Genomic DNA, 72,089 nt, shown 5'->3' on the forward strand with positions numbered 1-72,089 from the left:
TTTGTATTGTGTCCTGGTGGGTTGACCTTGACTCTTTTTGTTGAATCCTTTCAATATTTTCTTAAAATTCTTTGTTAGAAGTGCCAAGGTTTCATCATCTATGTCGTCTGTGTCAGATTCTCGATCAGCTTCAGCCACAAAAGCAACTGACTTTCCTTTTCTGTTGCCAGCAAGATCATCATCCGCAAGCACTTCAAGTTCATATGTGTGTAAACTTCCCATAAGTTCTCCGACAGTCTTCTTTTTCCAGCCTGTGTGTTCCTGAATAGCAGTTACTTTCATCCGGAAGCGTTTAGGCAAAGATCGAAGGATCTTTTTGACTACTCTCTCATCAGTGAAAGGTTCACCAAGAATTGAGGCTCTGTTCATCAGATTCTGAACCCGACTGTGAATGGTCGAAATGGTTTCCTCTTCATTCATTCTAAGGGCTTCAAATTTTGACAGCACCATTTGTAGCTTTGACTGCTTGACATCACTAGTTCCCTCAAATCTGATTTCAAGAATTCCCTATACACATTTAGCTTCTTTTACCCCTGTGACAAGGGTAAAGACAGATTCATGCAGAGATCCTACAATAGAGTTCAACGCTTTGTTGTTCAGATCAGAGGCATTCATTTCATCGTCTGTCCAAGTCTCCATGGGCTTATCCCTAGTGGTTCCATTAGAATTCTGAACAGTTGGACGGCTCCACCCAGTTAGGACAGTACGATAAACCCTGGTACCTTGTGCTTGGAGATATATCTCCATGCGAGCCTTCCAGAAAGAGTAGTTGTGACCATCAACTTCTGGTGGTTTGATACTTACATCCATCCTGAACAAAAACAACCAGCCAACGAGCACACACAGAGGTACTTCCAAAAGACAGAGAACAATGCAAAACTAAAAAACCCATACGGATCAAGTCACTATGTAGACTTAAAAGCTCTGATACCACATGTAATTTTGCATTTCCTCATTTTTTAATTGGATTAACTGAATTAACCAACTGATGAAAAGGACTGACTGATTCACTGATGAAGTCAGTCAGTAATAACAGATCATAGAGATGTTTAAAGAAAGAGATAACAGTCCAAAGCAAAACGCACGATGTTTACCCAGTTCGATACAGTGTGTATCTACGTCTAGGGGACGATCACATAAGCGTCCAATCCACTATACAAAGGTAGAGAAACAATAATCTCACCCAAGTGCCCCACACAAGGTACGTACCGAGTCTACACAGGTTTAGTGGATTGTTGAAGGTGGAGAGCCACATGCATACAGAAGTCCAATGAAATCCATTCACTTGGAGAGCCAGCTCTGATGCAGTCCACTTCAATGACGCTTTTTACAGTTGTTCCCACAACAGTGTGATCACAGTGTCCTTTCGTTTAAGCAGCAGTGGTTCTTCTCAAGTTCTTCATCTTAATCACCATGAACATGTTGTTTTGAGAAGAGGCATAGGAATCAAAGATTGATCTCACAAAACTGATAAGGAGTGTTTCTTCTCTCTTGAAAGCGTAACCCTAATTTTCTTCGAATGAGGATACTTATAGTTCCGTCGATAGAACACTCCTTCCATAGATGTCTTTGATTGTAGATGGTAGGACAATATTTGAAGAATGTAATCTTAAAGTTTCGGTCCATACCTTTCCAAAGAAGATACGCTGATCTTCTTTCCAAATCTGTCTTCTGTAAAATCGCGTACATCTTTTAAGTAAACAACTTCTTAAAGCAGATCTTCAGTGTCAATCCTTCTGTTGTTGCTTCTGATTGATCAGTCTTCTGTAGAGCTGAACTAACACTAAGCTAATCCTATCTTAGTATGCCATAATAATATTGCCAATTATAAGTTGGGATTTTTGAACAATTAAAACACTAACAAAAACATTATCTAATCACATAGCCATATATTTCTCATACACATGGAACTAAGCAGATATATACTCTGTGTAGCAATTCTTCACAAATTCCATCATAACATACTCGTTTTTAATCCAAATTCAACGAAATCAAAGCCAAAACGTGCGTTGAGACGGTCCCGAAGAGCCGAGCCACAAGGGCCCTTAACCCTCGGTCCGAAACGACATGTAGTTGAGCCACAAGGGCCCGGCCACTACACAAAATCTCAGCAGAACAATACTCAGGGACCTGGGGCGGGACTCCTCATGGTCCGCCCCATGAGCCCCGTTACATCAACAGGACTAGGCAGAGGCCCTCCTCTAGGGCCGTGCCCTAGTCCTGTGTAGCTACGGTCCTAGCCGGCGGCCTTCCTGATGGGCAGCGGCTAGGGCCGCTGGTCTGAATCTAGTGCTCACTATGTTGTGCAACAGATGGTGTTTAACCTGCAAAAACTAATCCAAACAAGTCCAAAACAATCTCAACAACTCACAAACACATGTTAAAACACTTCCAAGCATAAACACATCAAAAACTCATAGTTTCTACTAATTTCTACTCAAAACTAGGTTTCACAGAGCCAAATTTAAAGAGGAATCCATGGGGTTATACCTCTTGTAGTCTAATCTTCTTCTAGCTTGGTTTCCACCTTCTTCCTTAGCTAGCTACAACCTCCTTCACCTCCTAAACACCTCAAACAAACCATACAACACCTTACTACTAAGTTCTCAGAGTTAGAAAAGAAGGAAGACTTGAAGCATGAATGGCTAGGATTGAAAGAAGAAAATGATGAACTCACTGTGTTGTTTTCTCCCTTCTACTTGGCAGACAATTGTTTGGAGAGGCAAGGAAATGGATCAGGTGAAGGCAAGGTGAAATGGTTCTATTTATATGGGTGCAAAACCCTAGGTAGATCACCAATGATTGGTGGAGGGCAAAATGGTCTTTTGGCTTACATCTTTAAAATATCAGACATGGCCTTGTGGTTCACCTTGTATCATAGACCGAGGGCTAGAAATGCCAACTTTAAATACTTTGGGGTTGAAAGTGAATTTCCCCAAAAGTTATATGGATGAACACTTGTTCAAAATTCCCCTTTGAATTCTCCCGGTCTCACTCAGATAAAATTCTCGATTTAAATCTTGGTACGCAAAGAACCCGAAAACTTAGGGATTTTCGAATAGACTTTATTTCTTCGGTGTCGAATTAAATTCAAAATGCTACAAAATTATTTTATTCAACCACCGATTAATCGCAAAAAATTTTAATGGAGTGAAAATGGCTATTTTGGAATTTCTTAATACTGGATTTATAAAATAAAATTTTGGGTTGTTACAGAGTGTAAGCCTGGGATTGAATCCTTTGGCCAACATTTTCTTATTAAAGTATAATTGAAGTATTAGGCTTTGGAAAATTATTTAAAGTGGGATTTAAACCCTTAACCTCTTGATTAATTAATAATCAAAGTCTCTTCCACTTGAGCAACTTCAATCTTTTAAAAACTATCTTTGTTTATATAATATATTACTTAGGCTTGAAAGATTATTTATATTTAAAGGCACTTTTATAGAAAATCATAAATATGTTGAGAATGGTTTAAACTACCAAAAGCTATGATTTGCCAAGAAAGCTCTATTCTAGAATTATATACGAGCATATATATTTTGGGAAATGTTATACTTGATTTTGGGAATATGTACATATGTACACTATGTATGAAGTATATATTTGATCATAAAGATATTTGAAGCTTATTCTATCATTTCTCTAAAACTACTTAGTTAGTGCAATCTTATATTTTGGGAAATACTATGTATCCCTAGAAAGGTTTAACCCAATAACTTTTGATCTATAAAGTGTATAACCCATGGACTCCCAGAGCTATTTTCAAAACTCTGTGAAGTCTTTTGTTGATGTTGAAATGAGTAGAAATGCTAGATATTTGAAGTGTTTGAGCTATTAAGTGATTTATTGTTGGTTTATGATGTGTTGTTGATGGTTTGGATGAGTTAGAATTTGCCTGAGATGTTGTGCAGATGAGAAGAAGACCTCTAGTGCACAGATAGTGTGCACCAGTAAGTCTAACGGCCCCAGCCAATGGCTCACCAAGGAGACCGTTGGCTAGCACCGTGGCAAACCGGCCCTAGGGGACGACCCTAGGAGAGGGCCGTTGCCTAGAGCCGTGTTTTAGGCGGTTTGATGCGGCGGGCCTAGTTGAGCCCCGCTCTAGCCCCTTTGAGTTTTATCTGTGCAGTGGCCGGGCCCTTGTAGCTCAGCTACATGTCGTTTCGGATGAGGTATCGCTGGCCCTTGTGGCTCGGTACCTCGGGGCCGTCTTGACGCACGTTTTGGCTTTGATTTCGTCAACTTTGGTTGAGTTTTGAGTAAATTGTGCTAGTTTTGTGGAAGGAGTTAATGCAGAGGTTGTTTACAGTAAATAGAGAAGTGAAGCATTAGACTTAGACTTTCTACCTGTTGAGCATGCTATTATCCCTTTGTTTAGTAGAAAAGCATGAACACAATGTGTTAAACTTTGATAGAAAATCATGCCTAAAGTGTATACTATGAATTACTAAGTTTATTGCCAAGTTATTATTACCATGAAATGTGCAAGTTTGCCTATCTTGAAAGTTAATTTGCAGTAAATGATTTCCCTTGAGTATTTTTGAGTTCTAATAGCATGTCAACTAATTGCTAAGTATTTATAGAGAAGATTAGTCAAATTGTGAATTTCATGCATGATTTATGAAATTGTTGAGTTTCACAGTGAATGGAAGTTAGAAGCATGTTTTACAGTAAATGACATCTTTGAGCATTCCATGTTTTAAAAGTGCATAAGTGGCCAATGTGAGCCTAAGTATTATTTTCAAAAGTCTCATATCCACTTTGGAGAGTCATTATCTTGCCATTTGAAATTGAGTTGAGAAGTTATGTGCATTTTTGCATAAGAAAAGTGTTGCCTGATTTGAGTTGCATGAGTGATATCTATCTATGGAGCCCCAAGCATTACCAATCTTTTTTTTTTGTCGATGACTACTATATCTTTTGCAAAGCCACATCCACTGAAATTGCCACCCTGAAAAATACCATTGATTCTTTTGCCTCAGCTTCTGGCCAAACAGTGAACTAAACAAAATCCCCCCTTACCTTTAGCCGCAATGTGGATTTGGGAACAAGAATGGATGTCTGTAATATTCTCAACATGAATGAGGGAACTTTGAATAGGAATTATTTAGGACTTCCATCTTTGATGGGTAGGAACAAACGTGAAATTCTGGGTTTCATTAAGGAAAAAGAAGTGAATCGAATCAAAAGTAAGACAAAAAGGTTCCTATCTAGTGCTGGGAGCTGAGGGGAATTCTTTTAAAAAATGTGATCCAAGCTATACCAACCTTTATGATGAGTGTCTTCCTTCTAACTAATGAGCTGTTTAAGGAAATTGAAAGAGTCATGAATGGTTACTGGTGGGGCTGTGAGAGAGGTAAGAGTAAGGGAATACGTTGAAAGAGTTGGGAGGCCTCGTGTGTCCCAAAGATTTGGGGAGGTATGGGTTTTAAAAAGCTTCGGGAATTCAACATTGCCATGTTAGGAAAACAAGCGTGGAGACTTATTCACTACCTTAGTTCCTTGTTATATAGAGTCTACAAAACTAAATATTTCCCAAGAACCACATTTTTTGATGCTCAAATGTGTAGTAATCCTTCTTATATATGGCGTAGCATTCTTGATGAGTCACAAACTACCCTTAAAAGGGGTTGTAAATGGAGAGTTGGTGATTGTGCTTCTATTAATATTTGGACTGATCGTTGGATTCTTAATAATACACCTCCTTTTGTTCATTCTCCCATGGTGGATCACCATCAAAATATCTCTGTGGCTAGCCTCATCAGCACAACTGATTCATCTTGGAATGTCCCTCTAATAGAGGAAATCTTTGGTCAATCTGATATCAACCTCATTAAGAGTATTACTCTTGCTGACAATATGCTCGTTGACAAGATCATCTGGATGGAAGAGGAAAATGGTGCCTATTCAGTATGGAGATGCTAGAGGAGTTTAGTTGAGAATCACAACAACACACAGCCTCCTTTTTGGCCAAGAATCTGGAAGATGATGCTCCCTCCTAAGATAAAGTGTTTCTTTTGACAGCTATGTTCAAATCTCCTGCACTTACAATCTACTAAGAACAAGGCATGTCAATGTCCCAACTACTTGCCAGCTGTACAATGGTGATGATGAGAGCATGCTCCACTTATTTATCAGTTGCCCTTTAGCGAGAAGCTGCTGGAGCTTGGTGGATGACTTGGACAATTTTTCGGGTAACTCCTTTCTTGAATGGTTGGAATTCTATTTTGCTACAAAGAGTGATACAGAGCTATGCACCATTATTGCTACAGGCTGGAAAATTTGGGAGGCCCGTAATGAAAAGATATGGAACCAAACCATTCTCTTAGCTTCTACTATATGCCAAGTGCCTCAATATTTTACAGGAATGGAGAGATGTTGTTTCCACCTCTGCCGGACAGTCTTCAGGTAGAATGGCTTCTAAACCATGGACTAAACCGCCATCATGTCTGCTAAAAGTGAATGTTGATGCAGCTATGGATCAGATTAACAGAAAGATTGGCCTGGGCTTTGTGCTTCGTGACTCCGTGGGTGCTTTTGTTGTAGCCATAATTCTCCCCGTATTCAACCTCTACAAGCCTAATGAAGCCGAAGCTATTGGTGTCCGGGAAGCGCTAAAGTGATTAAAGGCTCTCCAGTATGATAACATCCATGTGGAAATTGATTGCCTACAAGTTGCCAAGAACATTCATCATCAACACTTAATCTCTTCCTTCGATCTCATCCTTGATGATATTAGGGAATTAGCTAAATCTTTTATTAATGTTAGCTTTTTGTTTGCTAAACGGTCCTTGAATAGGGTAGCCCAATTACTTGCTCGGGAAGCCCCTATCCAAGTCTGACTATTCATACAATTTTCATGTCCCTTTTCCCTTTATTTCGGATGTACCGATTTCGGACCTTAATTAATATATTTCTTCGTTTTCTTCTCAATAAATATAAATAAAATCAATAGAAAATATTCATTGTAAGACAAAAAAAATTTAGACCGTGTCACAAACTCTTGTTTAAATATAAAAATGTACTTTTTTTTTATAGTCTACACAACACTGTGTGGCTCATGGTCTACATAATAATTTTCCCTCATAAGTATTATAAGTATTATATTTTGATTTAAAATATTACATTTTTATCATAAGTATTACGCTTTCCTTTATAAGTAACAATCAATTTTTTTTAAACAATATTGACTCTATAGTAACAATCAATTTATAGTGATTAATAATACAATTTTTCTCAAAATATCATATTTTCCCTCAAAAATAAAAACTTATTTTAACAAAAAAGTCTTCTTATAATTTTACTTGAACGACTTTAAAGATCCTTGAATCTCACTCTTCGCTCTCTTTCTCCTTCTATAACTTGGGTTCTCTTGCACGCTCATTTATCATTGTCCCTTCACTCTTCACCAGAGCTAACCATGTACAAATATGTATTCATCTTTTATTTTTTTTTCTTCTCCTTTCATTCTTATTCTCAAATCTAGATTTTTTTAAAACTATGCTTTTATTAGGTTTTCCGTTTTTTTTGTGTTTGTTTTAACTTCAATTTTTGTACGTTTGGAAAAAAAACTTATTTTTTTAATTTTTTTTTTTGGAATAAGGGTCAAATAGGTTATCGAACTACACATTTTCAAAAAAAAAAAAAGGTTATCGAATTACACACGAAAATGTAATTAGACAATTGAACTCAAAAACATGCAATTTGATCTGTGAATAACAGAAAATGATACAATTAAATTCAAAATGACCTGCTTTCAAAAAAAAAATTATTTAAAATGACTTGTTTTACTTGTTAATGTGCTGACGTGGACGTTATAATATTAAAATAATAATAATATTTTATATATTATTATATTGTGATTAGATTGGTAACAAATGGATCTCCCAATCCCTTTAGGATTGTGAAACATCTTTTTAATATAAAATCCCTTTAGGAATTTTTGAACGCATCATATCGCTTCTACGTACATATAAAATCTCCCAATCCCTTTAGGATTGTGAAACATCATTTTTAATATAAAATCATTTCTCAAAGGCATCCCTCCGTCGTCGCGGCTTCTACGTACATATATATATATATTCGCATTAGCCGTTTCGATCTCCAGATCTGAATTCCCTCTGGTTTGCTCTCTCCGCATCTGCGCTCGATTTCGCCTTTTCCGATCGGTTTGGGTAATTCTCCAGCTTCAATGGAGGAGTTGGAATGTTTGGAACTAAGGCAAAAGCTGAAAGAAAGATTTAGAAAGAAGATGAAGAAAGAGTTGGGAAGTGTAAGTGCTTCGAGTTGCCGTTCGGATAATTTTGGTTCCTTCTTTGGACCTTCACAGCCAATTATATCTCAAAGAGTAATTCAAGAAATGAAGTCCTTATTGGAAAACCCCGATTTGGCAGCTAAAATTATGAGGAAAAATAATATTATTGCTAGTTGTAAGGTTCATGTGAGACCAAAGTCCAGTACTAGTAACCATGCACCAAAAGCAAAAGTAGTTTCCAATGGGGGGGTTAAAACGAAACGAAAATCCAGATGCTAAAATACACAAGGGATTATTCGTTTTTGTTATCTGATGATGTTCCTGCTCCTTCAAAACCTTCTTTGCTTCAAAAAGGTAATTCTGATTCACGGTCAGCACCAAAAAACCAGTCTTCAACAGTGCCTAGACAAAACCCTTCAAAACTGCAACCTTCCATTTCAAAACAGAAAAAGATGATTCAGAAACCAGATGCAAATGTTCCAAAAGTTTCTTTGCCTCAAAAAGGTTCTACTCCCAATTCTTTCAAGTCTTTGGATGTAAAGAGACCCATGCCTAACTTGTCTAGACAAAATCCTTCAAAACTGCAACCTTCCATTTCAAAACAGAAAAAGATGATGCCTAGCAAGCCAAAAATGATTCAGAAACCAGCAGCAGCTATGTCATCCTCAAGACCTGCGGTGGCAATGCAGAAACATTCAGTAGTGCCCTCCTCTAAACCTCAGGTTGTAATGCAGAAACAACGAGTGGTTCCATATTCTAGACCCCCCCAACCGCCTGTGAAAAATCCAGCACAACGCCCGGCAAAGAGGAGATTGGATAAAGAAGAAGAAGAAGAAGAAGATGGAGCAGCAGCAGCTATTAGTATGATTAGACAGATGTTTGGGTATAATCCCAATAGGTACCGCGATGATGATGATGATAGTGCTATGGAGGCTGGTTTTGATGACATACTGAAGGAGGAAAGACGGAGTGCCAAGATTGCGAGGAAGGAGGATGAAGAAGAGCTACGTAAGATACAAGAAGAGGAACAAATGAGAAGACAGGCAAAGAAGCGCAAGATGACCTGAATATAGCAAAAGATGAAATTAAAGAAGATATGTGTTCTATCTAGTATCTTGAGGGTAATGGCCTGGGTTACGTTGTTGGTTGATGTGGGTGGGTTGTAGGGGGGCCTCCGCATACCTTATTTTTTTTAGTCAGTAGGGGAAATTAAAATTTAATTTTATTTGATGATCACAATTGAATTGGAATAATAGCAGCGTCCCTAACTTGCTACTTAGAAAATAAAATTCCCTTAGAAATGTGAAATGTCATTTTAGAATCCATAATTTTGTCTAACATACATTTTTAATCCATATAAATTTAAATTTTAACAGAATTGAGAGGGAGAAATTTCACCCAATAATTCCGACTTTACACATCACCAATATGTGTTCTTGAGGGTAACAATCGTTATATCGTGGACTAGGGTTTGTAGACCACAGTGCACTGTGAACCCTGGTCCAATACGACATCGTTTCGGTTAAGTTGGTGGAGAGTTGACTAGACGGACACCGTTCAGTCCGTCCAATCCCGTTACAATGTTTCAGTTTAACACTTGTGTTTATGTGTATTACATTAAGAGTTTATGTGTACTATGCTAAAAGTTATGTGTATTAAGTACTATGTTAGATTAGGTGTACTACGTTAGGAGTTTATGTGTATTATACTATACAATTTTGTAGGAAAAATTAAAAATTAATCTAATTTTATTTGATGATGACAATTGAATTGGAATAATAGCAGCGTCCCTAACTTGCTACTAGAAAAAAAAATCCTTTAGAAATGTGAAATCTCATTTTAGAATCCGTAACTCTGTCTAACATACATTTTTAACCCATATAAATTTAAATTTTAACAAAATGAGAGGTGAGAATTTCATCTAATAATTCCAATTTTACACATTACCAGTTATTACGGTGAGTACCTTATAGAATTATAACTTTTATTATATGAATTAACGTTACGAATAAATTATTTTTAACAGTAGCACAACTACTCCACTGCACCAGAAGAGATGACGGATGGAGCAAGGTAGGAGATTTAGAAGCTATGCATTAATGTAGAAGACTATAGGTAGATTAGGGAGGTGAATTTTTTCTTTCGGCCTCTCAAATCTATAATTCTTCTAGGTACGTTAAATCGTAAACAACAATAGAGGAAAGATGTGAAGAGGAATTCTCTATCAATAATGGTGTGATGAGTTTTGATATGAGCTATAATAATATATGAGAGGATAGATTATTTGTGGATTTGGGTGGTTGGTGTTGGAATTCGAGCTCACAAATCTATGATTCATTTATAAAACATTATTGATGGACATTATTATAGGGCTTAATGGCCTAATTTGTAACAGTCAATCTTAATGAATAGATTTGTAGCAGCTACCCATTCTTGTGTATATATATTGTACAATGCTTGAATGAAAGGACACACTGATTTCTTCTAATTCTGGTCATTCTTACTATCACTTCTCTCTACTCTTTTACATTTCCTGTTTTAGTTCATAGATTATATTGCTTACAATACACTCTTTTACATTTCCTGTTTTAGTTCATAGATTATATTGCTTACAATACACCGGTTAGGAGCTAACGGGCCAACGGGCACCACAATTACAACACGTTATCAGCACGCTCAATCCCGGTGATCGGTACTTTTATGATTTTCTAAGCATTATTTCTAGATGTCTCAAATTGCATATTTGTACTATGAGTTTCTGTTTATGTGGAATATGTCTAAGCATTTTTTATATACATGCGAATTCATATGAATGTTCGAATACATATATTTTTTTCATATACAGATAAACATTATTTTTTTTGTATACATATACTTTTGGAAGTTCAAACAAAATGGTTAGCAAAAAAGAAATTGAAGGCAGTGATGATAGGCTGATAGCAGTGGTGCTGTAGCAATGAGATGGTATCTTCTGTTTCAACTCAAGAGGACCGAAGTAGGATTAAGAGGAAGTTTTTGTCTGAATTCCCATTAGACATTCCATATATTCACTTGCTTTTTGACAGAATTTCCAATGTAGTTGTTTGTTTTGCTTCTTTGCATAAAATACATACATATATTGACCAACATGAGGAAGAAGAAAGCAAGATAAGGAAAAGACCATTGTATCCCCTACACTAACGCCTAACTAACTGAAGTTTAACGGAAGGACTAATGCTGGAACAAATCTGATAGTCAAGGGTTTTTTTCGTCCAAATTGAAAGACAAGGACCAATTTTGGAAAATACTCATACAGTGGGAAGAAGAAAGGAATAGATACACCTGAACGTTAAGACTAGGAAAAACAAATAAACATAAACCAGGAAAAAATTAGAGGCCTAGACTAAATCTTAACACGCCCCACAAGATTGAGGCTCCATCAGTGAGCCCAAGCTTGGACCGGAACACCGTGAACAAAGGCAAACTAAGAGGTTTAGTCAGAAGATCATCCACCTGCTCAGTGAAACAGACATAACGAATGCGCAGGGAGCCCGAAGTAACCTATTCAGGCACAAAAAAAAAAAAAAAAAAAGTCAAGTGCCAAGTGTTTCACCCGTGAGTGAAAGACCGGATTTTTGCACACATATGAAGCACTCAGGTTGTCAGTGACTAACAATGGTGTAGATTGTTGGCGAACCCCAAGCTCACGCAACAAACTCTGAACCCGGCCACATAACTTCAGCAGCATCATTGGCAAGTGATCTGTCTTTCTGGCACGAAACTGCTTTGGTTTGGACTAATAAGATCAGGCATGATGTGCTTAAGTCTATTAGTCATCACCTTAGTTACCAACTTATAGGCCACATTGCATAGACTAATGGGTCGAAGTTGCATAATTCTTTCTGGATTCTGCACTTTAGGGATGAGCATGATATTTGTCTCATTAAGGCCCTCTGGAAGGGTGCCCTCTCTGAAGAAGTTATCAACCTGCTTGTACATCCAACTCCCAACCGTATTCCAAGATTTTTTATAGAACATTGCATGGAAGCCATCTAGACCTGGGGCCTTGAGGGGGGCCATATCCATAATAGCGTGTTTAACATCCTCTAAAGTCACCGTTTCATTGAGACGATTCCAGCATCCTCCGGTATACTTGGAAACCGACCGTTTATTGCTTCCCTCGTCACATTTCCAGGTTCATAGGAGTAAAGTCTTTTATAATACTCCTGTACCAGGGTTTCAAATATGTGTTTTGTCATGGATCCACCCATCATTTTTGTTTTTGAGACTGAGAATCCTGTTCCTGGTACGGCGCACCATAGTCATGATAAAATTTCGTGTTCAAGTCACCGGACGCTATCCAATCTTGTTTCGATTTCTGAAACCACTTCATCTCTTCCTGATGAAGTGCATCATCTAGTTCCTCCCTTAACTTCCTTTCTAGATATATAAGACCATTGCTTGGATAAATGACTATGTTGACTCAAAGTGTTTTGTCAAAGTTATGTGCAAAAAGAATTCCAACTCTATAAAGGAATACCAAGCCTAAGAGGAGTAGTTATTGAAGAATACTAGTTCTAAAGGGAATTGTTATTGAAGTTTTTTCTAGTTCTAGTCTGATTAGGAATAGCTTTGTTATTCACGAATCTGTTAGGAGTAGCTACTATAAATAGGGGTTGTCCTTTATTGTAGAACTCAAGCATTCAACATTAATCTTGTGAGGTACGAGAGTCTTTGAGAATAGGATACTAAATTTCCCTAGAAAGTAGTACATGTGTTTAGGTTTCAATAGTTTGGTAGGAAAGATCATTCTATTGTGTAATCTCACGTTCCAAACAGTGTACTTTAAATATTGAACTTTTAGTGGATTTAGGCAAGTTCTCAAATTGAGAAGTGCCTCGCAGATTAGGGTTGTTTGCCCGAACTGCGTTACAGATCGTTTGTGTTACAACTTACATTTCAACATCACTGTGTGTGTCGATCCTTAAAATTCTACAATTGGTATCAGAGCGGGCTGCTGAAATTACTAGCAGGATCCTACATAATCCAAAGGAACGACACAATGGATTTTCCCAGAGAAGGTTTATCGAATAGCAGACCCCCAGCCCTGAATAGTGAAAATTATTCCTATTGGAAGACTAGAATGAGAGTTTACATCATGTCCCAAGGTGAGAGAGTGTGGAGAGCAGTAGAAGAAGGCTGGGAACCACCTACTAATGAAAGAGGAGAAAAGAAACTAAAAAGGGAATGGTCTGAGGCTGAAATCAGAGAAGCTAACTACAATTCAAAAGCCATGAACTCTATATATGGGGCAGTGAGTGAAGAAACTTTTAAATTGATTTCTAACACTGAAATTGCCAAAATAGCCTGGGAAATCTTATGCAATCATCACGAAGGCAACACCATTGTCAAACAATCAAAACTACAGATGATTCAAACACAATTCGAAACTCTAAAGATGGAAGAAGACGAAAACATCACACAATTCAATGCAAAAATCCTAGATATAGTTGGAGCTGCATACAATCTAGGAGAACCTTTTTCCGAACCAAAATTGGTTAAAAAGGTACTCAGATTACTACCTGAAAGATTTCTCATGAAAGTCACAGCCATTCAGGAAAGCACAAATCTGGACACATACAAACTAAGTGACCTAATGGGAAATCTCCAGACGTACGAACTGGAGATGCTACAAAGAAAACCAAATGATTCAAACAAAAGTTTGGCATTTCAATCCAAGCAACGTGCAGATTCAGATGAGGACACACAAAGCATGGAAGAGTCTATTGTCGTGCTCACCAAGAATTTAAATAAAGTGGTCAAGAAGTTCAACAAATTCAAAAATAAAAACAAGAACTTCTCAAATAACAATGGAAACAACACAAAAAAGGAAAAGCCTCAAAATACCGAGGGGATACAGTGCTTCGAATGCAAAGGGTACGGACATATCCAATCAGAATGTCCAACGTACTTGAAAAGGAAGAATAAAACCTATGTCACAACACTTAGTGACGATTCCGATAGTGAAGATGAAAATTCCAACTTTGTTGCTTTCACTACCAGGCACGAAGAAGAAAATACCTCTCAAGAGGACACACAAGAGCTATTCGAAGCATACACACTGCTACAATCAAAATGGCACGAACTCATTAGAGTTAATACAGAACTCATGCAAAAGAATCGTGACTTACAAATTGAAAAAGAGAGAGAATTTCGGGAACATCTGGAAACAAAGGAAGAACTAAAGAAATTCTAGAAAAAGGAAGAGGAATTAACAAGGAAAATACAGTCCCTTGAAGAAAATTTGCAGAAAACAGAAAACACTGACAACAGACATACAGAAAACCCAGAGTTGTTACAACATCACTTTCAACACCGAAGGAGAATCAGATGTTACTACTGCCACAAATTGGGACACATAAAGGCGTACTGCTTCAAAAGGCAAAATGATCTCTATCACAGGCAAAACAACAGAGATTGGGCAGCACAAAGCAAAAATAACAGCAAGAAAATCTGGGTAAGAAAAGATCAGAATGTTGCCTACACCTCAAAAACTAGCAAAGAACAAAACGTATGGTATTTTGACAGCGGGTGTTCAAGGCATATGACTGGAAATCCAGAAAACCTAGAAAACATTCAGTATAAGAATGAAGGACATGTTACCTTTGGAGATGGAGGAAAAGGCCAGATCATTGCAAGCGGCATCTTGAATGTCCATGGGCTACCTAGGTTGCCAAAAGTCCTCCTAGTACAAAGTCTAAAAGCGAATCTAATCAGCATAAGTCAACTTTGTGAAGATAAACTCAAAGTAGAATTCTCTAAAGAAAATTGCATTGTGTTTAATCAGAATCACAAGTGTCTCATGATGGGTAAAAGGTCCGCAAACAAATTCTATACATGGGATGGTGACCTATCTGGTTTACAGACAACTATCAAGCAAAAACAATCACGGCACCAACATATGAAACACACAAATTCTCATGACATCAAAGAGGACCAAGGAATATTCCTAGGTTATTCAGGTTATTCATCAAACATTAGGGCTTTCAGTGTAGACAGTACAATGGAATCCATGAATGTGGTTATTGATGACACAATTCCAATAATAACCACTAATGATGACGAAAATCGCAGAGTTGTTGAAACAACTGTTCCAACACCTCTGACTACTGTTATGCAGAATCACAAAATAGAAACAGAACCAGATGAAGAAAAGGATAAAAGACAATCTATTGATTTGAAAATTCAGAAAAATCATCATTTAGAAAAAATCATAGGGGATCTCAATCAAAGAATCAGAACCAAGGGAAAGAAACAAGATTACCTCAAAATGGACGAAGAAGATTATTTCTTCACCACCAGGTTTGAAACAAAGAATATTGATAAAGCACTAAGAGATGAATTCTGGATAGAAACTATGCAAAAGGAACTACAACAGTCTGAAAGAAACAAAGTCTGGGAATCAGTATCTAAACCCAAAAGATGCTAATACTATTAGAACAAAATGGATAAGTGTTGACAAAGCACTACTTGTTAAGCACTATGGAAACCAGATGGATTGGAAAAGGGGTAGTAAGACCAGTAGATGTGTTGGCACACAACCTGTTCGACAGAATGTCAAACTGGGCTCTGCTCATCTGTTTGATCTGAATGCAAGGCTAAACTGTGAGGCTGATGTTGAAGAAGTTGCGATAGGCTTGATGAATGAGATAGCTGAAACTGTATTGAGTGAGGTAGCATTCGTAGAGGAAGCTAGGCAGAAAGTGCTCCTTTCCTTTGACCATACACGATCAGATAGATCATCAGAAATCAAATCGGAGGATAATTGAAGACTTGTTCCCGGAGATTGATCAAATTAGCAAAGAAGGTAACCAATCTATATCTGTTTTTGCGACTGGTGAGACTGCCAGATTGAAGGAAAACTCTCCGATTGTGACAATCTCAAGCGGGGAATGGGAGGATCTAGTGAAATCGAAGGAGAGGATCGCTCTGGTGGGGCGTTTTTGCGAGAGAGCGTTCGCCTTTGGACCGCTTTAGGGCGGGGCTGATCAGAGAGCGATCGAAAAGAAAAATTTCTTTTTATAGCTGTCAAGAAATCAAGAAAAGAATGATGAAGTCAAAAAAAAAAAAATCAAGACAGCACTCATTAGATAAGAGAGATACGTGGAATCAATTAAGGGGGAGAAAAATCATAAATCAAGCCACTATGAGATCAAGATTTTTGCCAAAAATTTGACAAAGGGGGAGATTGTTGACTCAAAGTGTTTTGTCAAAGTTATGTGCAAAAAGAATTCCAACTCTATAAAGGAATACCAAGCCTAAGAGGAGTAGTTATTGAAGAATACTAGTTCTAAAGGGAATTGTTATTGAAGTTTTTTCTAGTTCTAGTCTGATTAGGAATAGCTTTGTTATTCACGAATCTGTTAGGAGTAGCTACTATAAATAGGGGCTGTCCTTTATTGTAGAACTCAAGCATTCAACATTAATCTTGTGAGGTACGAGAGTCTTTGAGAATATGATACTAAATTCCCCTAGAAAGTAGTACATGTGTTTAGGTTTCAATAGTTTGGTAGGAAAGATCATTCTATTGTGTAATCTCAGGTTCCAAACAGTGTACTTTAAATATTGAACTTTTAGTGGATTTAGACAAGTTCTCAAATTGAGAAGTGCCTCGCAGATTAGGGTTGTTTGCCCGAACTGCGTTACAGATCGTTTGTGTTACAACTTACATTTCAACATCACTGTGTGTCGATCCTTAAAATTCTACAGACTAAAATGTGTAGAAGGCCATGAGAAATTCCCAAAATGTGTGCTGACTTTTTTTTTGACAGAAATATGTAAAACTCTTTTACCAGTTGCGTTTTTGAAGCTGTCCCAGCTGTATTTTTTTTTTCGTTAATTACTTAAAACGCAATTGCGAGTTGCGTTTTTCGTATTGTATACGAAAAACGCAACTCCCAAATGCGTTTTCATGTGACGTATTGAATACGTTTAAACGCATTTGGGAGATGTGTTTTACGTATAATCCTATAAAATACGTAAAACGCAACTCCGAAATGCGGACTTTTTACCGGCGCTAGTCCGCCGGAATTCTGTGAAAAACGCAAGAATGAATTGCGTTTTTCGACTCTGAAAACGATTTCTACTTTGGAATTATAGGCGGTGCAACCATTGCCATGGAAAACCAAGGATTTCATCCATATCGTAAGTGTTTCTCTTTTTGAAGTCACGTAGTTAGAACAAGAATTGGAAGATGAAGATATCTGAGGATGGATTTTAGCCACCATTGAAATAGCTAACAAGCAAGCAGATTGAATTGAAGATCCTATATATCAGAGTATATTTTCGTAGAATGAAAAAACTAAACTCAGGCGAGTACACATGCATAAACTCAAGCGGCAGGCAAGGGTATATATAATAATACAGAGTAAGAAAACATACAAAATTGAAAAAAAAAATGAAGATAAAAACAGAAAGGGACAGACAAAAAGAGAGCATAGAAAGACGCAGGAAAGTGGAAAACATTTGACTTGCAACGATGGTTTGAGTGGAATTTGACGACAACCAAGGATGCGTTTTAGTTTTCAAGTCTGGTTCTCGCCGTCGCCGTGGTTTTCTTCGCGGTTGCCGGAAAGCGCCTGTACAAAAATCCAATAAACGCAACTTACTTTTGGATTTTCGGTATAATACGTAAAACGCAAGAGTAAGTTGCGTTTTTGCCTATACAGTATCCCCTAGAAAACGCATTTCGGTAATGCATTTTACGTATACGAATACGTAAACGCAACCACCTCTTGCGTTTTACGGAAATACCGAAACAAAAAAATACGCCGGGACAACACCAAAAACGCAACTCCCAAAGGAGTTTTGCATATTTTTGTCAAAAAAAAAAAGGCGACATAATTTGGGAATTTCCCAAGTTTGACTACACATTTTAGTCATTTATCCCCATTGCTTACGGGCGAGTCCATGCATCGTTGAATGCCATCAATCCTCGCCGTAAGTCTTTTTTTTTTCTTTTTTCTTTTTTCTAATTTCCAAATCCATCCTTGTTCCACTCACTACATTTTTTCTGCATGTTCACGACATTTTCCTGAAAAGATGCTCTTGGGTTCCAACCTCCTTCGACTACTTTCACAAACTTGGGATGAGTAGTCCAAGTAGCTTAGAACTGAAGTTGTGGGTTAATCCAGGTTCCATCGCAATGAGCAGCGGGGAATGGTCCGAGCAAATTCTCGTCATGTGCCTAATCTTAGTTCCCGGATATCGATTGATCCCGAGCGCGTCCCTTGAAAGGCCTTCCCAAAGCTTCTTTCTTAAGCTGTGCGTAGGACTCCCATAAACAAAGGAAATATGTACCATGTTCATGTTATTTTTACTAACTTTAGCCACCACAAACTGAGGCAATTTATATCTTTGGTGAACTGTCGTAGGCTCCCAAATTAAAACCTTACAATCGTAGTAGCGGGAGTAAGGATTGATCCCACGAGGAGTAACTAGTTTAACTTTTGTGCTCAAATTAAAGGTAGGGGGGTTTGGAATATATCGAGAATAAAGATAAAATAAAAGAGAATTTAAATAAACAAGAAATTTAATTGAACGAATAAAGCAATGAAAATGATATATCGAAAACACTTATAATAAGAAACCTTGGTTAGTAAATATCCACCACCGGAATTCAACACTGATCATTGATTAATAAATAATTAATATGCAATTGAATATTTGTCGTGAAATTATTTCATTTCCGTTTTCCCTTAGTTGTAGGTAACTAAAGCACACGCGGTTTAATTACCCCTAATTACTAAATAACCTAAGACAAGCGCTATAGATTTAATTTAATAGCAGCAATAGGAACTAGGAAAACCGACAAACTAAATAACACAAGCACAAGCGGTTGCATTTAATTTAGGAAAATATTCTACCCGAGACCAATTATCACTAAGCCGTCAATAATTAACCTCAGTTGCTACTGAATATTAGAATAATTTGTAGCACAACATTATCTAATATAGCAAATAATTATATCAAATAAATAACTAGCAGGCCTCCCTAGCAATTAAATGATACAACTATTCAAATAATTTTAGCAGAATATTTAATACTCAAATGCATAGAAACATATATAATAAAAATAAATAAATAATCTTACAGCATAATCAATTCCGGGGCATCAATTCACTAAGCCAAGCTAGAAGAAATTAGCCACGAATGGACATTGGTAACAACTTTAAAGAATAATCGAGAGGGGAAGAATGAACGTGAAATTGTGTCCCAACAACATAATTCATCTTACTATTTATACATGTTTCTAAGCATTTTCCTTCCACTAATTTCCTATGTTTGCGCCATGATGCCGAAATGGTCTTCCGGACAATTGCACGCCATTTCCTCCTTCTTCGCCCCTGAAAATTCTTCACGCCACAAAAAAAGGAAGACAAAATATATGTTTCATTGGTTGTTCAATGCTTTGGAAATTAAAGTGAATGTGGGCCACTTAAATAATATATAATATATAGATATACATGTATAATGCATATATATATATATAGTAGTACATAATATATATGTATATATAAGTATAGTACGTAATATGTATTATATATTATATATATTATATATTATATATTATATATTAAATATTATATATATTAAATATTATATATAAAAAGAATTAATTATTAGATAATATTAAATAACTAATGCAAAATTATTATAAAGATGTATCTAAAATATGAGTGTAAAATGTGCCCATCAAATTCCCCCACACTAAAACATTTGCTTGTCCCCAAGCAAAAATATTATTTGCGAAGTAAATTGAAAAGAAATTCCCAAAACTCATAACATATCATGAACGACAATCTGAAGCACCCTGCAATTAATAAGTTAGTACCCCTATTTGAAAATGAAGAAAACTAAATAAGTAAGCCCTCATAGGAATATCACTCATCACTCAAGTGTTTGATGGGTATAGATTTCGCTCAAGTTCATTCCTATAAAATTGCTCTACCATAGGCTTGCATATCTTCTCAGTCACCACTACAAGAGCCAAGCATGACACAAATCATAAGGACTTTTCACGGGTTGTAATGGGGCTAGGGTTAAGGTAGGGAATATTTAGGTAAGTAGTTTAAGCATAAGCTTCAAACTAGAGGAGCAAATAAATATAAATAATCCAACACCCTCAATTTCCATTCAAAAACACAATCTATTGAGGTTTCAACATGACTATCATTCTTAAAAATATAGCATTCTTCCTCAGTATTCCCTTGCTTAACTTATTTGGACGTAACTTCAACTCAAAATTGCTGATTCTTTCTCATTTTTCTCATAAATTTTCAGCAACATTTTTCTTTTTCAAACATATATTCTTCATTTTTTCATTTCATTTTTTTCAATGTTCCATACTTTTTTTTTTTTTTTTTTTGAAATGATGAACTGCCTTCATTTTTTCTTTTCCATAAAAGGCCAAAACCACATTGGCAACGAAGATACAACCCACCTCACTCTCAATCATGTCAACAAAACAAGCGGTCTCCCCCACACTTATTCTTCCCAACCTCACGTAGATTACAAAAATAATCCAAAATTTGCTCCACTAGTTATGCAGCTGGGCGAAGGCATTATTTTAGATATAAAAGGCTTGTAATTTGGTCCAAAATAAAGAAAGGAATGACCATAAAGCTCAAAGTGGTTAACAAAGGGAAATAAATCATAGGACAAACCGGTTATTTGGCTAGTGAGGCTCAAAATCAAATAATGGCCTTAATCACATTTGAATCATGCATGGTCTAATTAGCTTTAAAAGAGAATCAAGGCAAGTTCTAGAGAAACAAAATTATGGAAGAAATCACACAAAAGAAAGAAAATAAGACCGAAGTGTCAGTCAGTGGCTCAAAACACTCACAGGTTTATTGCTTACTTAATATAGCCACTACATATCAAACAGGAAATGCTAACAAACTAATCACAACTTGCCAAACTATTTATTCAATCATGTTATGCATTCCAAGAAAGAAAAAAAATATTATATTTCAAAATAATACTTATTTTGCATAAAATACTAAGAAAATATTTTTTTTTTGAAAATTATGAAATAAGAAAACAAATAATAATAATTTTTTTTTTTGACATAAGCAAACAAACAATAAAACTAAATTAAGCAAACAAACAATAAAACTAAATTAAGCAAACAAATAATAAAACTAAATCTCCTCCCCCACACTTATTACCAACATTGTCCCCAATGTTGAATAAAAAATGCACAGCAAAAGGAAATAAAATAAAATAAAATAAAAATGGAACAAACAAACCTTAGGTTGCCTCCCAAGCAGCGCCTTTGTTTATCATCGTTGGCTCGACTTATGATATTTCTTTAAATTTCCATCGTCTTTTGGAGTACCTTCGATGATTATGAGTATCCAAAGAAACAGTCCCTTCATGCAAATTAGTACTCAAAGATGATTCTTTATTTTTTTCTTCTTTATTTCCATTAGAAGCAATTTCATCAAATGTAACAAACTTCAAAGAATCAACAAAAATTGCAAAATTATCATCACTAGAAGATTTCATGGTATCATAAATATTAAAAGTTACAAGATTACCATTAGACTCCATAGTAAGCATACCACTATGAATATCAATTTTTGTTTTTGCAGTTTTTAAGAATGGCCTTCCTAACAAAATATGATTATTATTTTCCATATCAAGCACATAAAAATCAGCAGGAAAAACCAAGTTATTAACTTCAACAAGCAAATCCTCAACCACACCCCTAGGATATGTAGTAGATCCATCAGCCAATTGAATTATTATACTTGATTTATTCAGGGGTCCAAGATTTAACGAATTATAAACAGAATATGGCATCACATTAATAGAAGCTCCTAAATCTAACATAGCATTTTCAAATTTCACCCCACTTATCATGCACGGAATAGTAAACATACCTGGGTCTTTGCACTTTTCAGGAAGATTGCCTTGACTAGCCATAGAGACATTCTCGTGCACTTTCACTTCATCAACTCCTTTATTTTGTTTCTTTTTCAATGTGCATACCTCTTTTAGAAAATTTGCATAGCGAGGTACCTTTTTCATAGAATCTAAAAATGGTTTATTAGCCTCACATTCATGAAATGTCTCATATAAATCATTATTTGAGTTTCCTCTTATTGGTTCCAAAAGAGCTTGAGGAAAAGGGGGTACTGGTTCATAATCAGAAAAAGAAGAAAGGTTACCTTGGGACTTCTCTTTATTGGCAATGTTACCTGCACTTATTTCCTTGTCTAAATCAACATTCTTTTCCAGCGACATACTTCCCACAGTAATTGCACTTACATTCTCTTTAGGATTAACAATCGTTTGAGATGGTAATTTGCCAGAGCTCTGTGCTTCCAACTGACTTACCGTAGTTGCTAGTTGGCCCACTTGCCTTTCTAAGTTTTGAATACTAACCTTTGTTTCTTGAATACTAGCTCTTGTCTCTTGTTGGAATAGTTGTGTTTCTTGTTGAAACTGCAAAGTGTTAGTAGCAAGAGATTTAACGATATCCTCTAGATTCGTACCTGAGCTAAAGTTTTGGGTTGGTTGTTGTCTTGAAGGAAATGGTTGTCTGTACTGCTGAAAATTGGAACGATTCTGAACAAACTGGTTCCCTTGTGAGTTCCCATAGCTAAGGTTTGGGTGATCCCTCCATCCAGGATTATATGTATTGGAGAACGGATCATACTTACCTTGAGGTTGTCCAGGAAAACCTCCAGCCATGTTAACTTGTTCAATAGGTTCTTCTTGAAGAGTTGGGCAGGCATCAGTTTGGTGCCCAACTACCGAGCAAATTCCACATGCTTTTACAGTTTGCATATTGCCTACTGCTAATTGACGAACACGAGTAGTTAAACCAGTAATTTGTTGTTCAAGAGAAGAAATATTTACCTCATTCACATGCTTAGACGGTTGGACTATTCTATTGCCAAACTGTTGAGAATTTGCAGCCATGTTTGCAATTAGAGTTCTTGCAGCGTCTGGTGTCTTGTCAACTAAAGCACCACCGCTTGCGGCATCAATCATGCTTCTATCCATTGGAAAAAGTCCTTCATAAAAGTATTGAATGAGTAATTGATCACTAATTTGATGGTGTGGGCAGCTTGCACATAGTTTCTTGAAACGCTCCCAATATCCATACAGGGACTCTCCATTGTTTTGCCTTATACCACAGATTTCTTTCCTAATGTTGGCCGCCCTTGAAGCTGGGAAATATTTTTCAAGGAATGATGTCTTTAAGTTATTCCATGTGGTGATGCTCCCAGAAGGTAGATAGTATAGCCAATCCTTCGCTGAATCTTTCAACGAAAAGGGAAAGGCTCTTAACTTGATTTGTTCTTCAGTAACCCCTGTGGGTTTCATACTTGAACACACCACATGGAATTCCTTCAAGTGCTTGTGAGGGTCTTCACCTGCAAGTCCATGAAAAGAAGGCAAAAGATGAATTAATCCAGACTTTAGTTCGAATTGCACATTGGCATCCAGAGCAGGGAAAGTGATGCATAATGGTTGTTGATCTAAATTTGGAGCTCCAAGCTCTTTTAAGGTCCGATTTTGAGCCATGGGTTCCTCTTCTAAATCAGAGTTGGCAGAATCGGTAGCCAGATCACTAAACTCTAATTTCCTCAAAGCTTGTTTCCTCCACCTGCGTACAGTTCTTTCAATTTCGGGATCGTACGACAAGACTTCTTTGTTAGCAGATCGAGTTATAGGCATAAACAAAAAGAAAATATATTGCAGCAATTATGTAAAAGTAATGAAAGAAAAAGATTTTTTTTTAAAAAAAATTTTTTGGGACAAATTAGCGAGAAAAACAAATAAACAAATAAATAATTAAATAAACACAAAATAAACAAGAAAATCTCCCCGGCAACGACGCCAAAATTTGGTGAACTGTCGTAGGCTCCCAAATTAAAACCTTACAAACGTAGTAGCGGGAGTAAGGATCGATCCCACGAGGAGTAACTAGTTTAACTTTTGTGCTCAAATTAAAGGTAGGGGGGTTTGGAATATATCGAGAATAAAGATAAAATAAAAGAGAATTTAAATAAACAAGAAATTTAATTGAACGAATAAAGCAATGAAAATGATATATCGAAAACACTTATAATAAGAAACCTTGGTTAGTAAATATCCACCACCGGAATTCAACACTGATCATTGATTAATAAAGTAATTAATATGCAATTGAATATTTGTCGTGAAATTATTTCATTTCCGTTTTCCCTTAGTTGTAGGTAACTAAAGCACACGCGGTTTAATTACCCCTAACTACTAAATAACCTAAGACAAGCGCTATAGATTTAATTTAATAGCAGCAATAGGAACTAGGAAAACCGACAAACTAAATAACACAAGAACAAGCGGTTGCATTTAATTTAGGAAAATATTCTACCCGAGACCAATTATCACTAAGCCGTCAATAATTAACCTCAGTTGCTACTGAATATTAGAATAATTTGTAGCACAACATTATCTAATATAGCAAATAATTATATCAAATAAATAACTAGCAGGCCTCCCTAGCAATTAAATGATACAACTATTCAAATAATTTTAGCAGAATATTTAATACTCAAATGCATAGAAACATATATAATAAAAATAAATAAATAATCTTACAGCATAATCAATTCCGGGGCATCAATTCACTAAGCCAAGCTAGAAGAAATTAGCCACGAATGGACATTGGTAACAACTTTAAAGAATAATCGAGAGGGGAAGAATGAACGTGAAATTGTGTCCCAACAACATAATTCATCTTACTATTTATACATGTTTCTAAGCATTTTCCTTCCACTAATTTCCTATGTTTGCGCCATGATGCCGAAATGGTCTTCCGGACAATTGCATGCCATTTCCTCCTTCTTCGCCCCTGAAAATTCTTCACGCCACAAAAAAAGGAAGACAAAATATATGTTTCATTGGTTGTTCAATGCTTTGGAAATTAAAGTGAATGTGGGCCACTTAAATAATATATAATATATAGATATACATGTATAATGCATATATATATATATAGTAGTACATAATATATATGTATATATAAGTATAGTACGTAATATGTATTATATATTATATATATTATATATTATATATTATATATTAAATATTATATATATTAAATATTATATATAAAAAGAATTAATTATTAGATAATATTAAATAACTAATGCAAAATTATTATAAAGATGTATCTAAAATATGAGTGTAAAATGTGCCCATCAATCCTACACCACGGCGCGCGTTGCACTATGCGCCCAGATGCAAAACGACGTCGTTTTAATTTTATTTTTTTTTGAAATTTCCCGCCCTAGTGAATGACAGTAGTTTTTTCTTTAAAAAAAAACCCGCTGTTCAAGAATGTACATAATGTTATACTAGAATACACATAATTGTATACATGAATGTACATAATTATATAACAAAATATACATACTCTTTTTAAACGATAATACACATAATCTAACATAATACATAATAAACATAAACTTTTAACATAATACACATCAACTATTAACATAATACACACAAATTTTCTGATTCGGATGTACATAATTGTATAAAAAGAATGTACATAATTGTATAAAAAATATACATAACTGTATGAACCAATACACATAATTGTATAAACAAATACACATAACTGTGTGAACAAATACATATAATCCCAGCAACTTCCTACCGCGCCTCTCAAAACGACCCCAAAACGACGTCATTTTGGGAGGCACGCGGCGCACAGTGCTATGTGCGCCGTGGTCTAGGGTATAACTATTGACAAACTGAGGATTGGTAGCTATAATATCCACCGTGATATTGTTATTTCATAAGATCCAAATTCCCCCACTAAAACCGAAAGCCTCGACTCTTAGCCAATTATCAAAGCCGAAGCTTTTACTAGCCCTTACCGATGGGTTACACCATATTTTTAAGAATATATACATATAAATGCAAATAAATAAAAACCAAGGTTACTAAACTTTAATTAGTAAAGAAGTTTATAACCACATCCATTAGTCATTTGGCTTGCTTCTAACTTTCCTTCCTTCCGCTAACACACTCCAAAACTCCACTAGAGTTTCGAGTGTGGACTAGAGAAGAGCAAAAAACAAAAAACAAAAAACAAAAAACAAAAAACAAAAAAAACGAAAAACAAAAATGAATTTAACAAAAAGTGATTGAAAAAAAGAAAATGAGATTTGGGGCCAAATCTCAAGAACAATAAGCTTATAGGATTCTAAATGAACATCACCAAGATCTATAGAACAATCTAGAGCTTGATGTGGATACTTTCATGGAAGCTGAGGCTTTTGATAGAGAAAGGTAGCAATCCGAGGGGTTAGACCCAGGTTTTTCTTATTAGTATTTTCTTTGTTTTTTGTTTGATTGTTTTTTCCTTTAGTGCTTAGCGTGCTGTTTTGTTTTCTTAATGTTTTTCTTTTTTTTTTTTTTGAAATTGTCTTGGTGATAATGAACCAAAATCGATTTAATATCCTAAAAATAATATTTATATATACACACACAAGTATATAAAATATTATTGGATATTTATCCGAAATATATATATATATATATATATATATATATATATATATATATATATATATATATATATATATACACACACACACACACAAGTATATAAAATATTATTGGATATTTATCCGAAATATATATATATACACACACAAATATATATAAAACGGACTCAAAGGTCATATATACATGTATATCTACGAAAAAGATATACCAATATATCAACCAAACTTGGAACTAATAATCCTCAGATTATAAGTCCAATCCAACGAATATATCAAAAGATGGAGAACAGATTTTTGCTTTAAAGCATAATCCAAAACAAGAAAGAAGGAGAAGAAGAAAGAGAAGTATGAGTTAGGCAAAGTGTCTGTCTTTCCTTAAAACCTTATTTGCCACCTCCCAAAAGTGCTAGGAGCGTTGTGGCCTAGGTTTCCCAGGATAAAGCGTACAACGGTTCGACGTTTGAGCACTCAAACGAACGAACCCGGCAAACTAGAGCACGGGCAAAACACAGTAGCAAGAAAGAAGTAGGAGCAGAGTTTTGAGAAGAAAACGTGTTTATCTTTGTGTGTTGTGTCTCTCTTGTTCTTCCCTCACGTTGTTGCAAAATTCTGATGTCCTACTCCCTTCTTATATAGGGTATGAAGGATTCAATAGCATCATTATGGCATTAAAGCTGATATTAAATCAGTCTTTGTAACACCTGAAACAGCCACCATTAACAGAATTAAATTCAAAATTCAAAACTGTAGTTAAAGGACTGTTAGCCTTCAGGCTCACCAAGTTTCGTCCTTAGGCCGAAACTTTCGGCCTCGCGCTGCTGCAGCACACGAGAGTACATCTCTCGTGTTGTGGTGCAACCTGAGAGTGCACCTCTCGTGGTCACCGTTGCACGAGAGTTGTGCTCTCGGTGCACCACAACCTCTCGTGCTCTCTGTAGCACGAGAGTGGTGCTCTCTGTTTCGGCCGAACCAAGTGACTATATCGGTTGGAAAATGATACCGAAGTTTGGCATAACTTAGCCCGCAAGGCCAGCCAATTTCCGGACGACATCCGTGCCCGCAGGTGCCGGCGCACACGAGCTCGGGCTTGAATCAAGCCTTTCCGATCTCGGCCTACTCGCTCGCGACACGAGTGTAAGGCTCTCAGCTTAGATCCCGTCGGATCTTAGCTATCACAAATCATTTCGAGAATTTCCATCCAACCAACTGCACTGGCCTACGTAAAGACGCAGCCTTTAATGGACTTAGCATCCTTTGATATCCGTGCTATACTTTCCAAGTACAGCTAGATATCCCACATAGTGCAGTCTAGAGTACGAGCATACCTTAAGTATCTCATAACTCATGCTATTGCCTTCTAGTGCGCAACACTAGGGTTACTCGTATTTCTACCGAGTTCGTTAACCGCTAAGACAATATCCAGCCTAGTACAACCCAACTACCAATAATCTGAATGTGTTCTCCACGAGAAGTACAATCTCCGTAATTATTGGCTAGTTGTACGTTAGTATTTAACGGTGTCCAAGCCACTTGATTATCATCCTCGCAAGGATTCAATCAACTCACTGAGATTGGCCTAACACGAGACCATACGGTCTTCTCACGATTTTAATCTCGAAGATTAAATCTGCCAAACTCACACCTCTCATGTCAAATCTCAAATTTAACATGACCATGGTAGAACTGACCTCATGTGATCGTTACTACCCATGTTGAGTTTATCGTGTATAGACAAATAGTGATTACCTCGTCTATCGTACGCGTTACGTAGACACACTTTCACTTCCGTTTATACTAAACTCGTTGGTCATCACTGCATGATCAAAACCTCACATGCCAAACACTAAGGCAATTGTTTCGAACAATACAATGATCTACACCAATTACACACTTTCTTTCCATAGCACGGAACCACAAAACCCTCAGGTTGTTCCATGTCTACTAAGAAAACGATACATCCATTTTGATGAACTTCCAAGTCTCGTTAAACGGTTATGGCAAGTATCATGCTAATGGATTTCATTCTCATCACAAGAGAATATTTATATCGAAATAACCGTGGCACTCGCGTTGCATGTAATCTACAATTACAAGCCCGGCCATTTTACTTCAATATAACCAACTGGTTTTATCTTCCGACTAGTGATCTGTTTAGGATCCCGAGGTTTTATACCCTGAAGGAAGAACAACCAGTTCCAAGTATGATTCTCTAAGATAGAATCTACTTTACTCTCAGTAGCCTCTCTCGGGTTGGTCCACCTGTAGAAGTAACGCTTCTACATACGTTCGAGGCTCGTTTTCTAACAACCATGTCAGAAAATCCAGTGTATTTTCTAGTAAACAAGTTAGAATATGCGCGTCACATTCTATCATCCTTGCAAGGTGGACCCGGGTCCATGACATAACAATTGATGAAAAAATTTAATTGGGGAAATTAAAATTTAGGGTGTGTTTGGTTGGTGGGTTTTGCCCATATGAATGAGTATGAAAGTGATTGTTGTTGTTTGGTTGATAGATTTTTAGAACACTACTATGGGTTTCAAATACCCCATCAATTGAAAACTCATACCCAAATATAATAAGGGTTTCATTCCCTTATTCATTCTCAAACACTACTATTACTAACCATTCCCATTCCACCCTACTACCAAACATCTTAAATACTTTCACCAAAACCCATTACCATTACCAAGTATTTGATACCCATTCCGATTCCGATTCCTATGTGCGAACCAAACACACCCTTAATTTTATTTGATGATCACAATTGAATTGGAATAATAGCAGCATCCCGAACTTACTACGGGGAAAAAAAGATAATAGCAGCGTGACGCTGTGCGTGAATGGGAAGCCGAATGGAGGCTGAGTATTTAGGGCCAAAACTTCATTTTTTGAGGGGGATCCCAATTTTTCCTAGGGATTTTCATTAGCTACAATCATATTTTAGAGAGAGGTTAGTAGGGTTAGAATAGGTTTCTAGAGAGGTATTTAGATCTACATTAGCAAACACCTTGTATTGCTAGATTTTGGAAACGAGCATTGAAGATTCAAAGCAATTGGCTAGTGGATCTTCATCAACAACTTGTATTCAGTGGATCTAAACAATTTAGGGTAAAATCTATTTTGTGCTTTCTTGTTATATCTCTTTTTGCTTGGCTAAATCTTGTGGGTAGGATTGTGGTGTAGATTGTTGTTGTGATGATGCTTTGATTTGTTTATCTTGTGGTATTTGATTGATTTCATTAGCTACAATCATATTTTAGAGAGAGGTTAGTAGGGTTAGAATAGGTTTCTAGAGAGGTATTTAGATCTACATTAGCAAACACCTTGTATTGCTAGATTTTGCAAAGGAGCATTGAAGATTCAAAGCAATTGGCTAGTGGATCTTCATCAACAACTTGTATTGGGTGGATCTAAACAATTTAGGGTAAAATCTATTTTGTGCTTTCTTGTTATATCTCTTTTTGCTTGGCTAAATCTTGTGGGTAGGATTGTGGTGTAGATTGTTGTTGTGATGATGCTTAGATTTGTTTATCTTGTGGTATTTGATTGATTGTTGACTATGGACGTCTTGTTGTTGAAGATGTTCTTTGTGACATTATTAGAGTGGGGCCCAACTACATGGATGGTGTTGGAAACCTAGATCTATGCAAGAGATTGCTAGATCCGGGTAGCCTTGATCCTCTTCATTTCCCCGTCTTCGATCCGAGAGGGCAAGACCCGGAAAGGAGTGTGTGTAAAGTGTTTGCTTAAATGCCTTGTAGAGAATAAGAATTCCTACGGGCGGCGTATAGACTGAATCGGCTTTGACTAGTAGCGCACAATCAAATAACCACAGGCCTCCCATTTCGGAATTGACCAATCACACAACACAATCGAAACTCAATCCTAGTCGCATTTCTCTCTCTGAGTAAATTCCTATCTCTCGATCTACCTTTCTTAGTTTCAAGTTCTTTGCCAACCAACAACATCAAACCCAACTTTGTCAAACAACTTCTCTTAATCGAGTCTTCAAGTGTTTTGATATCCTCACCATTCTCTATAGCCCAACTTCCAAGTTGTCATTCGTGAAGGGAACGACACTCGGGGTGGTTCTAACTCCTCGTTTTACCATCTATCCATAGCAATCACAACCATACTACTTCATTCTTATGACCACGTTTTCAAGAACCACAACCATAGGCGGAGTCCGATCAGACTTCTCATCTATCACTGCCGCCTCACTCTTCACCGGAGCTGTCCATGTATATGTACAAATATGTATTCATCTTTTTTTTTTTTTCTCCTTTTCATTCTTATTCTCAAATCTATAATTTTTTAAACTATACTTTTGTTAGGATTTTTTTTTTTAATTTTTGTTTTAGCTTTGATTTTTGTAGGTTTAGAAAAAATGACTTTTTTTTTTTTTTTTTTTTTTTTTTACTTTCAACTAGACTCTTAGTGAAAAGTCTAGATTTTTCACTATAATAATTTAAGTTTAAAATTTTTAAATTGGAATTAGTATCAAAATTTTATATGTTGATATATTTAGTACTCCACTTAGTAATTAAAATAATATTCGTGATCGGTTAAATTTAAAATTAATTATAATTTCATAAAAAATCAATTGAACTATTTAACAAAGATGATCCTTTCAGGCAACCATACTAGTATACTACTCCTTTACCTAAAGAGAAAACGGATCCAATATGCCTTTCAACTATAAGTCAAAAAGAAATTACTCAAACAATAAAAAGTTTTAATTAGATATTTGAACTCTTTATTTTTATGCAATTGCATTTATTAACAAATTACCTTCAGGTTACCGCTAAAATCTATTTTTAATTAAAAATATTAATAGAAAGTTTTAAAAGGAAAAACTTTTAAAATATTTTCTAAATTCAAATAAATTAATTAAAATTGTTTTAAAAACATAGTATATTTTTTACGGAGAAGTCGACACAACTTCTCCGTCTCCAGAAGAAACCAGACAAGCTTGCTTCTTTATCCAGATTTGGATGGAGGGGTCTCCAGAAGAAACCAGACAAGCTTGCTTCTTTATCCAGATTTGGATGGAAGCTGGCTACCCCATTCACTTAGATGGAGAAGTCCAAATCTGGACGGAGAAACATGTCTGGCTTTTTAGTCCAACTGGAAGGAGAAGCCATGGTTAACTTCTCCGTCCAATTAGACGATTTCTTCGTCCAATTAGACGAAGAAGCCTGGTAACCCAACTTTACCTGCTGTTACAATGTAGTATATGTTCATAACTACTTTCTCAACCTATTGAAGTACAAAGACCCACTGGGGCTCGAACCAATGACCTCTCATTTGGAAAAGCCAATTCGTGCTACTAGACCACAAGGTTATTGGCAATTATAGTTTCTTATAATTTAAGTGCTTAATTATTATTATTTTTTTGTCTCTTTCTATAGTTTTTTTTTTTTCTGAAGATTTCTCTTTCTATAGTTAAATGATCTATTTGACATTTATACCTTACATAAAAGAAAAAAAATAATAACGAGTAAAATATTATGCAAAACAAGTAAAGTGATACTAACACAATTACCAAAAAGAAAAGTTACACCGTATTTTTAAGAATACATATCAATGCAAATAAATAAAAACCAAGGTTCTTACTCTTTAACTAGTAAAGAACTTTATAACCACATCCATTAGTCCTTTCGCTTATTAAGTTACACTGTATTTTTAAGAATGTATTTTGCATGTTTGGTAGAAGGGTGGATTGTGAATGATTATCAATAATGCTGTTTCGCTATGTATGATCCTATAATGGGAATAAAGATTTTAAAAATACAAGAGCACAAAATCAAGACAATTGAGTCTAATATAAAGACATTCAAAACACCAATACGAACAAAATAATAAAAACAAAAATCTAAAAGCACTAATCAAAATGGATGAGAAGAAATAAGGGAATGAAAGGGGATGATACCCTTATTTTATTCGGGTATGAATTTTTCAATTAAGGGGTATTTGAAACTCATAGAAGTGTTCTAAAAATCTATCAACCAAACAATATCAATCACTTTGATACCCATCCTTTAGAACTAAACCTGTCAACCAAACACACGTTAGTATTTTTTGGTTTTTTTTTTTTTTTTTTTTTTTTTGGTTTTTTTGTTTGTTTGTTTTTTCCTTGTGGGTGTTCCTAGTGCTTAGAGTGCTGTTTTGTTTTAATTTCTTCATGATTTTTCTTCTTTTGGAATTGTCAGGGTGCTGGTTTGAAGGATTATTTCAACCACGTCCTCAAACATTTTTTTCGGACTCATAAATTGGATGTGTTGAGCTTGTTGAAACCAAAAATTTCAAAGATCATCTGGCAAACAAGATTTAACATGGGAGGTGTTGATTACGTGGAATGTACTAATCCATCCTTAATCAAAGATAATGATTTGATTCTTGGCTTTGGGGATAGAGCAGCTTTAAATCTCCAGACCAGCTGTCCCACCCAATGGAGTTGTTTAGAATCCAGCGAAAAGAGCAATGGAAACCCTGGGCTGCTTTTGGGTATTCAACAATTAATAATTCGTGGATTATTACTATGAACTTCAGCCATTTCACAATTTATTCTTGTTAGGAATATATCGGAATAATGCGGAAGCAAAGAATCGAAAATTGAGAATGATAGAAGTTAAATAATAGGGAAAATATATAAATGAAGAAAGTTATATAAAATGAAAAATAAATAATTAACAAAGGGAAAATATAAGTATATATATTTGTTAATCTCTAAAAAGAGAATATAAATGAAGAAATATATATATATGCTACGTAATTGATGTAATTCAGTATTGATGAATTCAAATTGAAAACAAGGAATCTAAAGCTATTTATACATTGAAAGAGGAGAAAATAGCGCAGGAAGAAGGAGAACATCATGCAGCAGTTGCGACAATTATATGGAAATCCATAGCTTTCGGCAAACATGCAAGAGACACACAATGAGCAGGCAACGTGGATGGTGGCATGTTGTCTTATTGGATTTGAGCCACAAAAAGTTTATTTCTAACAATCTCCACCTTGGATCAAATCCACTATGGGAATTAACAACTGGAACAGTCGACTAAACTCAAATACTGTTTGAACTTAACAATAGGGAGAACTTCAGAATAGCAGGATGGATCACCATCAACTTCCTATGCGACTGAAAGAGCATAAGCAACCAAGTTGTTTTCATCATCACTAGCATACCTAGCAGGTTTTTTAATTGTCCTCCTAGGACGATCCATAGTAATGGAATACTCTCGTTGTGGCTCGACGAGAGGTGCGGTGCTAGTAGATGCATCATCTTTAGTATTACCATCAGTAGTAGTAACACTATCAATAGGCCTGAACTCAAAGTCCACCTTATCACCAGTACTCTGCGTCTCACCTGTACTGGAATCTTTTCCAGAAGAAAGTAGTGCATTTTCGTCAAAAGTGATATCTCGACTCAGAATGATTTTCTGAGAATCAGGAGACCATAGACGATACCCTTTTGACTCAGAGGCTTAACCAAGGAAAATGCATTTGACAGCTCTCGGGTTTAATTTACCCGTACTAGAATGAGCATAAGCAGGACATCCAAAAACTCTTAAGATAGAGTAGTCAACAGGATTACCTGACCAAACTTCCTCTGGAATTTTGAAATCAAGGGATGAATGTGGAGATCTATTTACCAAATAGCAAGCAGTAGAAACAGCCTCGGCCCAAAAATCACGCCGTTTCCATAACCCAGCATTAGAGAGCATACTACGAGCTCTTTCCAATAGAGTCCTGTTCAAACGTTCAGCAACACCATTCTGCTGGGGTTTACCAGGCAATGTCTTGTGCCTGGCAATTCCATTTGCCGCGCAAAAGTCATTGAAATCTGACTCACAGAACTCCAAGCCATTGTCTGTCCTGAGCTTCTTGACTTTTTTACCTGTCTGAGTCTCAACAAGTATTTTCCACGTCTTGAAAATAGAAAATGCTTGATTTTTATGTTTCAGGAAATAGACCCAGACTTTACGAGAATAGTCATCAATAATAGACATAAAATATCTACAGCCTCCCATAGACTGAAATTTAGTTGGTCCCCATAAATCAGAATGTATGTATTCCAATACATCTTTGGTACGGTGTGTAGCAGTAGAGAAACTAACCCTCTTTTGTTTCCCAAAAATACAATGTTCACGAAATTGTAATTTACCCGTACCTGAACCACGAAGGAGACCTTTCTTGCTCAGGAGATGCATGCCTTTCTCACTCATATGCCCCAGAGATTCCAAGGTGCCCAATGATATCAGATTGCGTTTCAAATCAGGAATATACCGAACATTGGTATGAGTCCTGACAACGTTATCATGAGTTTTAATCTGAACACTTCCAATTCCACTAACCTTGCATTGGGTATCATTACCCAACAAGACAACTCCACCATCAACCGGTTCCAGAGAAATGAACCAATCTTTGTGGGGACACATGTGGAATGTACTACCAGAGTCCAAAATCCACTCGGTTTCACTCCGTTTCTCACCGGAGCTAACAGATAACAACACATCACCATCTGAATCACTTTCAACAACACTAGCTTCAGCAGACTTCTTTTCTCTCTCTTGCTTGTTTTTCAACATGAAGCATTCAGTCACATCATGACCATGCTTCTTGCAGTACTTACAGGATTTGTTGGACTTATGTCCTTTGGACTTGGATCTAGAATTTTTATTGCTACTCCCTGATTCAAGTGAACGACCCCTTACAGTCAAGCCTTCACCTTTGTCCCCGGACTTAATTTCAAAGTCAAACTTTTCTTTGGACAATAGGTTTGACTTAACATTGTCAAAAGTAAGGGTATCACTACTATTACCATACAGCATAATTTCTTTGAAATGCTTGTATGATTTAGGGAGAGAAACAAGCAATAAAACAGCACGATCCTCATCGTCAATTATGACATCAATATTTTCCAAGTCCAATAAAATAGAATTGAATTCATCTAAGTGAGATTTAATAGAAGTACCTTCCGTCATACGGATTGTGTACATACGCTCCTTCAGGCGTAGCGTATTCGCCAGAGTTTTGGCCATGTAAAGCGCATCCAGCTTGGACCATAAATCTGACGCAGTCGTCTCACTTACTACCTCACGCAGAACTTCTTTAGACAGGCACAAAAGAATGGTTGAACGTGCCTTGTCATCCAAATCTTCCCAAGTTTCATCTGTCATTGCAGCCGGTTTCTTCTTCTTCCCAGCTAGCGCTTTCTTCAAACCGTTCTGGGTTAGAACGGCTTCCATCTGAACCTTCCAGATAGAAAAGCTAATTTTCCCGTCGAACTTCTCGATATCAAACTTGGTAACAGTCGACATCTTTAAAAATAACTCTCAATTAAACCGCTCTGATACCACTTGTTAGGAATATAGCGGAATAATGCGGAAGCGAAGAATCGAAAATTGAGAATTATAGAAGTTAAATAATAGAGAAAATATATAATTTTCTTCATTTATATATTTTCCCTATTATTTAACTTCTATAATTCTCAATTTTCGATTCTTCGCTTCCGCATTATTCCGCTATATTCCTAACAATTCTTTTGTAGGTTATTAAGACGATATAAAGGAATGAATTCCATGGCACCTCAAGGTTGTTTACGTTAGCCTATCTTGTTCTTTGCGGAAAATGGTGTGGGATGAGCTCATCGCAAAAAAAAAAAAAAAAAAAAAAAAAAAAAAAAAAAAAAGAAGAAGAAGAAGAAGATTACTGGTCCATTTTTAGCAGTTGCTAATTTTAATGGCATCTTGTGTAGAGAGGAAACTAGTAATCATGCAACCTTTTCTGATCAACGTTGTGCAAATGTTGTTGAACGGATTTTTGAGTAAGGTCTTATTGATATGGGTTATGCGGGATAACTTTAACATAATTGAGAGGCTCTAATCTACTTCTGAAAGTTGCAAAGGCATAAGAAGAATATCAAGAAATTGATGATTCATCACTCTGATACATTAAAGAAGCCAAAGGTGTTGGGCATTTCAAATGATCAATCAATTCAAAATAAGTTTATAAGCTTTGTTTGGTTAGCAGTTATAGAATTCGAATTCTATCAAATACTAAAAAGGGAGTGACTCCAAACTAGAACTTGAGTGATGGCAAACGTTCATCTTGAGTTGCTAACTTTGCCATCAGATTCATGTTGCTGAAATGAAGATTTTGGCAATTAAGGCACTTTTGAGCTGCATATCATCAGACCAATTAGTCTTATATAATTAAGAACTATATAATTAAGACTGTCTCACAACGAGACCTAAAATACTTTTAATTAAAATATATTACTTTTTATGAATCTATAGAACAATATATTACATTTTAACTAAAAAATATATCACATCTCAGGTGAGAAGGTCTTACACAAGACTCACTGCACTAACATATACTGCTTCTTAGGCATGATTGAGTAAACATATCAACACTGCTCACTGTTCACCATCTTTCTCCAGTAGTAGTAGTTTTATGTCAACAATATAATTTGATTTTATCAGTGAAAATGCACTCAAATTATCAATGAGAAGGATGAACACTCATACATAGTATTGATCTGAATCAATCAAAAGGCTTCAATTACCCTTTTTCGTGGTTTCACATTCTTTTATCAAACTAGAAAGCCACAACTAGTGATACTATGCAAGAATTAATGAGATGAATAAATATGCTAAATGTATATGGAATATACATGTAAATGATGCATTGGCGAAGTTGGAAACCCACACTACAAACCTAAAACTAATTCAACACTGCACGTCTGCAAAACCCCACCTCACCAGAAGAGATGACAAATAGAGCTAGGTTGTAGATTTAGAAGCTATGCATTAATGGAGAAGAGAGATGACAAATAGAGCAGTGTTGCATTAGTTTTAGGTTTGTTATTCTATCGTTTTGATTAATGGATTGGTGTTAAGGTTTGTAAGTGTACAAAATAGTACACATTAGATTGGCTAATTTATTAGTTTATTTTATTAATTTGTAATGCTAATTAGTATGAGTCGTAATTAGTGTTATTGGACCAAGCTAAAATGTGTGGTGGAGATTTCATTCTAATGAATTAGACAAAGAGCACGTCTGAAGATCTCAAATTAAGGAATGAGTGGTTGAGAAGAATTCAAGCCACATATGAAGCTACAATCAAGGCTGCTTGGTGGAATGGGAATTGCGTACAGTATATAAGGAAGGGAAAACGAAAGAGGAAATTGCCAATTCTGAAATTCTGATCTCATATGCAAGCTTCCTATATTACTGCTTTAATATTGATTATATTATTTGTGATTAAAATCTGTACTTCAAATCAGTACCTGTGACAGCTGAAGTGCTACACCAAAGATGGTTATGGCATGCACGGTTTAGTCCTGAGTAGGTGTTTTAGAAAGAGTTGTAGTGGTAAAAGGCTGTGAGCCGTTGTAGTTACCTCTTGTAATACTCTATGGTGAACATCTAGTGGATTGGGCAGACGTGGGTTGCCCCGCAGACGTAGGAGAAAGAGCTCCGAACTGCGTAACAATTCTATTGTGTCTTTACTTTGTTTATGCTTTCAATTTCATTATTTATACGTTGATCAAATTGATTTAATTAAACAGCGAAATTGTCTCGTAACATAAAATCAAGTAGAATCCTTAGTGTTAAATTGATTTCGAGATACACGGGCTTTTTCAATTGGTATCAGAGCCTCCAAACTTAAGTTATTAGTCTGACGATCTGGCTACTCCGTGCCCCTTGATCTCAATCCTTCAGCGGTTAGTATTATTATTTCTGATTCTGATAAATTGTTCGATCTCACGGGTTATTGAGTGTTACAGAATGGAGCACACTAAAGCTCTTCCCCAGCTAGTCGGTGACAACTATGCGTATTGGAAGGTGCGCACACGCACTCATCTCAAAGCACAAGGTGAACCAGTATGGTGTATCATTGTAACAGGCTGGGAACATCCAACCAAAGCCAGTACCAGTGAGGATGAAACTCGAGTGACGAAACCTGAAAATGAATGGACCCAAGCTGAGAAAACAAGTGCTGGACACAACGATAAGGCACTAGATATTATTTATGGGCTAATTCATGAAAGTCAATTTCCTATTGTTGCAGGCCATGATTCAGCTAAAGGCGCATGGGAAGCACTAGAGGCTACCTACGAAGGCACATCGTCGGTAAAACAATCGAAACTGCAACTGGTACAGTCAGACTTCGAGGAGCTCCGGATGAACGAAAATGAAACCATCGTGACTTTTCACACTCGTGTGCAAGAGCTAGCAAATCGAGCTATGGTCCTCGGAGAACTGTTCACTCAAGAAAAGTTTGTGAAAAAAATTCTACGATCACTACCACCTCGGTCCCGGATGAAAGTTACAGCAATCCAGGAACATGACAACTGGGAGAAAAAAACTGTAACACAACTAATGGGGAATCTAAGAACTTATGAGATGAAAATCTTAACAGATCACAAAAAAAAAAAAAAAAAACAAAAACAAAAAACAGTAGCATTCACCGCTGAAGAAAATAATTGTGCACCTGACTTAGATGAAATAGGTGATGATCCAGTTGTATTTCTTACTAAACAGTTTTCAAAACTTTTGAAACAGGTATCAAAAGGTTCACGAAACAAGAATATGCAAAAGGGGGCGTCATCGTCTAAAACGAGTTCTAAATCCGGATCATCAACCTTCAAGTCCTCTGGTTCACGACCAGGACAGTCCAAAGAGAAATCCACCAGTAAAGGGATCCGATGCTATGAATGTGAGGGCTTCGGACATGTACAAGCAGAGTGCCCCACCTATTTTCGACTCAAGAAATCCATGTCAGCAGTTACTTGGAGTGATGATGACTCGGACGGTGAAACAGGAGGATCTGATTCAGACGAAATTTCTGGTAATTTTGTTGCCTTTACTGCACATATGGCTGCTGGACCGTGTCATGAAGATGTTGCTGACTCGGAGGGAGGCGAGTATACCTCTGCAGAAGATTTAGAATCAAGTGAATCATCTTTTGAAATTGAGTTTAACAAGTTGTATCCCAAATGGGAAGCACTAAGAAAAGAAAATCGTAGATTAACTACTGAAATAGGGATTGTAACAACTGCAAAGAAAGTGTATCAAACTCAAATAGCCGATAGGGATCTGCTTCTTAAAGAGGCATTGGCCCGAGAAGAAAAACTGAAACAAGAGATACAGACTCTGAAGCAGGAGCTGAACACCTACAAACGCCAAATCCAAATGATGGATACCACGTCTACACTTGATGAGATCCTTGAGTCTGGAAGAAAGACTTCTGCAAAGTTTGGTCTAGGTTTCACAGGAAACAACTCAAAAGACAAAATGGTGTTTGTCAAAGCGTCAGGCCCTGGTCAAGGAGATATTCCAGAATCTAGCACAGCGACGCATCGCGTTGGTACAGTAAGATCACTCAAGCCATATTATAAATCCTATAATCTGGTTTGTCATTATTGCAGGTTACGGGGTCATACCAGACCCGAATGCTACTACTTCTACAAGGATCAAAGAATCGAGAAGTTCAAACACAAGAACATCCAACCCTTTACAAGACAAATCTAGGTTAAAAAGACAGATTATATCTCATTCGTATCTTTCCACTCTAAAAGTACAGGTCGAGAAGAAAAATGGTACTTCGATAGCGGGTGTTCACGTCACATGGCAGGAAATGCTAAATTTCTGAGTAATGTAAATACAAGCAAAGGTGAAGTTACCTTTGGCGACGGTATAAAAGGACAAGTCACTGGTATAGGCACGCTAAATGTAGTTGGTATGTGACCAGAACTGGAACGTGAGCTTCACCAAAAATAACTGCAGTGTTCTAGACAAAACAAATCAATGCGTTATGGAAGGTACAAGGTCAACTGATAATTGCTATATTCTCACTAACAATGTTTTGTGTTGCAGGATCAATATAGATGATACTGAGCTTTGGCACCAAAACTAGGACATCTAAGTTACAGACTTCTTGACAAACTTGTAAAGATTGAAGGTGTTCGTGGATTACCCAAGCTGAAAGTCAAACCAACCATATGTGGTGCATGTCAAGCAGGAAAGCAAACCAAATCCTCTCATCTAGCGCAACACACCATAAACACAAGTCACTGCTTGGAACTGATCCACATGGATCTCATTGGTCCAACTCAAACAGAAAGTGTTGGAGGTAAGAAATACATACTAGTTTGCGTAGATGATTATTCTCGTTTTTCTTGGGTTACCTTCCTCAGGGACAAGTCTGAAACCCTCGAAGCCTTCAAAACTCTGGCATTGAAACTTCAAAAAGAAAGAAATGAACCCATCATTCGAATCCGAAGTGATCACGGACGAGAATTCGACAACAATCTGTTCGATACCTTCTGCAACCAAACAGGAATCACACATGAATACTCAGCACCGAAAACACCTCAACAAAACGGAGTTGTTGAACGGAAGAACCGCACAATTCAAGAAATGGGACGAGTTCTGCTTAATGCCAAAGGACTACCTCAAAAATTTTGGGCAGAAGCTGTGAACACTGCATGTCACTTCATCAATCGGGTCTATCTACGTCCAGGCACGAATCAGACTCCGTATACATTATGGAAGGGTAAGAAACCAAACATTAAATATTTTCATGTTTTCGGATCACGCTGTTTTATCTTGAAGGATCGAAACCCTGTCGCAAAGTTTGAATCAAAAAGCGATGAAGGCATCTTCCTCGGCTATTCAACAAACAGCAGGGCATATCGTGTATACAACAAAGTTACCAAAACCATCATGGACTCCACAAATGTTATAATCGATGATCAACCGAGCGATATTATCACAACGTCTCCGTCTGGACAAATGACAGAACCTGACACGAGTTGTCCTGAACCTAATCCAGAGTCTCCTATGCCATCTTCCACATCAACTCAACCTGAGCAAGAAACCGAGTCTGAGTCTGAACCTGACACTGATCATGGTAACATTGATATTCCTACTCGCATCCAGAAAGCTCATCCAATACAAAACGTAATTGGAGATCCCAGTTCCGGCGTATAAACGAGAGGTAAACCGAAACGCGATTATCTTCAATTAGCAGGATACTCTTGTTATACTTCGCAGATCGAACCGAAGAATATCAAAGAAGCTCTAACAGGCGAACACTGGATCAAAGCCATGCAAGAAGAACTGAGGCAGTTCGAACGAAATAAGGTATGGTCTCTAATTCCTAAACCTGACAATGTTAATGTTGTAGGTACCAAATGGATCTTTTGCAACAAAACCGATGCGGCTGGCAACATCACTAGAAATAAAGCGCGGCTTGTAGCCTAAGGATACTCCCAAATTGAAGGAATCGACTACGACGAAACATTTGCCCCTGTTGCACGGCTAGAGTCAATACGACTACTTCTCTCGATTGCCTGTGCCCTAAAATTCAAGTTGTTTCAGATGGACGTTAAAACAACCTTCTTAAATGGTTATCTCTCGAAAGATATATACGTTGCTCAGCCAAAAGGGTTTGAAGATCCACATCATCCAGACTATGTCTATAAATTACAAAAGGTTCTCTATGGATTAAAACAGGCCCCAAGAGCCTGGTATGAGAGACTTACTCAATATCTTCTTCAGAACAACTACAAAAGAGGAGGATCAGACAAAACGTTATTTATAAAACGATCAGGTAAACACATAACAATTGCTCAAGTGTATGTAGATGATATCGTTTTTGGATCCACACAACCAGGAGAGACAGATCAGCTAGTCAAGGTAATGCAACAGGAGTTTGAAATGAGCATGATAGGTGAACTAACCTATTTTCTTGGATTACAAGTGAGCCAAACTAAAGAAGGAATTTTTATTTCACAAGAAAAATATGTGAAAAATCTTCTATCCAAATTTGGGCTTGAATCTGCAAAAGATGCTTGTACTCCTATATCTACGACTTCAAAATTGTTCAAAGATGAAAAAGAAACGTTTGTAGACTCTACTATGTACAGAAGTATGATAGGCAGTCTACTATACCTAACACCTAGTCGGCCAGATATTATGGTAAGTGTTGGGATGTGTGCACGCTATCAAGCCGATCCAAAAGAGTCACACTTAAAGGCGGTAAAACATATTATAAAATACGTTAAAGGTACGATAAATTATGGTATTTGGTACTCGAACGATACTAATCTGAATCTTGCAGGATACAATGATGCTGACTGGGCAGGAAATGCTGACGACAGAAAAAGTACATCAGGCGGATGTTTCTTTATCGGAAAAAATCTAGTCGCCTGGCTAAGTAAAAAGCAGAACACGATTTCACTCAGCACAGCTGAAGCTGAGTATATAGCGGCGGGTAGTTGTTGTACACAATTACTCTGGATGCATCAGATGTTAACTGACTATGGTATAGAACAACAAAGTATGACATTGTTATGTGACAACACCAGCGCAATCAACATCTCTAAAAATCCAGTCCAACACTCCAAGACAAAACACATAGACATTCAACACCACTTTATTCGTGAGCTAGTTGAAGAGAAAGAAATTATCTTGGAATATACTCCAACAGATAAAAATCTTGCGGATCTATTCACCAAGCCGTTAGACAAATCGAGATTTGAACTGCTTAGAGCTGCCCTTGGTGTTTGCAATCCTACAGTTTAATCATCAACACCAGGTACAACAAATAATCTCTAATTAATTTTCTTTAACGTAGTGTTGTTTATTTGTTGCAGGAAATTTCTAAAAACTCTCCAACTTAGTTTTAATTCTTCTCGCCCATATACCTGCTTATTTCCTTAACCGGCTTGGCTACCTTATTTATCTATATATTAATTCCACCATTACATAATGTGTATTGAAATATTAATTTCAAACAACTTCCACCTCTTTCTCCTAGTATGACTCTACTTCTACCCCTACAAACTAGTCACATCACTCATCCCATCCATCACAACTTTTGAGAAGCTCATTAATTAAAAGCCTTCTTGTCTTTCTTGCTCTTACACGTCAAACCCACACCATTCATCTTCATCTTTACCACACTCAAACATCGAACCTTCAACAATGGAAGACGACAACCCTTTCGCCATTTTCACAACCAAATCCGAAAGATTGGAGCTTTTCCGCCACATCATCAACGCTGAATCTCCGCTTACATCTGATGATACGAATCGAGTTCTCGCAACGATCAAGCACCATGCAAGCCTTCTTGAAGGACTCTCGGACAAGGAAATCAGACAGATCCAAGCTCTAGCTAGGTTCATATCTGTGAAGTCGTGGACTTTTCCGGCCGAATCAACCAAGCCGCCTCCGCCACAATCTGAGTTCGTTCAGGTCTCATCCCCGGAAACTATGGTAGTATCTTCACCTTTAGATGAATCTGTTTCTGCTTCTAGAAAATTAAATTTCAACATCCCTTTGCCGAATCAGTTTGTGCCTGTCTCTAGTGATGTGTGTGCCCCTTCCTTTCTTTTACAAGGAGATCCGTATGATTCTTCACATAAATTGCCTGAAAATCTTGTGCCTTTATCTGATTTTGTGCATACTGTGACCACACCATTCTCCATTCGAAATATCAACCAATTTGTGTCTCTCATGACTTATGCTGCTTTTTCTATCCCCATAACTATACCAGTCCCATCTTCAACAGTAGAGGCTCCCATTCCTGTATCCACCTCTCATGACACTGTCCCTATGATCTCTGTGCCCGTGAGCAAATCTTCCCGAAAAGGGAAAGAAAAACTTATTGTTTCAGGTACAGCTGGGAAAAGAAAAATTGGAGCTTTGGAGGATGTTGTCTGCTTGTCAGATTCCAAGCAATCAAAAAGAGGGCCCACATTGCCACCCAGAATGACAAGGTCCAGATCAGTTTCAAGCCCAGTACCAAGTCCGGCCCCTGCATCAGCAGCTGCTACTGTCCCCTCTAGCTCAAAGATGAAACAACCTGATGGGTGTTGAATCCATCAATTATAAATTACTTACTCTCAGGAACTGCAATAGTGATGAGTAAGGTCGTACCCTCAGAGATTGGTTAGACTTATTTTAACAAAAGACTTAAACAAGAATGGGACGAGAATTGAAACTTAATTAGCAAAAATAAGTTGACAAATAATATCAAATCTAAAATAATAATAATAATCAATAGCAACTAGTATCCAACTCAAGACATAATATCAATTTAATTCTAACAAGACAGATCATTGATTTCAAGACAAAATTACTCTACTCTTACCAAATTGGTTATGGTTATTAACAAGCTCTAACAACCTATCTTTCCTCACTTTGTCGGTAATCAAAACAGGCTCTTTGATTACTTCCCCAGTTAATAAACAACCCTAAATAGGCTCTTAGGATTTAATTTACTAACAGCATTAAAAGAATTAGAAAGACTACCAACTCTAGCCAACAAACTCGCAAGCACGATTCATTTAAGCTAGATTATACATCTCCATAACTTAGATTGAAAATCTATATTATAATCAACTATGTTATTTTACCACTAAGGTTTAGAATACTTTAACAATTACGGATTCAAGCATTCTAAATAGCAATTTACTGAATTGAAAATTGAACAACGAATTCTTTTTGTACAATTAATCAAAGCAGTAATAACAAGATAATAGAAGACATATAAACAATAAGAAGTAAAGATTAATTAAGCTAAATAAATCTCACTGGACTTGAAGAATCAAATATCAATAATCTCTTGAATTGGAAAATTCGAACTCAGTAGTACATTGCAAAAGTGTTTCCAGAATAAAATAAAATTATTCTAAAAACTGACTTCCTTCTACTGAAAAATCCAGCCCTATTTATACTAGTTCAGGATCCCAAATAACAGCCCTAATTTTCCTAACATCCACAAATAAAATCAATTTCTTCAACCACATAAAACTTAGAAAATAAATAATCTTTATTTTCCTAAATGCTAAGAAACAATAGAAAATCAGTAGAACAAGCTCCAACCTCTGCTTCAATGTAATTTTGTCCGTTCATGGCAGCAATTTGCGGTCGAAATTCCTTCGCAAATGACGCAGACGGAAGCTTCGCCAGTTCACAGACGGTCACTACAGTTAGTGGACAGAATTCGCAAATGGAGTCTTCTTCGCAGTCGCCGAAGTTGCCGCAGTCGCCCGAGGAATTCGAAGAAGAAAAAGTCTTGCGTGGCTTCGCCGATTCTGCTGTCTACGTACAGGGCCAAAGAAACCAAAAGAAAGAAAAAGAAGAAATAAGCTAAATGAGGCTTGGGCTGCTGTTTAAAACAATTAAAACATTTAGTTGGGCTAACTAATTAAACAAACAAAAAGAACAAATAGTGTTTAGCCCACTTTAATCCCATATAACTCAAGTCCAAAATCATCTTTAAGCTTAATTATTTAAATAATTAACATATTAGTTCAAAATATAAAATAATGTTCAAAATCAATGTAATATTAAATAAATAAAATTAATTTATTATAAAGACTAATCTAAATTAAATATAAAAATAGTGCTTATCACAACCCAAGAAGAAATATCACCCTATTTTACTGTCTCCGGATTTGATGTCTGACTGGAGTGTTCATGCTACTAGGGATTTTATTCTGGAGAAATCCATCAATGTGGAAGAGTTGACAGAAAAATGCAACATTGTGCCTATTTTGCGAGATGAATACCTGTTTGCCTCACTTGTTCATGTTGGCCCGTCCAGATGGCTCACTGCCGAGTTCTACACGAATTTAACATTGGATACTTTTTCGGAGGGGTCACCTCGATTTCAACAAGTTTTTATTCGGGATAAATGGTATCCCTTAAGTCCGGCCGTGATTAATTCATATTTGGGTACTCCAAATCATCAAGCTGCTCCTGACCCGAGTCCTAATCTCCTAGCTGCTGCTTTAACTCACAACAAAGTCGTCACTTGGCCAAACACCAGACTCGAAAGCCTAAAGCTCACCACGGTCTGCTCTGTTCTTTTACGGCTTGCTTCAACAAATTGGATGCCGGCTGTGCGTCATCATCTTGTGTCTGACCAGCTTGCTGCTCTTCTCTACAAGATCAGTAACCGACTCCCTATCAATCTTGGAGATTTCATCTTTGGCCATCTTGCTCAATTTGTGCAACATAGGGAACCTAAGGTACATCTACCGTTTCCTAGTCTAATTTTCGGGCTTCTACAGGAACATGGGTTCAAGCCCTACACAGATGAGGTGGTGATTGCTAATGCCTCAGTCTATAAATATGATGATCGTTTGACAAATAAAGATCACTATGATGATAGAGCTACGCTTTTGATCACTCCCGACGCACCAACTACCACGCCCTCTGTGTCTGCCCCTGCATCATCCGCTGACACTGCCTCCGCACCGAATCCCCGTCCTAAGACAGTGATCAAGGAACCTCAGACGCTCATGGATCGCTGTCAAATTGTTCTCACTCTTCAAGCGTCAATTGCTCAAGTTCGCACATCGGTTGCTTCTCAACAAATAATCATTGATGGCTTAGAAAAGTTGTTGGGTGCTCAGTTGGAAGAAATAGCCAGAATGGAGGTCATCTATGCTCGGATTCGATCTAATACTGGCGCTGGCACTGGTTCTATTTCTGAGAGCGATGAATCTGAGTCGGGCACCCCGTCTGCGAATTAATCCAATCCACTAGTATGATGTTCACCGGTTTGTTTGTCATTTATTTGGCAAAAACAAAGGGGGAGTATTGGAGAAAGGGGGAGTATGGATGTTTGTTTGGTAAGTTTTTTGTTTTTGGTATACATTGGTATGGATGTTAATCCTTGGTTCGGATGCTATTAATAATTTGGTATGACTATAAATATTTTTGGTATGACTATGAGTGTCTTAAGTATGAATGTCTTTGTATTTTTGGTATGTTGACTGCATAGTATGAATTGGTTCTATTTGGAATGCATATGAAGAAAGGAAAGCTCCAAGTTAGGGGGAGTAATTCAATTACAGTATAGAAAGCGTGACATATATGGTATGTTTGGTACAACACTCCTTCGTTCATGATTCACTATTTATTAATTGGATGAAGTATGTGAGTCAACATCAACTAAGGTCCAAAATAAAATCCCACACACAAATAAGCTTTGGTCTGGTCTTAAGAGAATTTAATTTCACGTTTGTTTTCTTTATATGTTCAGTACATATACTATGGGATGTTAATAAAATATTCATTCCTTTTCCCAAAGTATAATGATACTATTGTTTTACCAAATAAATTGCCAAAGGGGGAGATTGTAAGTGTACAAAATAGTACACATTAGATTGGCTAATTTATTAGTTTATTTTATTAATTTGTAATGCTAATTAGTATGATTCGTAATTAGTGTTATTGGACCAAGCTAAAATGTGTGGTGGAGATTTCATTCTAATGAATTAGACAAAGAGCAAGTCTGAAGATCTCAAATTAAGGAATGAGTGGTTGAGAAGAATTCAAGCCACATATGAAGCTACAATCAAGGCTTGGTGGAATGGGAATTGCGTACAGTATATAAGGAAGGGAAAACGAAAGAGGAAATTGCCAATTCTGAAATTCTGATCTCATATGCAAGCTTCCTATATTACTGCTTTAATATTGATTATATTATTTGTGATTTAAATCTGTACTTCAAATCAGTACTTGTGACAGCTGAAGTGCTACACCAAAGATGGTTATGGCATGCACGGTTCATTCCTGAGTAGGTGTTTTAGAAGAGTTGTAGTGGTAAAAGGCTGTGAGCAGTTGTAGTTACCTCTTGTAATACTCTGTGGTGAACATCTAGTGGATTGGGCAGACGTGGGTTGCCCCGCAGACGTAGGAGAAGGAGCTCCGAACTGCGTAACAATTCTACTGTGTCTTTACTTTGTTTATGCTTTCAATTTCGTTATTTATATGTTGATCAAATTGATTTAAAAATTGTCTCGTAACATAAAATCAAGTAGAATCCTTAGTGTTAAATTGATTTCGAGATACACGGGCTTTTTCAAGGTTGTTGGTTTTAGAGAGGGAATTTGGGTATTCTAGAATAATTCGAGGATTATTACTATTAACTTCACCATTCCACATGCAATTTATTCTTTTGTAGATAAAGACGATATAAAGGAACCATGACACCTCAAGGTTGTTTATGGTAGCCTATCTTGTTCTTTGCGCAAAAGGGTGTAGATGAGCTCAACGCAAAAAAGAATAATAATAAAATAATAAAAAAAGAAGAAGATTGCAGGTCCTTTTTAGCAGTTGATGAGTTTAATGCCATCACGTGTAGAGAAGAAACTAGTAATCATGCAACTTTCTCGGATCAACGATATATGTGCAATGTTCGTCTTGGGTTGCCAACTTTGCTATCAGATTCATGTTGCTGAAATGAAGATATTTTGGCAAATAAGGCACTTTTAACTGCACATCAGACCAAATAGTCTTATATAATTAAAATCGTCTCACAATGAGACCTAAAATACTTTTAATTAAAATATAATACTTTTTTATGAATCTATAGAAAAATATATTACATTTTAACAAAAAAATATTACACATCACACTTGAGTAGGTCTTACACAAGACATACTACACCAACCATAGACGGAGCCAGAGGGGGGGCAGGGGGTCAGCTGCACCCCCCCCCCCCTCACCCCACCTCACCCCTACCCTATATTGTATATAATATGTATATATAGTACATTATTCATATAAATATTATAAAACAGATTATGTAAGCAAAAGCTGTGATAGACAAGGTGGTAGCTAATGTATATGAGTATTGGAATAGTCTGGGTTTGAGTCTTTGCATTGATAATGTCAGTCTTCTTTACTTTTTTGATTAACACAATTAAATTTTGGCATGATATATATAACTTCCATTATAACTTTCTTTATATTAATAATGGAATGTGTAATTTATAATGTGTTTTATATTCGAATTGTTTTATCAAATTAATTATGTTTCATATTTTGTTATAAATATTTATAAAGTTCTAATATGTTTTATTTTTCGCTATATCCAACAATATTTATTGTTATACTTCTTAAGTATTTCATTTTTTTTAAAACTTTCTCTTTTATTTTAATTTTTTTCCCTCACTAAAAAAAAATTCTGAATCCGCCATTGAATCCATTCCTACTTCTTTGCCCCCCCTCAACATATTTTCTGGCTCCGTCCCTGGCACCAACATATACGGCTTCTTAGGCATGATAGAGTAAACATATCAACACTGCTCACTGTTCACCATCTTTCTCCAGTAGTTTTATGTCCACAATTTGATTTTATTAGTGAAAATGCACTCAAATTATCGATGAGAAGGATGAACACTATTGGTCTGAATCAATCTTTCAATTAACCTTTTTCATGGCTTCACATTCTTTTATCAAACTAGGAAGCCACAGCTAGTGATAATATGCAATAATTAAAGTGATGAAAAAATATGGACGCCGAGTATACATATATTAGTACAAGGTGAAACCTGACACCAAACCAATTACAGATCTTGATTCATTACACACAGACACAGACACACACATATATTAATATATATAGTTAATTACCGAAATGATCCATTTACTATAGCGAAATTACCATTTTGGACATTGACTATTTTTTTTTAACCAATTAAGTCCCTCAACTTTAAAAATCTTATCAAATTTAGTCATTCGTTTGTTTTTCCGTTAGATATTCATTAACTCGGGACCAAATGGGTAATTTTGCTATAGTAAAGGGACCATTTCAGTCATCACATGGATCATTTTCTTCGAAAAGTTAATTACTAAAATGGTCCCTTGACTATACCGAAATTATCAATTTGGTCCCGAGTTAACGGATGTCTAACGAAAAAAAAAAACGAGAGACCAAATTGGTTAAGATATAGATATATATTTATCAATTAATCACTCATCTGGAAAAAACAATTTCACATTATAAATGAATTATTATATATATAAAAATTTAGTGTCTTATACATAGACAAGAAATTAAATATTTATAAACGCACTTATATTAGACAAATAAAAAAATTTCTGATGAAGAAGAGTTTGATCGATAAAAGGAATGGAAATACTAATAATATCTCAAGGCTAGCAAAGAAATAAAAATCATAACATCCAATTTATATATATTAACGAGATATAAATTATATAAAGGTTATACCCATCATATTAAAATCCTAATTCGATTGAAATTGGCTTATCATACTAAAATTCTAACTGATTTAAGATTAACTTAGGATTTTCTAATCATACTAAAATCAGTAAACATAATAACTAGCTAATACTCTATAAACCCTTCATCATTCTATAATTTTCTTCATCATTCTATAATCTTCTTTCATCATTCTACAAGTTATTCATATAATAATTTATCAGGTTTACTAAGGTTGCAATGCTGATTTGGTTGTATTGTCTTTTTCTACAAGCATCAACTTTATATTATTTATATTATTTCAAAAATGGCAACTTTAGAATCCTATTCAGGTTTATGGCTTTCATTACAGCTTTTCAGCTTATCTTGATTATCCTTTACTCATTGTTTAACCTCATTCTTGAATGGATCAACAATGAATCCATTGATGATGATGATGATGATGATGATGATGTTGCTGATGTTGCTGATGATGATAGCGATGATAATGATGACGATGATTTCGGTGACAATGACGACGATGACAATGATGATGATAGCGGTGACGACGATGACGATGATAACAGCGACAACGATGATGATCATAGCGATGACAATGACGACGATGATAGCGGTGACAAAGACACCAATGACAATGATGATGATAGCGGTGACGACGATGATGATGATAGCGGTGACAATGATGATGCCAATAGTGACGATGGTGATGATGGTGATAATAGTGCCGGGTGGGTAAAACTTAAAATTGAAGGTGAAAAATATGAGTAAAATGGTTCTATTGTATAACTACTCTTTGTTTTTTTAAAAAAAAATTAATATTCATATATATAATTAGAAATTATTAGTCTTGTATTGATTATATTAATAATAGATAGATTTTATCGGACATATTGTAATATGTAAATTGAATAAATCAAGAATGATTCACTCTTCAGATCTGTATGCCTTAATCACCTCTTATGATATTGGAGTCTGAAAATTTTGATCTCTAGAGTTTTCCGGGATATTTATAAATGTGATAAGAAACTTGAAGAATAAGAAACCTTCATTTGGGAATAGAAATTTCTTAGGAATAGGATTGTGAAACATCATATCTTTTTTGAATATAAAATCCCTTTAGGAATAGGATTGTGAAACTTGAGGAATAAGAAACCTTCATCGCATCCCTTCGTCGTTGGCTTATGAAATCAACCAGTACTTGAAAAGGAAAATACAGGGCAGATTTGGTTTATAGGGGTTAAGTTGGATATGAAAAGCTTTTGATAGGGTCATTTGAGACTTCTTGCTTGCTATAATTACAAATTTGGGCTTTACTGGTGTTGGGAAATAATATTTGTGGCCTCAAATCCATGCAGAATTAGTCTTCCACAAAATGTTGTCCACGTCCATGTAACATATTATGTCTCCTCCACGTAGCAGCATTCTCCCTTAATTTTTAGTATAAATAGGCTAAGCTTTGCTTTGTAAAATGCATCAATTTTAATTCATTCAATTCTTTATCTTCTCTCACGTAGAGTATATATTTAATATATATATATATTCTTTGTACTCTCTATTTAGAGATTAATATATATTTTTTATAATCTCCCAAATTAGCAATTGCCTTATTCTGTCATTTATATTATTTTCCGTATTATTTAACTTCTATAATTCTCAATTTTCGATTCTTCGCTTCCGCATTATTCTGCTATATTCCTAACAAGTGGTATCAGAGCGGTTTAATTGAGAGTTATTTTCAAAGATGTCGACTGTTACCAAGTTCGATATCGAGAAGTTCGACGGGAAAATTAGCTTTTCTATCTGGAAGGTTCAGATGGAAGCCGTTCTAACCCAGAAAGGTTTGAAGAAAGCGCTAGCTGGGAAGAAGAAGAAACCGGCTACAATGACAGATGAAGATTAGGAAGATTTGGATGACAAGGCACGTTCAACCATTCGTTTGTGCCTGTCTAAAGAGGTTCTACGTGAGGTATTAAGTGAGACGACTGCGTCAGATTTATGGTCCAAGCTGGATACGCTTTACATGGCCAAAACTCTGGCGAACACGCTACGCCTGAAGGAGCGTCTCTACATAATCCGTATGACGGAAGGTACTTCTATTAAATCTCACTTAGATGAATTCAATTCTATTTTATTGGACTTGGAAAATATTGATGTCATAATTGAAGATGAGGATCGCGTTGTTTTATTGCTTGTCTCTCTCCCTAAATCATACAAGCATTTCAAAGAAATTATGCTGTATGGTAATAGTAGTGATACCCTTACTTTCGACAATGTTAAGTCAAACCTATTGTCCAAAGAAAAGTTTGACTTTGAAATTAAGTCTGAGGACAAAGGTGAAGGCTTGACTGTAAGGGGTCGTTCACTTGAATCAGGGAGTAGCAATAAAAATTCTAGTTCCAAGTCCAAAGGATGTAAGTCCAACAAATCCTGCAAGTACTGCAAGAAGCATGGTCATGATGTGACTGAATGCCTTAAGTTGAAAAACAAGCAAGAGAGAGAAAAATATGTTGAAGCTAGTGTTGTTGAAAGTGATTCAGAAGGCGATGTTATGTTATCTGTTAGCTCCGGTTGCAAACGGAGCGAAACCGAGTGGATTCTGGACTCTGGTTGTACATTCCACATGTGTCCTCACAAAGACTGGTTCATCTCTCTGGAACCGGTTGATGGTGATGTTGTCTTGCTGGGTAATGATACTCAATGCAAGGTTAGTGGAATTGGAAGTGTTCAGATTAAAACTCATGATAACGTTATCAGGACTCTTACCAATGTTCGGTATATTCCTGATTTGAAACGTAATCTGATATCATTGGGCACCTTGGAATCTCTAGGGTGCAAGTACACAGCTGAAGGTGGAGTTCTAAAGGTCATAAAAGGCTCTTTTGTTCTCATGAAAGCTTCTCGTTCTGGAAGCTTGTACGTCTTGCATGGCAGTACTGTGACAGGTTCAGTAGCGGTATCCTCATCGATGTCTGATGCGGATCTCACTCAATTATGGCATATGCGTCTGGGGCATATGAGTGAGAAAGGCATGCATCTCCTGAGCAAGAAAGGCCTCCTTGTTGGTTCAGGTACGGGTAAATTACAATTTTGTGAGCATTGTATTTTTGGGAAACAAAAGAGGGTTAGTTTCTCTACTGCTACACACCGTACCAAAGATGTATTGGAATACATACATTTCGATTTATGGGGACCGACTAAATTCCAGTCTATGGGAGGCTTTAGATATTTTATGTCTATTATTGATGACTTTTCCCGTAAGGTTTGGGTCTATTTCTTAAAACACAAAAATCAGGCTTTTCCTATTTTCAAAAAGTGAAAAATACTTGTTGAGACTCAGACAGGGAAAAAGGTCAAGAAGCTCAAGACAGACAATGACTTGGAATTCTGTGAGTCAGATTTCAGTGACTTCTGTGTGGCAAATGGAATCGCCAGGCGCAAGACCTTGCCTGGTAAACCCCAGCAAAATGATCTTTGGAAAGAGCTCGTTGTATGCTCTCTAATGCTGGGTTATGGAAACGGCGTGATTTTTGGGCCGAGGCCGTTTCTACTGCTTGCTATTTGGTAAATAGATCTCCACATTCATCCCTTGATTTCAAAATTCCAGAGGAAGTTTGGTCAGGTAATCCTGTTGACTACTCTATCTTAAGAGTTTTTGGATGTTCTGCTTATGCTCATTCCAGTACGGGTAAATTAAACCCGAGAGCTGTCAAATACATTTTCCTTGGTTATGCCTCTGAGTCAAAAGGGTATCGCCTATGGTCTCCTGATTCTCAGAAAATCATTCTGATTCGAGATATCACTTTTGACGAAAATGCACTACTTTCTTCTGGAAAAGCTCCCAGTACAGATGAGACGCAGAGTACTGGTGAGAAGGTGGAGTTTGAATTCAGTCCTATTGATAGTATTACTATCACGGATGGTAATACTAAAGATGATGCATCTACTAGCACCGCACCTCTCGTCGAGCCACAACGAGAGTATTCCATTGCTATGGATCGTCCTAGGAGGACAATTAAAAAACCTGCTAGGTACGCTAGTGACGATGAAACCAATATGGTTGCTTATACTCTTTCAGTCACACAGGAAGTTGATGGTGATCCATCCTGTTATTATGAGGCTCTTCCTGTTACTAAGTTCAAGCAGTGTTTGAGTTTAGTCGACTGTTCCAATTGTTAATCCCAATATGGATTTGATCCAAGGTGGAGATTGTTAGGAAATAATATTTATGGCCTCAAATCCATGCAGAATTAGTCTTCCACAAAATGTTGTCCACGTCCATGTAACATATTATGTCTCCTCCACGTGGCAGCATTCTCCCTTAATTTTTAGTATAAATAGGCTAAGCTTTGCTTTGTAAAATGCATCAATTTTAATTCATTCAATTCTTTATCTTCTCTCACGTAGAGTATATATTTAATATATATATTTTCTTTGTATTCTCTATTTAGAGATTAATATATATTTTTTATAATCTACCAAATTAGCAATTGCCTTATTCTGTCATTTATATTATTTTACCTATTATTTAACTTCTATAATTCTCAATTTTCGATTCTTCGCTTCCGCATTATTCCGCTATATTCCTAACAACTGGGAAATTCATCAATCTTCTTAAAGAAATGATCTCTACTATTCAGTATATACTGTCTTATTAGAAGGGAAAGATATAGGCTATGTTCGCCCTAGAAGGGGTCATAGACAGGGTGACCCCATGTCCCCTTATCTTTTCATATTGGTTCTCGAGTCCTTTCACCAAATGTTCCATCTTAACCAAGCTAATGGCCTTATGCATGGTGTCACCATTGCTAGGGGAACCCCAAGCATTAGCAACCTCTTTTTTGCTGATGACTACTATATCTTTTGCAAAGCCACCTCCACTGAAACTACCACCGTGAAAAATACCATTGATTCTTTTGCCTCAGCTTCTGGCCAAACAGTGAACTACACAAAATCCTCCCTTACCTTTAGCTGTAATGTGGATTTGGGAACAAGAATGGATGTCTGTAATATTCTCAACATGAACGAGGGCACTTTGAACAGGAATTATTTGGGCCTTCCATCTTTGATTGGTACGAACAAACGTGAAATTATGGGTTTCATTAATTAAAAAGAGGTGAATCGAATCAAAAGTAAGACAAAAGGTTCCTATCTCGTGCTGGGAGCTGAGGGAAATTCTTTTAAAAAATGTAAGACAAAAACCAACCTTTATGATAAATGTCTTCCTTATACCTAATAAGTTGTGTAAGGAAATTGAAAGAGTCATGAATGGTTACTGGTGGGAGTAGGGGAATACATTGGAAGAGTTGGAGGCCTCAGCTCGTGTGTCCCAAAGATTTGGGGAGGTATGTGTTTTAAAAAGTTTCGGGAATTCAACAGTGCCATGTTAGGAAAACAAGCGTGGAGGCTTATTCACTACCTTAGTTCCTTGTTATCTAGAGTCTACGAAACTAAATATTTCCCAAGAACCACATTTTTTATGCTCAAATGGGTAGTAATCCTTCTTATAATGACGTAGAATTCTTGAATTCAGAATTCTCGTTGGATTCTTAATAATACATCTCCTTTTGTTCATTCTCCCATGGCAGGTCACCATCAAAATACCTCTGTGGCTAGCCTCATCAACACAACTGATTCATCTTGGAATGTCCCTCTAATAGAGGAAATCTTTGGTCAGTCTGATATCAGCGTCATTAAGAGTATTACCCTTGCTGACAATATGCACGTTGACAAGATCATCTGGATGGAAGAGGAAAATGGTGCCTATTCAGTCCGGAGCTGCTAGAAGAGTTTAGTTGAGAATCACAACAACACACAACCTCCTTTTTGGCTAAGAATCTGGAAGATGATGCTCCCTCCTAAGATAAAGTGTTTCTTTTGACAGCTATGTTCAAATCTCCTACACTTGCGATCTACTAAGAACAAGGCATTTCAATGTCCCAACTACTTACCAGCTGTACAATGGTGATGCTGAGAGCTCGCTCCACTTATTTATCAATTGCCCTTTAACGAGAAGCTTCTGGAGCTTCGTGGATGGCTTGGACAATTTTTCGGCTTGAATGGTTGGAATTATATTTTGCTACAAAGACTGATACAGAGCTATGCACTATTATTGCTACATGCTGGAAAATTTGGGAGGCCCGTAATGAAAAGATATGGAACCAAACCATTCTCTTAACTTCTACTATCTGTCGGTCGGAGTGCCTCAATATTTTACAGGAATGGAGAGATGTTGTTTCCACCTTTGTCGTACAGTCTTCAGGTAGTATATATGGCTTCTAAACCATGGACTAAACTGCAATCATGTCTACTTAAAGTGAATGTTGATGGCTACGGATCAGATTAACAGAAAGATTGGCATGGGCTTTGTGCTTCGTGACTCCCTGGTGCTTTTGTTGTAGCCAGAATTCTCCCTGTATTCAACCTCTACAAGCCCAATGAAGCCGAAGCTATTGGTGTCCGGGAAGCGCTAAAGTGGTTAAAGGCTCTCCAGTATGATAACATCCACGTGGAAATGGATTGCCTACAGGTTGCCAAGAACATTCATCATCAACACTTAATCTCTTCCTTTGATCTCATCCTTCATCATATTAGGGAATTAGCTAAATCTTCTACTAATGTTAACTTTTTATTGAGTAAAAGACATTTTTGGTCTTAGACTTATAGTGGCTTGGACAATTTTAGTCCTTTATAAAAAAATTTGCCATTTTATGGACAGAGTTATTGTGGTGAGGACATTTTTTGTCCTCCGTCTATATTTTTGTTAGATAACCGTCTGAGAGAGGGGTAATTACGTCAATTTAGGTTATCTCCTTCTATCTATTATATCTATGTGTGTTTTGTTTTCTTCTCGGTCATAATTCGAAGGAGTCGGAGAGTCCAAGTTGCAGTAAAGGCATGGTTGTGGGCAGAGCATTTCGTAGTGCAAAACTACAAATAAATGAGGGTCAGAGTATATGCGTGGTTGTGGGACCAAAATCGTCCATCTCACAATAAAGAGATAGCCTAAATTGACGTAATTGCCCCTCTCTCATACGGTTATCTAACAGAAATATAGACGGAGGACCAAAAATGTCCTCGTCACAATAACTCTGTCCATAAAATGGCAAATTTTTTTATAAAGGACTAAAATTGTCCAAGCCACTATAAATCTAGGACCAAAAATGTCTTTTACTCCTTTTTATTTGCTAAACGGTCCTTGGATAGGTTAGCCCACTTACTTGCTCGGGAAGCCCCTATCCATGTCTGACTATTCGTACAGTTTTCATGTCCCTTTTCCCTTTATTTTGAATGTACCGATTTCGGATCTTAATTAATATATTTCTTCATTTTCTTCTCAATAAATATAAATAAAATAAGTAGAAAATATTCATTTTAAGGCAAAAAAAAAAAAAAAAAAAAAAAAAAAAAAAAAAAAAAAAAAAGACCGTGTCAAAAACTCATGTTTAAGAATTAGGACGATTTCCACATAAGTCAACTATTATTATGTGGACCATGATCTTTTGTGTGGACCACAAATAAAAAGTACACTATTTATGTACATAAAGTATATTATTTGAAAATATATTATTTAAGTACAGAAAGTACTTTATTTTTTATATTATCAAATAATGTACATTCAGTACACAAATAATGTACATTTAGTATATTAAAAATATATATTGTATTCAGAAAAAGTATATTATTTGAGTACTGACAGCACGTTTGGTTCACGGAATGAATTTTGAGGTAATAGGAATGTTATTCCATAAGGAATGGAATAGGCAAGGAATAGAATAGGAATTGTATTCTATTGTTTGGTTCGCGGAAGGAATAGACTTTAGAAATTATATTACAGTGTTTGGTTGATTTAAGGAATAGAAATGAAATATGTTTTAAAAGACATAAATACCCTTATAAAAATATGTGATGGTGGCGATGGTGGTGGTGGTGGTGGCGGTGTTGGTGGTAGTGGTGGCGATGGTGGTGGCGGTGGTGGTGATGGTGGTGGTGGTGGTGGTGGGGTGGTGGTGGTGGTGGTGGTAGTGGTGGGGGCGACGGTGGTGGTGGTGACGGTGACAGTTGTGGCAGTGGTGGTGGGAGCAGCGACGGTTGTGGCGGTGGTGGTGGTGGTAGTGGCGGTGGTGCTGCTGGGTGGTGGTGGTGGCAGCGATAGCGGCGGCGGCGGCGGTGCTGGGGTGGTAGTGGTGGTGGTGGCGGTGGCGGTGGCAGTGGTGGGGGCGGCGACGGTTGTGGTGGTGGTGGCGGTGGTACGTGCTGTTGGGTGGTGGTTCTGGTGGCGGTGGTGGTGGTGGCGGCGGCGGCGGCGGTGGTGGCAGTGGTGGGGCGGCGGTGGTGGTGGGGGCGGCGGTGGTGGCGGTGGCAGTGGTGGGGGCGGCAGTTGTGGCGATGGCAGAGGTGGTGGCGGCGGCGGTGGTGGTGGTGGTGGTGGTGGCGGCGGCGGCGGTGGTGGTGGCAACGACGGTGGTGAAATAGGATAAATTTATATATAGGATAAAAAAATTAGGTTAAAGAAAGGGGTAAAAAAGAAAATAGATTCTAAAATCTATTCCTGAGCGTTCAGTAATAGGCTAATACCAGGGGGGGCCCTAGTAATAGCTATTACCTTATTTGAGGTAATAGGCTATTACCAGGAATACTATTCCTGGTAATAGAAATGGTTACCAAACAAAGGAATTGGCCTATTACTGGGAATGCTATGCCATTCCCAGCCTATTCTGTAAACCAAACGGCCCATGAAAGTATTAGTTTATATAACGTAAATTTAGTACACAAATAATGTACTTCTATTAAATTAAAAATGTACCTTTTTTTATAGTCTACACAACACTGTGTGGCCCATGATCCACATAATAATTTTCCCTCATAAGTATTATAAGTATTATATTTTGATTTAAAAATATTACATTTTTATCATAAGTATTACGCTTTTCTTTATAAGTAACAATCATTTTTTTTAAACAATATTGACTCTATAGTAACAATCAATTTATAATGATTAATATTACAATTTTTCTCAAAATATCATACTTTCCCTCAATTTTTCTCCCTTATGTTATTTTATTAAGTTTATTTTCGTTGTTTAGTTTATCTTTAAAGTTTAGTTGTTTAAGTAGGATTAAGAAAAAGGGGGTGTTACAATGCCATTGTTTGATTGTTAAATAGAGAAGCATGAGCTTAATTAGTTGAGTTTAGCTATCAAAGCATGCCTAAATTGTATACTATGAGTTGAGAAAGTTCACTGCCAAGTTGCTATTATAAAGCATGCCTATCTTGAAAGTATTTTGAGTTCCAATAGCATGTTAAATACTTGCTAAGTGTTTATTGAGAAGAATTGTTAAGTTTTGAGTAGCAAGCATGATATATGAAGTTGTTGAGTTTCACAGTGAATAGAAGTTAGAAGAACTATTTCACAGTAAATGTCCTTGTTGAGCATTCCATGTTTTAAAGGTTCATAAGTGGCCATTGTGAGCCTAAGTATTATTTTCTAAAATCTCATTTTTATGTAGAAAGCCATTATCTTGTCATTTTGAGATTGAGTTAAGGAATATGTGCACATTCGCATAAGAAAAGTATTGCATGATTTGAGTTGCATGAGTGATATATCTATCGTGAGGAAAACAGTATTTTTGGAGGACCCGTTTGGACTATGTCATTTCGGAGTAAAAGAGAAAGCAACGGACATTGCGATCTGATATCATGTAACGCGGCGTATTCCTACGTTACGAGGTTGGAAACTGCCCGCTAGGCTTGGAATCTTGGTTAGGGGGTGTGCACACTGATAGTTCGATACCTGATTCCTCAGAGTATGAGTATTGGAACCACGAGATTGGTTCTGCGGGCGAGATGAGAGATTTGCCGGCTATACGCCGTACCCAATGGGTTATTTCACACTATGGTGAAGCCTGGCCTCACCCATGAGTAAAGAGAAAGAAAGCGAGTCAGGAGACTCAAGAGAAAGAAAGTGAGTCATTGAGACTCAAAGAAAAGAAAAGCAAAGCAAGTCATTTATGAGAACAAGAAACCTCCACAGAAAAGTATTCTTTTTGAAAGAGCGTGAAAGTATATTATGTATCTTGCACTAGATTGCATGAGTAGTAGCACGATATTGCTTATTTATATATCTTGCACTAGATTGCATGAGTAGAAGCATGAGATTGCTTATTTATATATCTTGCACTAGATTGCATGAGTTGTAGCATGAGATTGCTTATTTATATATCTTGCACTAGATTGCATGAGTAGAAGCATTCAATTGCTTATCTATATATCTTGCACTAGATTGCGTGAGTAGTAGCACGAGATTGCTTATTTATATATCTTGCACTAGATTGCATGAGTAGTAGTATGTGATTGCTTACTGTATGTCTTGTACTAGATTGCTATTGTATGATTAGTAGTATGAGATGGTTCATGAGTTATGACTCGCACGAGATTGCATGATTAGTAGGTAATATCATGAGTTGCTTATTTGAGTTATATGAGAAAGCATGTGATTATTGATTTATTTGAGAAGCGTGGTTTATCCATAAGATGAGAATATGATGAGTTGTTCATGTTTAAGTATGTCTACTTGAGTATGAAGTTGCAAACATCTAGAAATTACGCCAAAGTATGTTTAAGTGTTTGAGCTTGTTTGAGCTAAGAATGTGGAACCTTGTTTTCCCAAAGTATATGCAGTAATTATTTTACAGGGTTGAGCGGCGTTATAATTAGCTTCGTGCTAACGGGTTTGCTTGTTATTTGTTGTTTGTTAACCCCTTTCAGGTGGACCAAGCTCGTAGGTACGAGAGAGAGTTTCGAGTTAGACTAGGTAGTTAGATGACTTGTAGTCTAAACTCATGTTTTCGTTGTAGTATCCTATCTTTTGATGGTGCTGGACACCGGAGTTTTATTCCTCTAGATTCTTGGATGTTAATTTGACTTGTTGTTGTTTAATTTTACCCTAGCCTGTGCAATCACCGTGGAGAGTGGTTGTGGCGGTGACACTCCTTTAAGTTATTTATTAAGTTTAATTCCGCTGCGTAGTTTATCTTTAAAAGGTTTAGTTTGCTAAGTAAGTTTAAGAAAAAGAGGGTGTTATACACACACTCACTCTCTCTCTCTCTCTCTCTCTCTCTCTCTCTCTCTCTCTCTCTCTCTCTCTCTCTCTCTCTCTCTCTCTCTCTCTCGCGCGCAGGGGGAAGGGGTGCAAATCAAATCCCAAAATGAGATCAAAATGGCTTGGCTCAAGCATGATCTCGTGTGCGCCAGCACCTGCGGGCACGAATGTCGTCCAGAAATTGGTTGGCCTTGCGGGCTAAGTTATGCCAAACTTCGGTATCATTTTCCAATTCAGCCACACGAAATGAAACTAGCCGAAACAATAGTTTTGTGGTGGTGGTTTCAGCTTGGCCGAAACAATGTTTCTTGTTTGGTGAAATGGGTTCACCTTGGCCGAAACAATATAACAATATTATATTGTTTCTTGTTTGGTGAAATGGTTTCACCTTGGGCCAAAATTGTTTCTTGGTTGGTGAAATGGTTTCACCTTGCCCGAAACAAAACATGCATGGCCGAAAGTGGTGGTTTCAGCCTGATGGACGAAACTACTTAGGCCGAAAGTTCGGCCTTGTCATGGCCGAACTGAAACTCCTGTTTGTGACTGTTGGGATTTAATTCAGCTGTTACAGAGTTAATTCTTTGAATTGATTCCAATTTTAAATTTTGAATTAAAATCCATGTTAATGGTTGCTGTTACAGGAGTTGTAGGGGTGCCCCTAAATGCCTAAATTAAAAGCAATTCACTCCCCAATCCCTATATAAGAAGGAGTTGGGTAGTAGCAGATTTACACACAACAAGAAGGTATAATTTTCAGCCTCAAAACTCTCTGCTTCTACTCTTTCTTAGCCATACTGTGTTTATAATCTTGCTCTAGTTTGCCAGATTCTTTGTTTGGGTGCTCAAACACTGAATCGTAGCAAGTTTTATCCTGGGAAGCCTATGCTACAATGCTCCTAGCACTTGTGGGAGATAGCAAATAAGGTTTTAAGGAAAGAGTGATCGTTTGACTCTTGCTAAAAACCCAACACCAAACACGAGCCATTCTCTTCATCTTTCCTTCCCTTTTCTTACAGAAAACAATAATCCTTATTCTTGTGGGATTATTATTCGGTTTACCAACGAGATATCCAACAATTGTTTCCACCTCTGCCGGATAGTCTTCAGGTAGTATGTCTTCTAAACCATGGACTAAACCGCCATCATGTCTGCTTAAAGTGAATGTTGATGCAGCTACGGATCAGATTAACAGAAAGATTGGTCTGGGTTTTGTGCTTCGTGACTCCCTGGGTGCTTTTGTTGTAGCCAGAATTCTCCCTGTATTCAACCTCTACAAGCCCAATGAAGCCGAAGATATTGGTGTCCGGGAAGCGCTAAAGTGGTTAAAGGCTCTCTAGTATGATAACATCCATGTGGAAATGGATTGCCTACAAGTTGCCAAGAACATTCATCATCAACACTTAATCTCTTCCTTCGATCTCATCCTTCATAATATTAGGGAATTAACTAAATCTTTTCCTAATGTTAGCTTTTTGTTTGCTAAACGATCCTTGAATAGGGTAGCCCACTTACTTGCTCGGGAAGCCCCTATCCAAGTCTAACTATTCGTACAATTTTCATGTCCCTTTTCCCTTTATTTCGGATGTACCAATTTCGGATCTTAATTAATATATTTCTTCATTTTCTTCTCAATAAAATAAATAAAATCAGTAGAAAATATTCATTTTAAGGCAAAAAAAAAAAAATTAGACCGTCTCACAAACTCTTGTTTAAGAAATAGGACGATTTCCTCATAAGTCAACTATTATTATGTGGACCATGATCTTTTGTGTGGACCAAAAATAAAAAGTACACTATTTATGTACATAAAGTATATTATTTGAAAATATATTATTTAAATACTGAAAGTACATTATTTTGTATATTATCAAATAATGTACATTAACTACACAAAAAATGTACTTTTAGTATATTAAAAATATATATTGTATTCAGAAAAAGTATATATTATTTGAGTACTGAAAATATTATTTTATATAACGTAACATAAATTCAGTACACAAATAATGTACTTCTATTATATTAAAAATGTACTTTTTTTTTTATAGTCTACACAACACTGTGTGGCCCATGGTCCACATAATAATTTACCCTCATAAGTATTATAAGTATTATATTTTGATTTAAAAATATAACAATTTTTCTCAAAAATAAAAACTTATTTTAACAAAAAATCTTCTTAATTTGGTCCCTGAATAACACAAAATGATACAATTAAATTCAAAATGACTTGTTTTACTTGTTAATGAGTTGACGTGGAGGTTATAATATTAAAATAATAATATTTTATATATTATTATATTGGTAAGAAATGAATCTCCCAATCCTTTTAGGATTGTGAAACGTCTTTTTGAATATAAAATCCCTTAGCTTTTACATATAAAATCTCCCAATCCCTTTAGGATGGTGAAACATCATTTTTTTATACAAAATCATTTCTCAGGGAATCCCTCCGTCGTCGCGGCTTCTACGTACATATATATATATATATATATATATATATATATATATATATATATATATATATATATATATATTCGCATTAGCCGTTTCGATCTCCAGATCTGAATTCCCTCTGGTTTGCTCTCTCAGCATCTGCGCTCTATTTCGCCTTTTCCGATCGGTTTGGCTGATTCTCCAGCTTCAATGGCGGAATTGGAATGTTTGGAACTAAGGCAAAAGCTGAAAGAAAGATTTAGAAAGAAGATGAAGAAAGAGTTGGGGAGTGGAAGTGCTTCCAGTTGCCGTTCGGATAATTTTGGTTCCTTCTTCGGACCTTCACAGCCAGTTATAGCTGAAAGAGTAATTCAAGAAATGAAGTCCTTATTGGAAAACCCTGATTTGGCAGCTAAAGTTATGAGGAAAAATAATATTATTGCTAGTGTTAAGGTTCATGTGAGACCAAAGTCCAGTACTACTAGTAACATGCACCAAAAGCAAAAGTAGTTTCCAATGGAGGGGGGGGGGGGGGGGGGGGGGGTTGGGGTTAAAACGAAAACGAAAATCCAGATGCTAAAATACACAAGGGATTATTCGTTTTTGTTATCTGATGATGTTCCTGCTCCTTCAAAACCTTGTTTGCCTCAAAAAGGTAATTCTGATTCACGGTCAGCACCAAAAAACCAGTCTTCAACAGTGCCTAGACAAAACCCTTCAAAACTGCAACCTTCCATTTCAAAACAGAAAAAGATGATGCCTCAAGAATCTGGCAAGCCAAAAATGATTCAGAAAGCAGCTGCTATGCCATCCTCAAGACCTCCGGTGGCAATGCAGAAACAACGAGTGGTTCCATCTTCTAGAACCCCCCAGCCGCCTGTGAAAAATTGTTATAATAATATTATTATTATAATTATTAAACCAAGCAAGTAATTAATAATTAGTTAATTTGTTGAAAATAATGAAAGTAATGGGTGTGGGTCATGCATTGTATGTGAAGAGTGGCCTAAATTATAGCATTAGTACATGGAGCATTAGCTTCCTGATTAGTAGCTTTCATTTAGTATAAATATGTGGTTTGTATTCATTTGTTAATCATCCCTTCAAATAACATTATTCATTCCTCTCTCTTCTCTCTCAATATATAAATATAATATATTGATATATTATATTTAATATATATTATAGATATATTATATTATATTTAATATACATTATATTAAATATATTATATTTAATATATCGAACATTTGGTATCAGAGCCAGTCAACCTTTCAACCCCGAGGTATTTTTCATAGTGAATTATGGCCACAAATTTCAATATTGTATGGTCGGGTCCCAAATTGGACGGGAACCTCGATTACAATTATTGGCAAATTATGATGTCCACACATTTGCAAGCTCAAAATCTTTGGAGCTTTGTTGATCCCGGTCTACCCGAAGGAGCTGATGCAGGCGCTATACGGCGAGATAAATTGGCCTTGGGTCAGATTCACCAAGGTGTTCCTTATTCCATTTTTGGGCAATTAGCTCGTGCTCAAACAGCAAAACAAGCTTGGGACATCTTAAAGGTGTCACACAAAGGAGTCGATCGGGCGCAGAAGTCTAAGTTGCAGTCGTTGAGAAGGTTATACGATAATTGTGAGATGACCTCTACAGAAACAGTAGATGCGTATTTCACTCGTCTTATTGATATGGTGAATAAGATGAGGCTATATGGAGATACGATTGAAGATGGTGCAGTGGTTGAAAAAGTTCTTCGAACTATGCCGATGAAGTATGACCATGTGGTGGCTTCAATAACAGAGTCACACAAAACCGAGCTCTTATCAATTGCAGAGCTGAAAGGTATGGTAGAAAGTCATATTGACAGGATTGCGTCAAAATCGGAACCACTAGCAGAAGAAGCTTTGAAGAGTCAAGTCACCCTTAATGTGACTGGCACTAATCAAAGAGGTGGAGGATCTGGTAGAGGTCGTGGAAGAGGAAGAGGAGGTTCTAGTGGAAGAGGTCGTGGTAACTTCAACCAAGGAGGAGGACGTGGTAACTCCAACCAAGGAAGAGGTGGAGGTAATACCAAACAAGGTAAATTTCCATTTCATTGCTACAATTGTGGCAAGTATGGGCACAAGATTGCAGATTGTTGGTATAATGAGGACAACAATCGTGAAAATCAAGCAAACATTGCTGAAAAGTCTGGTGAGAGTTCTGAAACTTTACTTTTGGCCAGCGATAGTTTTTCTGCAGATAAGAACATATGGTTCTTGGATACTGGGTGTAGTAACCATATGTGTGGGAAGAAAGAATTGTTTTCCGAACTAGATGAATCAGTCCGGTCTGAAGTAACGTTTGGCAATAAGTCAAAGGTGCCAATTTTGGGAAAAGGTAAAATCTTTATTCAGTTGAAGGATGGTACTCACAATTTTATATCCGATGTGTTCTATGTTCCTGAACTACACCAAAATTTGTTGAGTATGGGTCAGTTGTCAGAAAAAGGATATAAGATACATATTGCTCAGGGGTGTTGTACCATTGCAGATGCTAAAGGAGTTTTGATTGCAAAGGTAAATATGTCCCAAAATCGACTATTTCCTTTGAAAATTAAGCATACTCTCCTTGCTTGCTTTAATTCTGAAGTTTGTGATGATAATTGGTTATGGCATATGCGGTTTGGGCATTTTCATTTTTCTGGGTTAAACTATCTTGCGAGAAAGGAACTTGTTTCTGATTTACCTGTTGTGAATGTCCCTAATCGTATCTGTGAGATTTGTGTGATTGGGAAGAAGCATAGAGATCCCTTTCCCGTGGGCAAGTCAAGGAGAGCCACAAAACAGTTGGAGATTGTTCACTCAGACCTGTGTTCGTTGGAGGTTCCCTCATATGGAGGTTGTAAGTACTTTATTACTTTCATTGATGATTTCAGTAGGAAAACATGGGTTTACTTTCTGAAGCAAAAGTCTGAAGCATGTGATGTTTTCAAACAATTTAAGGCTTTTGTTGAAAAGCAAAGTGGTTATGAAGTTAAAATCTTGAGAACTGATAGAGGTACAGAATATATTGCTTGTGATAATTTTCTGAAAGAAAAGGGTATTCAGCACCAAATGACAGCTAGATACACTCCACAACAAAACGGAGTGGCTGAGAGGAAGAACAGGTCAATCATGGATATGGTGAGGTGCATGTTGAAATCTAAGGATCTGCCTAAGCCTTTTTGGGCAGAAGCTGTTGCTTGTGCTGTCTATGTGTTGAATAGGTGTCCAACTAAGAGTGTCCGTGATAAGACGCCCGAAGAAGCTTGGAGTGGGAGAAAACCCTCTATCAAATATCTCAAGGTTTTTGGATGTTTGGCATATGCCCACGTGCCGAATCCATTGAGAAAGAAGTTGGATGATAAAGGTGAGAAATGCATATTCATTGGTTATAGTGACGCTTCAAAGGCTTATAAACTATACAATCCTGAAACTAAAAAGGTTGTTATAAGTCGTGATGTCACTTTTGATGAATATGGTGCCTGGGATTGGTTAGCTAAAGATGAAAGTTCAGTTGTTATTCCTGCTGTTGAAAATATTGTTGAAGAGCAACCGATTCCAGATAATGTCCAGTCTCCTTCACAGCCAGAGTCGTCAGTTCGACGATCTCAGCGCGAGCGCCACTTACCAGCTCGCTTGCAAGATTATGTTTTGGGTCATGATAATGACCTGTCTGATGAAGAAATTGTTCAATTTGCTCTCTTTGCAGATTGTGATCCTTTAACTTTTGAGGAGGCTGCTACAGAAACTCATTGGCTTAAGGCGATGGATGAGGAGATCCGTGCCATTGAAAAGAATGGTACCTGGGAGTTAACAGATTTACCTCCTGGAAAGAAGCCAATTGGAGTGAAGTGGGTTTACAGAACGAAGTACAAGTCAAATGGAGAAATTGACCGTTTTAAGGCACGGTTAGTAGCAAAGGGTTACAAGCAGAAACCAGGTATTGATTATTTTGAGGTTTTTGCTCCTGTAAGTAGACTTGATACAGTTCGAATGGTTATCTCTCTTGCTGCTCAAAATGATTGGAAATTGCATCAAATGGATGTCAAGTCTGCTTTTCTAAATGGTTTTCTTGAAGAAGAAATATATGTTGAGCAACCTGCAGGATTTCTGAAGAAAGGGGAGGAAAATAAAGTGTACAGGTTGAGAAAAGCCTTGTATGGCTTAAAGCAAGCGCCTAGGGCGTGGTATGGTTGCATTGACTCATATTTTGTTGAAAGTGGTTTTGTGAGATGTCCTCATGAACACACTTTGTATGTCAAATGCACGGATTCTGGTGATATTGTTTTAATCTGTCTGTATGTTGATGATCTGGTTTTTACTGGAAATAACTTGAAGCTAATCTCAGAATTCAGGGAGGCACTCATTAAGAGGTTTGAAATGACCGATATGGGCCTTATGTCTTACTTTCTTGGCCTTGAGGTTATTCAGATGGATGGTGGAATATTTATTTCACAGAAGAAGTATGCTGCTGATATTTTGAAAAAGTTCAAAATGGAAAACTCCAAACCAGTTTCGACTCCGTTAGCTGAAAAGTTAAAGGTGTCCAAAGATGAGTGTGGTAAGAATGTGAACGTTACATCTTATAAAAGCTTAATTGGGAGTTTGAGGTATCTGGTGGCAACAAGGCCAGATATTTCTTTTGGAGTTGGAATTCTTAGCAGATTCATGGAGGAACCAAAAGAATCACATTGGGCTGCAGCAAAGCGAATTCTGAGATATGTCAAAGGTACAAGTAATGATGGAATTTTTTACTCTACTAATGAAACTGTGGAACTTGTTGGGTACACAGACAGTGATTGGGCTGGAGATGTTGAGACTAGAAGAAGCACGTCAGGGTATGCCTTCTATCTTGGTTCGGCCATATTTTCTTGGTCTTCAAAGAAGCAACAGATTGTAGCACTTTCAACCGCAGAAGCAGAATATATTGCAGCAGCAAACTGTGCTACTCAAGCAGTTTGGCTGAGGAGAATTTTGGAATTTCTACAACACAACCAAGAAGCACCTACAACTATTTTTTGTGACAACAAATCAGCAATATCGTTGTCCAAAAATCCAGTCTTTCATGGTCGCAGCAAACACATTGATATCAAGTATCACAAAATCAGAGAGTTGGTTGCTGAAAAGCAAATCAACATTGAGTATTGTTCAAGTGAATGTCAAGTTGCAGATATCTTTACGAAGCCGCTGAAGACAGAGACATTTCTCAAATTGAAGAAGGAAATTGGAATGACCAATATATCCAACTTGGTTTAAAGGAGGCAATGTTATAATAATATTATTATTATAATTATTAAACCAAGCAAGTAATTAATAATTAGTTAATTTGTTGAAAATAATGAAAGTAATGGGTGTGGGTCATGCATTGTATGTGAAGAGTGGCCTAAATTATAGCATTAGTACATGGAGCATTAGCTTCCTGATTAGTAGCTTTCATTTAGTATAAATATGTGGTTTGTATTCATTTGTTAATCATCCCTTCAAATAACATTATTCATTCCTCTCTCTTCTCTCTCAATATATAAATATAATATATTGATATATTATATTTAATATATATTATAGATATATTATATTATATTTAATATACATTATATTAAATATATTATATTTAATATATCTAACAAAAATCCAGCACAACGCCCGGCAAAGAGGAGATTGGCGGATAAAGAAGAAGAAGAAGAAGAAGATGGAGCAGCAGCAGCTATTAGTATGATTAGACAGATGTTTGGGTATGGAGGCTGGTTTTGATGACATACTGAAGGAGGAAAGACGGAGTGCCAAGATTGCGAGGAAGGAGGATAGAGAAGAGCTACGTAAGATAGAAGAAGATGAACAAATGAGAAGACAGGCAAAGAAGCGCAAGATGACCAGTAATAATGAACAATAATATTTTTGCCTTGCCTGGGAGATTTTCGTTCACCTTATGTTTTTTTTTTTTTTTTGAATGCCGTTCACCTTATGTTTAATTTGCTGCTATATTTACAATTTTGTAACTCTATATTCACAATTTTTGAACTTTATATTCACAATTTTTGAACTCTATATTCACAAAAATAAAATAAAATATCATTCTCTAAGGAAGCGGTGCCGCTAACGGCACCGTTAATCAAGACGCATAAAGCTGCGTTGTTTTGGACATTGGTCCACCTTGCAAGGTTGATCTGGGTCATGATATAACAATTGATGAAAAATTTTAATTGGGGAAATTAAAATTTAGGGTGTGTTTGGATGGTGGGTTTTGCCCATAGGAATGGGTATGAAAGTGATTGTTGTTGTTTGGTTGAGAGGTTTTTAGAACACTACTATCGGTTTCAAATACTCCATCAATTGAAAACTCATACCCAAATACAATAAGGGTTTCATTTCCTTATTCATTCTCAAGCACTATTATTACTAACCATTCACATTCCACCCTACTACCAAACATGTTAAATACTTTCACCAAAACTCATTACCATTACCAAAAAAAATAATAGCAGCGTGACGCCGTGCGTGAATGGGAGGCTGAATGGAGGCTGGGTATTTAGGGCCAAACCTTCATTTTTTGAGGGGGATCCCAATTTTTCCTAGAGGGATTTTCATTAGTTACAATCAGATTTTAGAGAGAGGTTAGTAGGGTTATAATAGGTTTCTAGAGAGAGATTTAGATCTACATTAGCAAACACCTTGTATCGCTAGATTTTGCAAAGGAGCATTGAAGATTCAAAGCAATTGGCCAGTGGATCTTCATCAGCAACTTGTATTGGGTGGATCTAAACAATTTGGGGTAAAATCTATTTTGTGCTTTCTTGTTATATCTCTTTTTGCTTGGCTAAATTTAGTGGGTAGGATTGTGGTGTAGATTGTTGTTGTGATGATGCTTTGATTTGTTTATCTTGTGGTATTTGATTGATTGTTGACTATGGACGTCTTGTTGTTGAGGATGTTCTTTGTGACATTCTTGGAGTGGGGCCCAACTACATGGATGGTGTTGGAAACCTAGGCCTAGGCAAGAGATTGCTAGATCCGGGTAGCCTTGATCCTCTTCATTTCCCCGTCTTCGATCCGAGAGGGCAAGACCCGGAACGGAGTGAGTGTAAAGTGTTTGCTTAAATGCCTTGTAGAGAATAAGAATTCCTACGGGCGGCGTAAAGACCGAATCGGCTAACGCATTAGCAATCCACTTCTCTTCTGGTAGCGCACAATCAAATAACCACAACCCTCCCATTTCGGGATTGACCAATCACACAACACAATCGAAACCCAATCCTAGCCGCATTTTTCTCCCTGAGTAAATTCCTATCTCCCGATCTACCTTTCTTAGTTTCAAGTTTTTTGCCAACCAACAACATCAAAACTAACTTCGTCAAACAACTTCTCTTAATCGAGTTTTCAAGTGTTTCGATATCCTCACCCTTCTCTATAGCCCAACTTCCAAGTTGTCATTCGTCAAAAAAAACAAAAAAAAAAAACAAAAAAGAATTTAATAAAAAGTGATTGAAAAAAAGAAAATGATATTCGGGGCCAAATCTCAAGAACAATAAGGTAAGAGGATGCTAAATGAACATCACCAGGATCTATAGAACAATCTAGAGCTTGATGGGGATACTTTAATGGAAGCTGATGAGGCTTTTGACAGTGAAAGGTAGCAATCCGTGGGGTCAGACCCAGGTTTTTG

At 36.8% G+C, this 72,089-nt stretch overlaps 5 protein-coding genes across 5 annotated transcripts; all 5 read left to right on the forward strand.

Moving 5' to 3' along the window:
- The first annotated feature begins 8,194 nt into the window (after positions 1 to 8,194).
- LOC109183782 (protein SPT2 homolog) lies at positions 8,195 to 9,324 on the forward strand. The gene is made up of 2 exons (XM_019333843.1): positions 8,195 to 8,443; positions 8,530 to 9,324. Exons 1-2 carry the CDS (start codon positions 8,195 to 8,197, stop codon positions 9,322 to 9,324), a joined length of 1,044 nt encoding a protein of 347 aa, XP_019189388.1.
- Positions 9,325 to 13,298: 3,974 nt separating this feature from the next.
- On the forward strand, positions 13,299 to 14,492 carry LOC109183783. The gene has a single exon (XM_019333844.1). The coding sequence runs from the start codon at positions 13,299 to 13,301 to the stop codon at positions 14,490 to 14,492; it is 1,194 nt and encodes a 397-aa protein (XP_019189389.1).
- A 24,130-nt stretch (positions 14,493 to 38,622) lies between these two features.
- Positions 38,623 to 40,724, forward strand: LOC109183784. Its single transcript, XM_019333845.1, has 5 exons — positions 38,623 to 39,204; positions 39,400 to 40,204; positions 40,266 to 40,325; positions 40,421 to 40,576; positions 40,714 to 40,724. The coding sequence occupies exons 1-5, from the start codon at positions 38,623 to 38,625 to the stop codon at positions 40,722 to 40,724; spliced, it is 1,614 nt and encodes a 537-aa protein (XP_019189390.1).
- A 5,583-nt stretch (positions 40,725 to 46,307) lies between these two features.
- Positions 46,308 to 47,387, forward strand: LOC109183785. Its single transcript, XM_019333847.1, has one exon. The coding sequence runs from the start codon at positions 46,308 to 46,310 to the stop codon at positions 47,385 to 47,387; it is 1,080 nt and encodes a 359-aa protein (XP_019189392.1).
- A 17,223-nt stretch (positions 47,388 to 64,610) lies between these two features.
- On the forward strand, positions 64,611 to 70,145 carry LOC109183786. The gene is made up of 3 exons (XM_019333848.1): positions 64,611 to 64,875; positions 65,056 to 65,249; positions 70,065 to 70,145. The coding sequence occupies exons 1-3, from the start codon at positions 64,611 to 64,613 to the stop codon at positions 70,143 to 70,145; spliced, it is 540 nt and encodes a 179-aa protein (XP_019189393.1).
- The last annotated feature ends 1,944 nt before the right edge of the window (positions 70,146 to 72,089 follow it).

This window comes from Ipomoea nil, unplaced genomic scaffold, assembly GCF_001879475.1.
Source record: "Ipomoea nil cultivar Tokyo-kokei standard unplaced genomic scaffold, Asagao_1.1 scaffold1179, whole genome shotgun sequence".
In the NCBI taxonomy this organism is placed as follows: domain Eukaryota; kingdom Viridiplantae; phylum Streptophyta; class Magnoliopsida; order Solanales; family Convolvulaceae; genus Ipomoea; species Ipomoea nil.

Bases quoted from the DNA above. Each gene is read 5' to 3' on its own strand.
- LOC109183782 (XM_019333843.1), top strand. From the start codon at position 8,195: ATGGAGGAGTTGGAATGTTTGGAACTAAGGCAAAAGCTGAAAGAAAGA. The intron at 8,444-8,529 runs GTGAGACCAAAG...ACGAAAATCCAG, and splicing joins TTGCTAGTTGTAAGGTTCAT to ATGCTAAAATACACAAGGGA.
- LOC109183783 (XM_019333844.1), top strand. From the start codon at position 13,299: ATGGATTTTCCCAGAGAAGGTTTATCGAATAGCAGACCCCCAGCCCTG.
- LOC109183786 (XM_019333848.1), top strand. From the start codon at position 64,611: ATGGCGGAATTGGAATGTTTGGAACTAAGGCAAAAGCTGAAAGAAAGA. The intron at 64,876-65,055 runs GTACTACTAGTA...TGCCTCAAAAAG, and splicing joins TCATGTGAGACCAAAGTCCA to GTAATTCTGATTCACGGTCA. The intron at 65,250-70,064 runs GTTCCATCTTCT...ACAAAAATCCAG, and splicing joins CAATGCAGAAACAACGAGTG to CACAACGCCCGGCAAAGAGG.
- LOC109183785 (XM_019333847.1), top strand. From the start codon at position 46,308: ATGTCTGACTGGAGTGTTCATGCTACTAGGGATTTTATTCTGGAGAAA.
- LOC109183784 (XM_019333845.1), top strand. From the start codon at position 38,623: ATGGAGCACACTAAAGCTCTTCCCCAGCTAGTCGGTGACAACTATGCG. The intron at 39,205-39,399 runs GTAACACAACTA...CTTTTGAAACAG, and splicing joins ACAACTGGGAGAAAAAAACT to GTATCAAAAGGTTCACGAAA. The intron at 40,326-40,420 runs GTTCAAACACAA...CTAAAAGTACAG, and splicing joins AAGGATCAAAGAATCGAGAA to GTCGAGAAGAAAAATGGTAC.